Below are 71,199 nucleotides of genomic sequence, written 5' to 3'. Positions count from 1 at the left end.
AAAAAATTCCAAAAAATGTAAAATTTGGTCTCCAAGCACATTTCAATATGGATTAAACATCTAACGGTTCGGATCGGTCGTTTGGGTTTTCAAAATAAAAATACGGCGTGAAGTAGAAACGCGTTTTACTTCGCAACTCACCGTAGCCTATCTCATATTTTAATATATATTATAAAAAAATTATGTTATTCACCATTATAATTAGATAAATATTTTGAACTTTAATATTTTTTATATTATTTTAATTAATATTTGATCTGATCCGAACCCGTATTCGTAACCGTCTGATATCCGCTCCTCATCTGTATCCGGAAAAAAAAAAAAGAAAAAAAAAAAAGAGATATAGATATGATTTTATCACTATCCGCTCGATTTTCACCCATGTGACCATGAAATTTTTTTTTTAAAAAAATAGATCATTATGTAACGAATTCATAATTAAAATTTAAAATATTCAAATAATTATTATGAGCACGAATTAAACATTTCATCTCTCTTTTTACCTAGCGACGCCGCCAAACCAACCCACCCAAAGAGAAATGGTAACTCAGTGAAAAAACAATAAAACAAAAGAATTCACGGAGCCCCAAAAAATTATAAAAAAATAAAAGATTCTGCCAAGTTGCGTAGAGAGACAAACAGCATCCACGTGCGCGTCACGTGTTGAGACAAATATGGAATCTCCAACTAACAACTGATTGACCAAGTGAGGCCTATCTTGGAGAATTTTCTCTCTCTTCCCAATTCCCATCCATTCTCTCTTTAATTAAATTTCAATGAAAACCTGTGAATTTTTTAATAAAAGGAGATAAGCACTACAACTTATATAAGCAAGTAAGCAACCATGAATGAACTTTTGAGTTGTCTGTTTTGTTAGCACATAATATATATTACTTAGCTTATATTTTAAAAAAGACAGGTGACGGTGGGCCCCATTTACTGATTGCGGAGAGTTGCTCTTTAAAAAATTTAGGCGTCCCCGTATTGCCCCCACAACGCGTAACACAATTTACATCATAATGACCTTAATTAGTGGAATCAATGCGTGAAACTTCCGGAAGGTTTAAATCATATATTTATTTTGATCCGGGCCGATTTATAATTCTATGTGATATATATTTATATTTATATTTTTTGTAATTTTTTTCATTTCTTTTGTCAATGTGAATTTGTGCCAAAAACGATGATTAGCCTTTAATTGAAACAATTGGAAACTCTGATGTAAAGAAAAATAAGAAATTCAATATCATATAAATTGAACATCTTCTATCTAGCTTATATAAGATTTTATGATAATAGAATTCTTTATTTAACAAAGAGCATGTTTGATGATTACGATATTACGAGATGAAATTTTTCATATGCAAATTATGTAGTTCAATTTACAATAAACCTGATTATCATGTGTGCGTGAATGAATGTGGAGATTTTTTTTTTTAAAACACAGTTGTGGAGAATTTATGTTTGATTTTGAAATGCTAAAATCACTTTCAAGTTTTTAATTAACTACTATGCTTGCTATTTGTAATTACGGAGAACCAAGTTCTCTTTCTCACTTCTATGCGTCACCTATTATTTTTTGGTGTAACTTTTATTTGCGGTATGAAATTCAACATTAAGTTGCTATAAAGAGGAGAATAAGTACCAGAGATCCAGAAAAGAAAAGTATTTTTTTTTTCAAAACTGATTGTCTGCAGTCTATTTGCTAATCTAATACATGAAAACAAGTAAACCATAGACAATTATTTTTTGCGGTCGACATAATTAATCTCAATCCTTTATTTTTACTATATTGTTATTATTCTTATATTTACAATAGTGTTAACATTCACTTTATTTGAACATTACTCGACAAAATGCTGAACCAAAAAACACAATAGCGAGGGGAAAATTCAATAGCAAAATGATCCTAAATCAGGAATCCAAATCTGCAAGGAGCACTCTCATTTTCTTTCATCTGAATCGTTCAAAATCCATTGCACAGCTTCAATTATTTCTCTCTTTTATATCAATCTAATCTATTGAGATGATTCAAATGTAATTAAAGTCGTACGATCGATTTTGAATGATTCATATGGAAGAAAAAAAGAGTGCTTAGTTTCTTAAGAAAAAGAACAAATTTGAATCCCCGAATCGGTCCAACCGAATCAAACAATACACATACTTTAGAATTCACTCGAATAGCATTGTTATTCAGTTAATGACATAATCACACAATTCATTTGAATGATTTCTCATAAACCAATCAGATTCATTTATATTCATAACTATAACAATAAAAAGCAGTACTTAAACATTTTTTTATTTTATTAACCGTACATTATTGATGCCAATTGTATTTTTTTAGATTAGGAAATTAATTTGTTTTTTTTTTATAATTTGTACGCACCAATTGTATTTTCCCAATTCGTATAATCCGGGGTGTACGTGCAAGTTAGAGGCCATCACATCTTGTCCGCACTTTCTACGTTTTGCATTATTTGACTTAAATAAAATTAAAATTATCACCTCTACGTTGCTGAAATAAAATCTAGACTTGAAAAGAAAAATGAAATTCCAGCCTGAATACATCAAATAGCTCAGGACCATATAGACATATATTGTAATTGTAACACCTCATTTAGCTCTAATTTATTTTAAAGGAGAACGTTTGTTTTTTCCCAAATTATAAATTTGTGACCATTTTTTTAATTATTATTCCAAAGTTAAATTCGAACAATGAATATGATCCGTTGATCTCATTGCATCTGCAAAAAATAAATTATATATGTATTTTTCATTTTTGACAAGATTAAAAAGCCGAGAGATGAACAAATTAAAAATTCCCTGTTATAGTTATCTCTAGCATTTTATAGATTCTAGATTAGCAAAACAAGCATAGAGAGAATTATTTTTTTTTCTAAATTAAATGGGTTGAATTTAAGAATATTGAAAATATGATAATTTATAGAATTGTTCTCATTTGAACAATATTGAGTGTGTTGTTGAATATATTTTTACAGTGTTGTGTCGGTTTTAATTGTCACATAGAATAAAATTATTTTATAATCCCTGAATAAAAACATAATTTTGACTTGTGAAAATATTTACCAGTCGTCTACACAATTATTTGCCAAAAACAGGGTTCTTTGTTTATAAAATATAGAAGGGAGGAGATATTTTGAGGAGCAACATGGGAGATGGAAATCAAACCGGTGGAAGAGCATGTGCATCTCCTGTTGGCCGCATAATATCGGCTGCATCTTTACAAAATTTATAATTTTAATTGTTTTCATGGAATTATCTTGCCAATTTAATTATATCAATTATTATCCAAGAAATTGTCCGTTGACCTAAGCATGAACGAGACAATTTCTTGCAAATGTTTGCTCCAGGGATCAGCCCCAGTGAAAAGAGATCTGCTTGGGTTCGATGTCTATTGGACCCAAAGTAGTTTTAATGGGTTCGGTAATCGTCGGATCTGCTTTAGGATTTATGTATACGAATTTTAAAACAGACGCGAAATTGCGGGCGTGAATCCTAAAACAGATCCGATGGTTAGCGAACCAATTGAAACCACTTTGGATCCAATGGGCATCGGACCCAAGCTGCTTCCCAGTGAAAAACATAGATTTTTTTATTGGTGATTTATTGGGATTTTTTTAAATAAAATCAATTTTAAATATTTTTACATAACAAACACCATTGATTTAGTTTTTATAAAAAATAGCTCGCTATTTACTATTGATTTCTATGATCATATTGTATAGATAGATCATAAAATGGCTCCACCAATACAGTGGATTGGTAGAGCAAAAACGTTAAAAATATTAAATTTGGTTTATGCTCTCCACTAATGGTGTCTATTTTGTTAAAAATCAGGGGTGCTTATTTTGTTAAAAATATTAAATTTGGTTTTATTTTTAAAAAAATGATTTATTGTGGCCCGTTGATTTGGATCCAGCTCCTTTCAGGTACCGTAGACAATTATTCTCACTTTACGGTTTGAGATTAAATCTCAGTCAGTTTAGAATTCGTACTAGTTCAGAGGTAGTATTATTGGGCTCTGAGATTCATGCCAAGTGAAAAAGAACGGTCCGGATCCACTAATTGTAAAAGAATCCCTTTTCATGTAATGAAGAGGATGTGAATTCCGTTAATTTACCATTAAAAAAATAAGTATAAATATATACAAATTTAAAATTAGGCATAGTTAATACTTATACACACAAATATGGAATAATTTGATACACTATTAATAACATTTTTAGAGAAAGTATCTATGGTCGAAATTGTAGCAAGCCGTCAGCGCATGATTACTATTTTGAAAAATTTCAAATTAGATAAGCATTAATTTAAAATATGATGATGATGATGATGATGATAATTGTAATATAAAAATATGATTGGGATCCTTGAGAATAATACTTTGACAGTCTTGAATATAATTTAAAATAAAACAAGAGAAATTTTGAAAATGGAAGAAGAAAACTTAGAAAATCTGTTTTTTAACTTACGGATTGATTGTGTACCAAATTATGTGTAATTTGAGTGTTTTTTATATGCTATCAAATACGGTTAAATATAAAATTTTGCAAATTTACAATTATTTGATTAATGATAATTTTGTGTCAAATTCTGTTAATTGTGGATAAGATGAATATTTTATTAATTACATTTCAAAAGTTAGATTTAAAATTTCAAACATATTTTTTTACATTTACTAAAACTGTCAAGTTAATATTTTATTTATAAACTCCAATCCTTAAAAAATTTCAAATAGTTTAATCACTTCTATTCTAAATTTAACAACTATAAGGAAGTATGGCTAATATAATATCAGCGTCATTTCAGTCTATATAACACAAACTCCAAAACCTATCAAATCGAATTCAAATGGTGAATCCAAACCGTTCAAACCGATTTACTTCATTAGTTGTGCGTTTACATGTAAAATTTATAAGTTTTTGAGTTTATTTGATATCAAGTCAAGCGGTCAAATGTTTAAGTTTTTAAGTTAATTTTAATACATTCATTTTTCAATTTTTTTGCCGCTTGATTTGATACTAAAATAACTTGAAAATATAAAAAGCTTGCATATAAACACATCACTCATAAAGTAAATTGGTTTGAACGGTTTGGATTCCCTATTTGAACTTGATTTGATAGGTTTTGGAGTTGATGTTATATAGACTGAAATGACACTGATGTTATATTAGCCATACTCATTATAAGGTGGGATCAAAGTCCTGAAAATCATAATCTCTATTGATTTTTTTTAAAACATTTATTAAAAATACCAAATTCGAGAAACTATTATTTGTGTTTAGAAGCCTCGTAGCATTAGCTATTTGAAATAAATATGCTGCAATTCTTTGAAATCACATGGATTATGTTATTCAGAATCCACCCCTTCGTATTTTTTGAGATTCGTGCATTCTGAAAAAAAAAATATAGAAATAAATTTAAAATAACAAGACCCTTTAATCTAGAGCCGAATCTTCCGTGCTCTTGTGGGCAGAAAATTCCTACTTTAGAAAGTTACTGACATGTAGATTTTGAAATAAAATTATATCTAATATTTAAATATTAAAATTTACTCTGGACTGACATATCAGTGATTCTAAGAGAAATTTTTTTTCATATTCACAGGAAGACAGATGATCCGATTTCTATAATTCTAAATAATCACAGTAGATTTATTTCCTTGGCTATTATATAAACATAGACAAGCATTTATTCGTCAGCCATGACAAACAACAAACACCTCTTTGCGTGGTCAACTCGCCTCCCAACCTTTCCAAAAGAACATTAATAAAAATTATAAAAGATACCCACATATTATAAAATAATTACAAAAGATACCGAACAAACAAACACCTAAACCCTAACCTATTATTTACCAAGGTCCCACAAATATACCAACCACGCCTCCTGACTCCTGAGGCTGAGCCTGTCTCAACCAAAACCGGAAGTCGGGAAGCATTTCTTTCTATTGTGGAATGATAAACATCTCCGACTTTTAATTTCTCTGTCGTGCCCTTATTGTAGAATATAGAATCTTCACCCTTTTGTTTTAATTTTCGCAATTTTTAATGAACCTAGCACGAATTTTAAAGACCTCTTTCGTTCTACATCCGGCTCAAAAACAATTGTGCGGTTGAAAATCCGTAACATCGTATTTGCAAATTGTCCAGAACTAGCAAAGTCATAAACTCGTAATGATTCGTTGCAGTTCATGGATAATTGATGCATTTGGATCCATTATTTATGAGCCGTTAAAATTTATCGTTGTTAAAATTTAAAAAATGATGCTACAAGTTTTAACTTTTATTTTTTTACTATATGAATAAAAAAAATGGTTTGAGATCGATTATGGTCTTTTCAATTTAAAGGCCATTTCTTTTCTTTGTTATTATTAAACTTTTTTTTTGGGGAGGGAGGATGGGGAATTCGTATCCTCTGCATTAACTCAAAAAAGAATCTTTTGAGTTAATGCATATGAACAGTCCGATCCGTTTTAAGATTCGTGCGGACTAGATTCACACTAATGGCCCTCTGAATTATAAGCAGTAGCCGGGTTGACTCTGTTTAAAACCAGGCAGTTGAGATGCGTTGGGAGAGGGGGGACAAAAGTCATGTTTTTTTTTTTTTTCTTTTTTTCTTTCTGTTTGTTGAATCATAGTTATAAAGTTTTTCAAAATCTAGGTACTTGGAACTCCTAAAAGAATCTGGATACATGGATTAGTATGGAAAGAGTATCCAAAATGCACAGAGAAAACCTCTTTATTTTACAAGTATTAAAACCTGAGAAGTAACAAGTTTGACAACATCAGCCAATTTATGAAATTGGGATCTTTGAAAGTGGACTTTTTATCATCATTTACCTTATTATTTAATTAATCATGTCACATATTTAATATTTGCTTACGTATGTGGGAACGGGAATCACAGCCTTCCCTAATTTTTAAATGTTGTGGCTTTCAAGATGATCAGAAGGGCACCATGAGCCAACTAAATTGGATTGCTAAGGTTGCTGGGCCCCACATAACTTGCTCCTTTTAAATGTAATATAAATTCATGTTTTACCAAACCGAGGCTAATTATTAATTCCTTTATTTTTTTTTATATACAAGGTTTGAGGAATTTTTTTTAAAAAACCATAAAAAAAAAATATCAAACTAATTTGATTGCTTTCGTTTTTACAAAAATCATAAGAACCGAGATACCATTAGAATATAATAATGCATTTTTATTTAGCAAAAGTCAAATGAGATTCTTATTGACAAAATAGAGAATAATGAATTTAAACGGTATCTCTACTTACCGATCCTTTATTTTATTTTTTTGACAAAATCAATAATCCGTTTATTATAATTTTTTTGTTGTTGTAAAAGTGACATTTTTTATTGTATAGGGAATTGATAGAGTGTGACAAGCATCGCTCTTTCTAATTTTGTAAATTGTGAAAGGAGAAGTTACCGAGTTTGCTACGAATAAAAACATAAATAAATATACAGAAGCATAAATAAATGCAACCAGCGGCGCCCAATTTAAATTTTTCTTTTTGAGAATTGATTAAACTAGATTCCAAGAACCGTTGACTTTTTTGTTTTATAAGTATATTCCGAAGAAAATAGAAAAAGAAATGTGTTGTGAATTTTATGCAAGTCAGATTTTAATTGAAATTTATATGTATTTTTAGAAGTGCATTCACAAACAAAAATTAAGCATAATTTTCTGAAAGAAAGTAAAATGGAGATCAAGTCTTCAAATTTCCTACTTTGTTATTATAACAAATGATTTTCCATCGATAAATCGAATTCATAATCTTACATTCAGAGGATATTGTTTTTTGCTACTAAATCAAAAACTGATTCTTAAAATTTAAGCAGTTTAATCTACATCTTGCCTCCTGCCTATTATAGTTTTGCATAATTATTATTTAATAAAATTTAGTTAGAATATACTTTTCCATACTATCCAATAAAATAACATTGGATCAATATAGAAATGTTGACAACAAACTTTTCAATCACAATACTTTTTAGTAAAATATTAAATATAACTTATTTTCCCACATATTTAATCAACGTAAAATAAACATGTCAGTTTTTTAACAGTTAACTATTTTGTCAAAAAACAAACTATTATTTAATCAGATATTGAGAAAATGTGTAAATCCCTTTCTTTTAAATAAATGCGGATTTCTTAAGCTAATAATAAACGTGATATGAAAATTAAGTAACATACCTATTCTTTATAATAAAAACTACGCATGATTAAAACAAAAATACATGACCAATAAAAAAATATGTAATAATTTATAAAAAGTATTTCATCATACTTTTAGTTAATATCAGAACACGAACAAAATGTTTTCTTCTTAAAAATTTATATTCGGGAATATATTTAACATCAGACTCGTTTTGTTTGTGCGAATTAGAGGAACTTTATTGAAAACAAAGTACCTCGATGGAAAATTGATAGAAAATATACAATAATTAAAGAAATCATGAACAAGGACTAAATGGGAAATAAATTTTTCTCTCTGACAGCGAACAAGGAATAAATGGGAAATAAAACACGGAACTTTATTGTTTTTAAAGCTCGTTATGTAAGTCATGGTTTGAAGGAAGCAACTCCGGGACTCTCCTATCCTCCAATCTGAACCGTTCAAAATTGATCAAACGGCTTCAATTACTTTTTTCCTTTATATCAATATAATATATTAAAATGAATCATATGTAATTCAAGCCGTTTGATCAATTTTGAACTGTTTGGATTGAAAAATAGAAGGGTCCTCCTTTTCAGTAGATTCCATTCCAAGTTAACTCACGTGAAGAGGTGACCAAACTTAATTCACCGTTACTTAATTTGACAAGTTATTCGTACTGACATCTTAAACAAGGAATAAATTTCTCATTCCATCACTTAAACTGCACTCAAACAACATAATCTAAAAAAACAAAAATTCTAATGAGTTTGGAACTCGCTGAATACAAATACAGATTGGTTAATATATTTAAATAGCCGTCTCCACAATGAATCTTGGACGAACTCTGATGAAGAGAAAAAAATAAAAAGAAGCAACCAAATAAATGATAAAGACAGTCCCTTTCAATGATATAGATATTTGATCTTTCTGCATCGCGTTAGTCAAATCCAAATTTAAAAAATGGCCCCATAATGCGACCCATATTGATATTATTTTAATTCATACAAAATATCAAAAATAGGTTCTTTATAAATTTGCTATATATGTAAAATACGGCTCCAAGATATAAGCGTGTTAAATAAATGATATATAGATCTCCATTAAAAACAAGAGGAGGTTTCAAATGCCTCCATCATGCCTCAATTTTTAAAAACTTAAATAACTCAAAGTTTAAAACTTAAACATCAAAATAAAACCGTTGGATGTAATCTATATTATTTTCTCTGTGTGCTCATAAAAAAATTATCACATTTTGATTTTGCTTTTACGTGAATCAATAAGTTAAAAAAATCAACGTCTAAAAATTATTCACATTATTGTACTTTTTTACAAGCTCAAGATGACAATCAAAACAAAGTTGAAATGCCATAATTTTTTACACGTGCATAGATAAAATGATGTAGTTCGTATTCAATGGTTTTATTTTAAATTTTAAGATTTAAATTTTGAGTTATTAGAGTTTTTAAAAATAAAAACACGATAGAAGCACAAAAAAAATAAAGACATTTGAATCCTCCTCTAAAAACAATGATTAGATTCTTTATTAACGGTCAACTCATATCCCACGTAGTACAAAAAATATTAAAATCACCAAGAAATAAAATTGGTTTTGGCAAGCTTTCAACGGTCGCCCTGTAATTGGAATAAAAGCTCAATTTTGCTGGTGTTATATTATATATACATGGTCGACGGAACTTGGATTTATACAAGAGATTTATTAAATAATCGCATGATCTCATTCTCCTGTTTCCTATATAGGTTTTATTTTTCATGCCCGTTGAATCAAACGAGGTTGACAGTTTATTTTTTTAATCCGTACGGTATATTCATTTGAAATTTAAAAAAAAAGAATCAAATTTAAATGTTGAATATTTCAACGAAACAAGTTGAATTTGGTTTTATGAAAAACAGTTGGAGGCAATTTATTATGTTTACTACGCAAGCGGTAAGTATGGTGAAGCAAATACTTTTATACTGTGGAGTTGTTTTTCATAAAAAAATCAAATCTAGCGTACTTGTTTCGTTGAAATATTTAAATTTGATTATATTAAAAAAAATCATTTCATAGTTCTGAATTTCTGATAACGCATTAAGAAATTGTTGAAGAAGTAAATTGTAGATATTGTTATTCACCATTTATATATAATTTTGATTAGACTCGAACTAATAAATAAGATTGCACAAGTATGTTATATATGAATAATAAGTTCAGCACAAAATATTGATGAATACTATTTCTATGTGAAAAGACGCATGTTATTTTTTATAATAGACAAACAGTTTGGCTAATAAAACTTAAAATGTTATTTTAAGAAATAGAAAACACCAACCTATATTAATTTTTACTAGAAAAAAATCTCTATATAAGTAAATATTCGGCATAAATATATATTTTTCGTAATCTTTTTAGCGTGCACATAAATTCATATCATATAAAATGTACGTCTTGACGTTTATCTATGAAATTTCAATTCATGGACAATAAATTTTGAACAAACGATGCTAGAAAGAATACTGTCACGACTATATCAATCAATTCACACGATTAATATTGTCATTCTCTCGTACGCTTAGTAGTTCATAAACCAACAGAACATTAGCTTGCAGACTACTAACCATGACATTGACACGACACTTTAACATTCATGAGCTGGGTAAAACACAGGGGATGAATCCGGAGATGTATAGCACAGCATCTCCACTAAATTCTTAAATAGTACAAAAATCAGAATCCTAACGGACGCCGTTTCTGTTAGTCTTAGATACGTCGTTGACCTGAGCTTCAATGACCCGCTTTTTAGGTTCTTCCCATTTTGCCCCTATCTCACGTGCCTCGCACGTGCACTTCCGAACTCATCCCATTGCCGATCACAGACGTCCATTCTGTAATTGCCACGTGGCAGCATAAGCTCTTCCGAACTAATTTCAAAGTTCAAACCTGTCGGATTGATATCCTACGAGATTTTCGTAAAGAAACAAAAATTCATTGGATAATTTTCAATCGGATGTATCGGATTACCTTCCAAAAAGGAAACGATAAATGCTCCCACCTTTCTTTTTCTCCGCGTACCATATCTATAATTTATCCGAAATTAATACTTGCTTTAGATCTGAAATTTCATATACATCCTCCAAGCTTGCATTGGAACTTATAAAAATGATTTGCCATACTTTTTATATTTCATTTCTAAAGTAGATTTTTCACACAAGTAAAATCACCCCCGGCTAGCAGATATAATTGGCACATTTTTTGCTTTTTGTTTACACTAATAAAAAAATAATAAGAGGAATTGTAGATAACATAAACTTATTATTTTAATTCTGTAAATATGATGGGTAAAACTGTAAAGATGTCCTTTATCTTTATCCTTTTAATTGCGGGGCCGCGGAGCCCCGCAATTTTTATATATAAGAAAATTGAAAAACAAAATATTAAAAACGAGAATGGGTCTGTGAAAATTTTAAAAACAGGAAGGGGTACACGACCCATGGCGTCCCTGAGGGACGCCATACCAAATTTAAGTCCGACAAAAAAAAAAAAAAAATTTTGAAAAACCAGGGACGCCATGGCATACCCCAGCCCAAGAATTTCAGCAAAAAAAAAAAAAAAATTAAATTCCAGGGACGCCATGGCATATCCAATCCCATATACAAAAGCTGAAAATAAAACTTTACTTAGCGTTTTTCAGCTGAAATTTGACTTAGCGTTTTTCGTGAGATTTGTATATGGGACTAGATATGCCATGGCGTCCCTGGAATTTAATTAATTTTTTTTTTTTTGGGCTGGGGTATGCCATGGCGTCCCTGGTTTTTCAAAATTTTTTTTTTTTTTTTTCGTCGGACTTGAATTTGGTATGGTGTCCCTCAGGGACACCATGAGTCGTATATCCCCTCCTGTTTTTAAAATTTTCACAGACCCATTCTCGTTTTTAATATTTTGTTTTTCAATTTTCTTATATGTAAAAATCACGGCGCGGAGCCGAACCGAACCGGAGCCTTTCAGTTCTTAAACTGTCCACTCCCGGTGTATAGACCGTAACAGAACTATAAAAGAACTCGACATTAATTTAATAAGAAAAACTTTACATTTTCAAAGGTGTAAAAAGACGAAACAGTCTTCGTACATCAATAGATCAGTGTGGTTTTTGTGGGTCCCGCCATGAGCGGCTGTCGAGTGCCGCATAGGCGAACGATGCGCAAAGCGCAATACGACGACGAAAGATTGCCAGCTGTCGCTGGGGCCCAGTTGCCTTCTTTCTATTTATCTAAGAAAAAAAAAAGAGCGAAAGCAAAACTGGAATTTAGCTCATTATTACAGAAATAAAATACATTGAATTTTTTAATTTAAATCCCATTACTAATAATTAAGCATTGTTTAATTAAATAACCCGGGCCCACTTGGGGGTAGCTGGGGCGGACCCAACACCGCTAAATCTCTATAAAACCCCAGAGAGCGGTGCTCCAAATCCAATCGGTAAAAGGGGGAGAAAAAGAGAAAATAGTAGTTTTGGTTTAGAGAGGAGGAAGAGCAAAGAGACGGAGACTGAGAAGCAGGTAAGGAGACGGATAGGAGATAATCTCTTCCTCTTTATTTATATCTCTGTCTTTCAATCCCTTTGTTGAATTTAGTGTGCCAGTATGTAGCTGTTGCTTTGAATTAATTAGATTAGACACGGTAGATGTTTCATGAAAATTGTTATTGAGTTGTTAGTTTTTTCGGGAGTTTTTGCTTTTCTATTTCGGCGCAAAGCAAATTATCTCTGGATACATGCGTCGGTCGCGTGGCGAGAGAAGGGTTTGACCTTGTGCTAATTCGTCAGAGATTTAGTTCCAGATCTGTTTTTCTTTTTCTTTTTTATACTTTTCTGTTTTCATAGTCCACAAGGCATGTGGTTTGTTTTTTAGCCAATGGTTCTGATGTTTATATATTCGTTTATTATTAATTCAGTGCTATTAGCTGCCTAATTCTGTGTTCTGTCTGGTCTCATTAATTTGGTATAAAGGATCATTTCAGGTTTATTCTGACTGCTCAAAAGATTAATGCTAAAACTCTTGTGAGAGCTTGAACATTTTTTTGTTCAAATTCATAAACAAGCATAGTAGCTTTAACTCTTTTAATGGTTAAATCTTAACTCCTGTTTGCTTCTGAGCTATGCTTTGGTTTTGCTTGCATCGAATAATTTCAACTTTTTAATGTTCATTCCTCTAATTTAGTTTTAAAATTCCCATCATCTGTTATGTTTCCACCTGCAGTGCAGATTTGTTTCCATTCTAAATATACCCCATTCTAATTCTTACCATTTTTTTTATTTCTAACGCAGGTGGTACAAAGCAAAACGTTGCTTTTTGCCCACCAACATTCCCTCTAAACCCTTGATTTCAGCACAACAAACACACACCGACTTTCACAACATTCAGAACAGGAGATGTCAAGTGCGCACGGCTTAAGCTTCAAGCTTCGCAATGGCTCCCTCTTGGGTGTGGCACCTCCATCACATCTCAAGAGAAACATCCATCAAGGTGGCCGTGCTGCTCAGTTATCTGTTTCCCGCCGCCTCAATGCTAATTCAATAGAGAGCGAGTTTCTTGGCACAAACTCCCCGGTGCCAGAGGAGGTGGCACAGCCTTGGGAAGAGCAGGAGGAGAAACAGGTTGTTGGGCTCGAGAATGGAAATGGGTCCGAGCAAAGGTCATTGTCAATGCTGCCTGAGAAGCCAATTGGGCTGTATGATCCTTCATTCGAGAGGGATTCATGCGGTGTTGGATTCATTGCCGAGCTCTCAGGAGAGTACAAGCGCGAAACGGTAAGGACCTTTTCACCTGGTAAATGTATTATTTATTTAATTTTATTCTGTTTAACATATTTATTCAGGAAGATTAATGGTTCCACCTTCCAAACTTTAATAAAGTTGGTTTTAATTATGGTCCTCAACTTTACTGGATGTGACCCTACTGCTTTCCTCTACATAATATTGTTTCTTTCTTCTGATGTCCTTTTCATAAAAAAAATAAAATGGAGCTTGATTGAATTACAATTCCATTTTCCTTTTTGGAAATTCAGGTTGCTGATGCTATAACAATGCTTGAGAGGATGGCCCACAGAGGTGCATGTGGTTGTGAAGAGAACACTGGTGATGGTGCCGGTATCCTAGTTGCTATTCCTCGTGGCTTCTTTAAGGAGGTACATTACTCCCAATTTTTGTTAAATGAACTCGTGACTGAATTGAAGGTACTGTAAAATTTGGACGTTAGTAAACAAGAATGATTATTTTTTTAAATGCTGAAATTCATGGTGTACCATTCCTTTTTTCAGGTGACTAAAGATGCCGGATTTGAGCTGCCGCAACCTGGTGAGTATGCAGTTGGCATGTTCTTCCTGCCGCAAGATGAAAAACGCAGAGAACTTAGCAAAACAGTTTTTACAACGGTACTGCCCCTTTTACCTCTATATTTGGTCAAGACTTCATCAAAGGAGCGTATAATAATTTATGTTTATTTTTAGGTCGCTGAGTCCCTGGGTCACACTGTGCTTGGCTGGCGTGCAGTCCCAACTGACAATTCTGATTTGGGTCAGTCAGCCCTTGACACAGAGCCGGTGATAGAACAGGCCTTCCTCACAAAAAGCCCCAAATCTACTGCCAGCTTTGAGCAGCAGGTGTTGTGTTTTTGTATAAGTAAAATTCAATCAGTGGAGATCGATTTTTCACTAAATTTATAGGCATTGATTTAAGCGGGCACTTTTTTGGTTGTTGATATCAGATGTTCATATTGAGGAAGCTATCTATTGTTTCCATCCGAGCTGCTTTGGGCCTCCAAGTTGGCAGCGGTAAGAGGGATTACTATGTGTGCTCTCTTTCTTCAAGGTACTTATATCTATATGCTCATTGAACATTTGATTTTGTCTTGAATCATTCACTTAATATTATTTTTCTTCTAAATCTCTTTTCTTTATTTTTGTTCACTGTAAAAATTTAGGACTGTGGTGTACAAAGGCCAGCTAAAACCTTCTCAGTTGAAGGGGTACTATTATGCAGATCTAGGTGATGAAAATTTTTCGAGTTACATGGCCCTGGTAAATGCTTCCTATCCCACCCTTTTTTATTAGCTCTGGTGAGTTGATAGCAATCGTCCAGTGGGGTTTGTAAAAATGATTAATCTAATAAGGCAGAATATTTTAAATATGCCTTCTTTTCTATCTTTGGAGCTGTATCATTGCCCCCAAGTGATTTCACAGGTCAACCTATTGTTTCAAGCTCTCCATATTGCACATAAATAAGAATTGCAGGATTGTATAGTACATACCTGAATTACAGAATACCATGTGCCCAATAACTATTAAAACCTCCCAAAAATAAAATAAAACTGGTAAAATTGGTGTAGCAGTAATGGGTACTGCCCAGTACCGCTGATACATTACCAAACCGTACTAGCATGAACACCTGTATGGTACTTGTATTTGGTGCTACAATTCTTGATGCATGTTGCACATCTGGAGAGCCTCTGACATAAAATTGCAAACAACATTTTTCTTGCAATTTTATCTTTGCATGGAACTCTGAATTGCTTGGAAATATACTTGGGGGGGCAATAGTACAGGTCTTAAGCGGGTAAACGGGTAGCGGGCTTTCTATGGTTGACCATAAACCCATCTTGCAGAATATCCTGATGCAGTTGTTACTCCTGTGCTCTTGTGCTTCAGGATGAGACTCGCAAAATTGTTTGGTTTGTAATGAAAGGTTATGTTTTGCATTGTATCTAAACTTAATCAACTTAACATTCTAATTAAAGTGAAGATGTTATTCCAGATTGCTCCATACATTTAGTACTAAGCCTAATATGCCGTTGAATCACATGGTCAAAACCTGACATTAGCTCTTGTGTACTGTCTTACCAAATTAGTTGAGGGTCTCGCCTAAGTTGTAACCAGCCAATATACACTGGTACAGGCCAGGACTTGTGCCCAGAACAGCATCCGTCAAAGTTTTTTTTTTTTTTAAAACCCAATAACCTTGAACCTGAAAAATAAAAAAAAGGAAAAGGAAAATAAATCAAGAACGGTGATGTGTTTAAGAGTCCTGCTACGTGTTGTTCGACAAAACAAGCCTGATATCCTCCTTTTCCAAAAGGAAAGAAATGTTAGTTATACTAATTTTGTATTTGAATGTATATATACAGGTCCATTCACGATTCTCAACAAATACCTTCCCAAGCTGGGACCGTGCTCAACCTATGCGTGTCATAGGCCACAATGGAGAGATTAACACTCTCCGAGGGAACAAAAACTGGTACGATATAATTGTAGCTTTTTTTTGTTTTTTTCCTTTCGTCCATTACCATTGTTATTTACTATTTATTATTCATTTTTTTCTGCTTGCTTTCTGTAAAATCTGTTCATCTGTGTTAACTTTCATCTTGCTCGTATCTTCGGTCCACAGGATGAAGGCACGCGAAGGCCTTTTAAAATGCGAGAAGCTGGGCCTATCAAAGGAAGAGATGAAGAGGATTCTTCCCATTGTTGATGCCACATCATCTGATTCAGGTGCATAAAGATATTATTTTTGTTTCCCCTACCTCCCATCAGTGCCGCCCTAATGCTTAGATATTTATTATTTCAGGTGCATTTGATGGGGCACTTGAGCTGCTTGTAAGGGCAGGCAGAAACCTTCCGGAAGCCATCATGATGATGATACCAGAAGCATGGCAGAATGATTTGAACATGGATCCTGAGAGGAAGGCTCTCTATGAGTACTTCTCAGCTCTCATGGAACCCTGGGATGGGCCTGCTCTCATCTCGTGTAAGTCTCTAGCTTCTTCTGAGAGGCCATAAGCATGTGGTCCTGTTTGCAGTGTCGCATTTTATATCTTATGGAAGTCTTACAGAGGAAATATACATATGAAAAGAAAAATGTTCTCGTGTCTCGAATCTGAAGAAGACTCGCTTTTTTGTTAAAGTCCATCTCCCATATTTTTTTCTTGGTTCTGTTTTCAGTTACTGATGGGAGGTACCTAGGGGCAACACTTGACCGAAATGGGCTGAGACCGGGCCGGTTCTATATCACACACAGTGACCGTGTGATAATGGCAAGCGAGGTTGGTGTAGTTGACGTCGACCCCGCTGATGTGGCGAAGAAGGGTCGCCTTAACCCTGGCATGATGCTCCTAGTTGACTTTGAGAACCACAAGGTTGTAGATGATGATGCCTTGAAGAAGCAGTATTCTGAGGCAAGACCATATGGTGAGTGGCTCAAGAGGCAGAAGCTGACGCTTGCCGACATTGTGGATTCAGTTCCTGAGCCGGAGCGAGTTGCCCCGAGAATCCCTGGGTCTCTTCCTGTGAGTTTCTAACTTGGTCTTGGGTATATTCTTTCGGTTTTTGGAGCATTTTTTTAATGTGTGAGGAGATTCTGTTCTGTGTGTTTTACCTGTTGAGAATTGTTTGAGCACAGGATTATAGTTGAACAGTTATTTATTTGTTGGTCTATTCCCATTCAGGAACAAGATGAGGAAAATCAGGGCATTCGAGGAATTTTATCTCCACTTAAGGCTTTTGGGTATGTAGTAACACAAATCACAATCCGCTTACCAATTTTTCAAATTATGTTTTTATTCATTTTTCCACTCTCTTTCTCTCTGTCCAGCTTTACAGTAGAGGCTTTGGAGATGCTTCTGCTCCCCATGGTAAATGACTCGACTGAGGCACTTGGTTCAATGGGCAATGACGCACCTCTTGCCGTCATGTCAAACCGCGACAAGCTGACCTTCGAGTACTTTAAACAGATGTTCGCACAAGTCACGAACCCTCCGATTGACCCGATTCGTGAGAAGATCGTGACCTCCATGGAGTGTATGGTAGGGCCTGAAGGTGATTTGTCAGAGACGACTGAGGGGCAGTGCAACAGGCTTGCTTTAAAGGGACCACTCCTGTCAACTGATGAAATGGAGGCTATCAAAAAGATGGATTACAGGGGGTGGAAGAGCAAGGTGCTCAACACAACATACCCCAAGGTGTTGGGCCGCGAGGGCCTTGAGCAGACACTTGACCGTCTCTGTGCTGAAGCCCGTGAGGCCATTCATGAGGGGTACAACATGATTGTACTGTCTGATAGAGGTTAGCTTTGTTTATTGTCTTTGCTTGTGATGCCAAAAGAATATAGATAATTAGAAGATGAGATCCAAGCGAATAAGATTTCCTGAAAAGCATGGATAGGAAAAAAGAAAATATTATAATATCTGTGAACCCTTGAAACCAAAATACCCTCAAGTAAGTACAGGTGCCCTGGTAAAAATTCAATCATACTTGTAATATTGATACCATACATCATAAGTACATAACATTTGGATATTTGGAATCATCTTTGTAATATTTTGTATTTTAGGGTTTTCGCCTGAGTCTGTTGCAGTCAGTTCTCTCTTGGCTGTCGGTGCGGTGCACCAGCACCTTGTCTCTAAGCTCGAGCGCACGCGTGTCGGCCTCTTGGTTGAGTCAGCTGAACCACGTGAGGTGCACCACTTCTGCACCCTGGTTGGCTATGGTGCTGATGCCATTTGCCCATACCTTGCCATCGAGGCAATCTGGCGCCTCCAAGCTGACAAAAAGATCCCTCCCAAGGAGACCGGCGAGTCATATACCAGAGAAGAGCTTGTACACAAGTATTTCTATGCAACCAACTACGGTATAATGAAGGTGCTTGCAAAAATGGGTATTTCAACACTTGCTTCCTACAAAGGTGCACAAATCTTCGAGGCACTTGGTCTTTCTAAGAAGGTGATTGACAAATGCTTCTTGGGCACCCCGAGCCGTGTTGATGGTGCCTCGTTTGAGGTGCTAGCAAGGGATGCACTTCGCCTTCATGATGTGGCATTCCCCACTAGAACTCCACCTCCCGGAAGTGCAGATGCAACAGCATTGCCTAACCCAGGCGACTATCACTGGAGGAAAGGAGGTGAGATACACTTAAATGACCCTCTTGCTATGGCCAAACTACAAGAGGCGGCGAGGCTTGACAGCCGGGCTGCATACAAGGAGTATTCAGCACGCATACAAGAGCTGAATAAGCAATGCAATCTTCGGGGTATGTTAAAATTTAAGGATGTGGAGGGGAAAATATCTGTGGATGAGGTGGAACCTGCAAAAAATCTCGTGAAGCGATTCGTTACCGGAGCCATGAGTTATGGTTCAATCTCGCTTGAGGCACATACCACACTTGCCATTGCCATGAACAAGCTTGGTGGCAAATCTAATACTGGTATTGTTTAAATTTGATTAAGAGTTCATGGTGTAATATCTTATTAATTCTTGTTTGGTTCTTATGTAACTATGCCCATCTCTTTGAAGGTGAGGGAGGGGAGCAGCCAGCACGCATGGAGCCTCTGCCAGATGGTACGATGAACCCAAAGAGAAGTGCAATCAAGCAAGTTGCCAGCGGTCGGTTTGGTGTTAACAGCTACTACCTCACAAATGCTGATGAACTTCAGATTAAGATGGCCCAGGTAGTTTTTCTCTCTATCCACATTGTTGTACTCGAGAAATAAATTGCAGATTTCTTCACCTCTGTGACAACCTGAACGTAATTGTTTGTTCTACTATTTGGTTTTGTTAAACAGGGTGCTAAGCCAGGCGAAGGAGGTGAGCTTCCTGGCGGCAAGGTAATAGGTGATATTGCCGTCACAAGGCATTCGACAGCCGGTGTAGGTCTCATCAGCCCTCCACCTCACCATGACATCTACTCTATTGAGGACCTGGCACAGCTCATCCATGACCTCAAGGTAACATACCAATTATAGTATTCCTAGTAGCTTGTCCCTTCAGCAACTCAAACCATTTCTCATATCTTTTCTCGTTGTTTACAGAACTCAAACCCTGGAGCTCGGATCAGTGTGAAACTAGTCTCTGAGGCTGGTGTAGGGGTTGTTGCTAGTGGTGTTGTCAAGGGGCATGCAGAACATGTCCTCATCTCTGGCCATGATGGTGGTACTGGTGCCTCCCGCTGGACTGGCATCAAGAATGCTGGTCTTCCATGGGAACTTGGTCTGGCCGAGACCCACCAAACCCTAGTTGCTAATGGCCTACGTGGCCGTGCTGTTGTACAAACTGACGGCCAACTCAAGACTGGTCGGGATGTTGCCATTGCTTGCCTTCTCGGTGCTGAGGAGTTCGGGTTTAGTACCGCTCCTTTGATCACTCTTGGTTGCATCATGATGCGCAAGTGTCACACCAACTTGTGCCCTGTCGGTATCGCTACTCAAGACCCTGAGCTGAGGAAAAAATTTAAAGGTGAGCCAGAACATGTGATCAACTTCTTCTTCATGCTTGCCGAGGAGTTGCGGGAAATTATGGCCCAGCTCGGCTTCCGCACCATACATGAGATGGTTGGCCGCTCTGACATGCTTGAGATCGATCCTGAGGTGGTGCAAGCCAATGAGAAGCTAGAGAACATTGATCTATCGAAGATCCTGAAGCCGGCAGCTGAGATCCGTCCAGGTGCCGCACAGTACTGCATTGAGAAGCAAGATCATGGCTTGGAATTGGCTCTTGACAACAAGCTGATTGAAAAGGCACAAGTCACTCTTGCTGACCCAAGCATCAAGGTGTACATTGAGGTTCCAATCATAAATGTGAACCGCTCTGTTGGTACCATGCTAAGCCATGAGGTGACAAAACGGTACCACCTCAAGGGTTTGAACGAGGACACAATCCATGTCAAGTTGACGGGCAGCGCGGGCCAGAGTTTTGGTGCTTTCCTCTGCCCGGGCATCACTCTAGAGCTTGAAGGAGACAGCAACGACTATGTTGGGAAGGGGTTATCTGGTGGCAAAATCATAGTTTACCCCCCGAGACAGAGTACATTTGTACCCAAGGACAATATTGTCATTGGAAATGTGGCATTGTATGGTGCCATAGAAGGTGAAGCCTACTTCAACGGCATGGCTGCTGAGAGGTTTTGTGTGCGCAACTCTGGTGCAAAGGCAGTTGTTGAGGGTGTTGGAGACCATGGGTGTGAGTACATGACTGGTGGCACAGTCGTAATTTTAGGTAGAACCGGACGCAACTTTGCTGCAGGCATGAGTGGTGGCATTGCATATGTGCTAGACGTGGATGGAAAATTCTCAAGCCGGTGCAACACAGAGTTGGTTGATTTGGAGAGTATAGTGGAGCAAGAAGATGTGAACATCTTGAAAATGATGATTGAGCAGCACAGAAGATACACGCGAAGTGATTGGGCGAGTGAGGTGCTCAACAATTTTGAAAGCATGATAACCAAGTTTGTGAAGGTGTTCCCGAGGGATTACAAGAGGGTTCTCAAAGAGAATGCTGCAAAGGAGGCCGAGGAGAGGGCAATGAAGGCAAAGGAACAAGCTATCGTTCGTGAAGCTGTTGCTGCTGCACCGGTACCAGTTGGTGTGGTGAGTGGATTTTATGTCAAAGCTACTTTGACAGTATTTGATTTGATTTTGTTTATTAATCAAGTTCTTTGATATTGTTTAGGTTGCAGAATCAGTGAGACCAACTGATGTTGAGAATGCGATAAAGAAGGGAGGCTTTATTAAATACGAGAGGAAGGCGATTTCATACAGGGACCCCTTGGAGAGGATCCAGGACTATAATGAAGTGGCCATTGAAAATGTTCCTGGTGCGCTGCTCAAGACACAGTCAGCTCGTTGCATGGATTGTGGGACCCCCTTCTGTCATCAGGTGCATATCAGTACTATCTCAGTGATAAAGTTATTTCCTTAATCAACCTTCCTGCCTTGATTTTCAATTTTTTTTTCCTTCCACAGGAGAGCGCTGGTGCTGGATGCCCACTTGGAAACAAGATACCTGAATTCAATGAGTTGGTGCACCAAAACAGATGGCGCGAAGCCTTGGACCGACTCTTGGAGACAAATAACTTTCCCGAGTTCACGGGCAGGGTGTGTCCTGCCCCTTGTGAGGGTTCATGTGTTCTCGGCATTATTGAAAATCCTGTTTCTATTAAGAGCATCGAATGTGCCATAATTGACAAGGGCTTCGCTGAAAATTGGATTGTGCCCAGACCTCCTCTCCAAAGAACAGGGTATAGCTTTTTCTGTCAAGTAATATATCCATGATGATTTTCCTTCCATTCACTTTGAGTTATTAGGCCGAGATATACTGTTAACATTTAGCTTTGTCAATACATAATGTCTATAATTTTAGCTGTCAAAATCATTATATTGTCTAACATCTAACAACAAGCATGCACTCTTCTATTGCAGGAAGAAGGTGGCCATCATTGGAAGCGGGCCAGCTGGCATGGCGGCTGCGGACCAGCTGAATAAGATGGGGCATTTGGTGACGGTGTATGAGAGGGCTGACAGAATCGGTGGCCTGATGATGTATGGTGTGCCTAACATGAAGACCGACAAGATCGGTGTGGTGCAGCGCCGTGTTGACCTCATGGCCAAGGAAGGCATCACCTTTGTCACTAATGCACACGTAGGTGTTGACCCCAACTACTCCCTGGAAACCCTCCGTGCTGATAATGATGCGATCATTCTTGCTTGCGGTGCCACTAATGCGAGGTACTTTGCCTATAATAAACTTGAAATTTTTATTACTTTGTTTTATATTGTTGATTGCATTTTTCCTTTGCTTGATGTGTGTTGTTGAGGTTTAAGTTGGGCCAGAGCTTGAGGTTAGTTGAGATTTTGTGTTGGAATAAGAGTCCAGGCACAGTTTGGTAACAATTCTGATATGTTTATGTGTTCCCCTGGCTTTTGTTATGCTTAGTTGTGATCTTATTTTGAGGATTTAAGGTTTAGTTTATCCATTCATTAGCATGTATCAATTCCATAACAGACCTGGCAGATCCTGTACCACTGCACTCTCATGTACCAACCACAAAAACTCTCTTGGGGGTGGTATGAACAATGCCTTACATGTGCACAAGAATTGAAAGCATATAATTAATCACATCTTTGATTTTGGTTTTATATAGGGATCTGAATATTGAAGGGAGGGATCTTAAGGGGGTACACTTTGCAATGCAATTCCTTCATGCCAACACGAAGAGCTTGCTTGACAGCAACTTGGAAGATGGAAATTACATCAGTGCCAAGGGAAAGAAGGTTGTGGTGATTGGAGGTGGTGACACTGGCACAGATTGTATTGGCACATCAATCCGACATGGCTGTACCCAGGTTGTAAACCTGGAGCTCTTGTCTAAGCCACCTCCCACCAGAGCTAAGAACAACCCGTGGCCACAGGTGAATTTCTACCTTTTAGAAGTGGTTATTCCGGTCCTTTTACTAGGACAATGGATGTTTTAGACAATTACTCCTAAAATATAATTTTCAATATCAATGTTCCGATGAGGTCTTAGTGTTCAACTGAGGCCTAAGCAGTGGCGCATAAGCACAACATTAGCTTACCTTCATCGACTTCATTGGAACAGAATTCTATATCACAAATCAAAACTGTAAACTAGATATAGAAACGGACTACATTTTGTGGACATAAATATTTAACTTTTTTTTTTTGTGTGTAGTGGCCGAAAGTATTCAAAGTGGATTACGGGCACCAGGAGGCAGAGAGCAAGTTCGGCAGTGACCCGAGGACATACGAGGTGATGACGAAACGCTTCATTGGGGACGAAAATGGAGCCGTGAAGGCCCTCGAGGTGGTGCGAGTACAATGGGAGAAGGACGCCGCTGGTCGGATGTTCCCCAAGGGGGTTGAGGGGTCGCAACAGATAATCGAGGCCGATCTCGTCCTCTTAGCCATGGGCTTCCTTGGTCCCGAACCTGTAATTTTCATTTCAGTTTGATTTCTTGTTGATTTAAGATTCACAAAATTAATCTCAGATCGCACAACTTAATACAACACTGATGTAAATGTGTGAGGTAATGCATGCATGTCATAGTCCTTACTTTTGTTTTGCTTTTCATTGCTTTATATAGACCGTTGCCGAGAAGCTAGGCTTGGAGAAAGACATGCGTTCGAACTTCAAAGCCCAGTTTGGCCGCTTCTCAACCAATGTAGATGGGGTGTTTGCTGCTGGTGACTGCAGGCGGGGCCAGTCTCTGGTTGTGTGGGCCATCACTGAGGGCCGTCAGGCAGCAGCATCTGTTGACAAGTATATAATGAGGGATGAGCCGGCGAATGCACCAATCAACCCTGCTGGAAATCTCGTGCAACCCGTCACTGCTTGAAAGTGAAATTTTGAACTAATTCTTTGGCACCTCTTTGCGGGGTTAAAGATTTATCAATTTTGCAGGGTGCCTGAAATTTTGTGGGTTTTCTCTGTGGTTTTCTTTATATGGGTTTTGTGGATTTTTGTTTACAAAAGGTGCTGCTCGTTGAGGTGGCTTTTTTTTTTATTGTCATGAATAATTTATGTATAGAGTAACGTGTTAAAATGTTTATAGCTGGGAAAGTTGTTGATTGAAAGGTGCCTATAGATTTTGTTACACTTTCCTGATCTTGGTGATTTTGAAATTTTGTAGATTATATTGGTTATTTTCGTATATGGAATATATTGTTCCGTTTATCTTGTTAATTATTGCTATATGTTTTTTCCGAAGTAGGTAATTGGGAAATTTTGTTAACAAAAATAAAAAGAGAGTTCACAAAAAGAGAGGCAAAGAATATAGAATTAAAATCATTAATTACATGTGAGTTAATCCTATGATTGGAAGGGTAATCGATTGTGGATGCGTCTATTTTGTTCCTTTTGAGTGAAATATGGACGTTTGGTTGAAAGAATGAAAAGAATGTTACATTCTTCCGACGCATCATTGTAGGTAATATAACGATCAAATAGTTTTGACTTTTGAGTCATATCTCTTTATTAAATCAAAAGTTTTATTGCGATCAAATCAAAAGTAATTAAACTAATTAACTACTTTAGATGGGCCTCAACTTTAATCTGGAAAAAAACGATGATCCCATTGTTACGTCCCGAATTGAAATCAGTTGGATCTCACTTTAACAGAACGTTTGTATTTTTATTTTTATTTATTTTTTTCTAAAAAAATAAAATATTGTCATATCATATTGATAAAAATATATTGGCATATCTTACATTTGGGATTCATTTCGCCAACTGTGGACCAAAAAAAAAAAAAATCAACTGCCAATTTCATTTGGATAATTTGGCGGTAATTAATTACATAGGTTTAAAATAATTAAACTAATTAAATGGTAGCGAATGAAATTGATATGTAACATGTAAATTAGTTTTTCCACAAAATCTTCATGCTTGTATTAATAAAGTCAGGTTCAAATCTAGCCATAAACTTCTGCCAATGCATTCAAATTGCATTAGCCACAATACAACCACATATCACCTAAGAATATGGTGTTGTATACGCATGCGTGATCAACTACTAATTGAAAAGTTTATTCTGTTTCGAACATACCTATTCTTTGACAAGGTTGACGAAAATTAGATGTCGTGTTAAATTTAATTGAACATTTCACTTAAAAACTGCGAGTCTACAATCTTCTCAATCAAAGTGAAGAAGAATGGTCAATTGATGTCTGCTCTATCATGAAACCTAATGTCTCCCTATTAATTAATCTTGATAAAAATTTATCAGATATTTACAATACGTGCCACGCATATATATAATACGATAAGTTTGCAATTCTTGTCCTCTGACTACAGATGTTGTAAAACTAGGAGTGTTAACTTGTACGATACGGATTGGGTGGAGGCAATATTATATTTATATCCATTAAGTTTGATTTGAAACGAAAAAAAAATATTTACTCATACCCATCTTTTCAAATACGAATACGGTACGGATTAGATAAACAGATAAAAAAGTGTCATTAACATTTTGATTTGTATTTTCAATAAAATATTTTTCAAAACAAGAAAAAAATTATAATAATAAATACAACTAATTTGTATTATGAAAATCTAATAAAATACAAAATTATGATGTATCATCTTCATGCAAATATATATATATATATATATATATATATATGAGATGGGCTATGGTGCATTGCAATGCATGGAGGGGTTTGTGCATTGAACCATAAATATAAAATTCAAAGTCTAAATGGCCGATCCAAACCGTTCATCTTGTTCTCCATATTAATATGTGCTTGGAGACCAAATTTTACATTTTTATGAATTTTTTTACTATTTATCAAGTATTTTACAAAATTGTTGATCCAACGGTGGCTGCTGATTTTACTGTTTTTTTAAGCCACCGTTGGATCAACAATTTTGTAAAATACTTAATAAATAGTAAAAAAAATCAGAAAAATGTAAAATTTGGTCCCCAAGCACATATTAATATGGAGAATAAAATTAACGGTTTGGATCGACCGTTTGGATTTTGAAAAATCAAATTTGGACCGTAAGCACTTCTGCTGTATGTGATCTGAAAATTGAATGGCTGATATTAATGAACGGTTCAGATCGACCGTTTGAATTTTGAAAAATCAAATTTAGACCGTAAGCACTTCGGTCCATATGCAACCGAATGTATATTAACCTCTCTCTCTCTCTCTATATATATATATATATATACACATATATATAATTTTATTTTTAAAAATTACTTTATATAATAGCGGATAAGATAATGAAAAAAAATCGGTACTCTTATCCGTTTCCACTAAACTAACGAAAGAAATCTTATTCTTTTTTGGATACGAGATATGGATCAGATCGGATAAACGGATAAAAGGTGTCATTGACACCCCTGTGTAAAACACGACTGCCAAAGATGCTCACGAGTGAGTACAGATGTTGCACTTCTGATCAGCACGAACATTAAAGCAGCATACATGAAGCGGATCGGATGGATGGTTGGTTCCAAGTTCCAACTTCCAAGAGAGCATCGGACCATCGGACCCATCGGCAATTCGAATCCTCTGAAATATCTCAAACTTTGCGTGACTTTATGGAAAATCTCAACCGTTTAAATATGTTCTGCACGAATCTCAAAGCACAAATAATAGAGGCCCCTGCGCTATCACCGAATAGGCACCGGACACGTCGGTCACGCAAAAATTGAGATATCTCAGAGGATACGCACTCCCGCGGCCCGCTCCCGTGAGAATGAATTCGCATCCTCTACGTTCTGAGCGTTGCGTGACTTATTGGAAAATATCAACCGTTGCAATACGTTCTGAGCGAATCTCAAAGCTAAAATAATACTGCCCCCTACGTCACCCCCGAATAGGCACCGGACACGTCGGTCACGCACAGCACAAATATGAGATATCTCAGATCTCAGAGGATGCGAATTCCTTTCCTTACCTCTCGCACAGCTCCTAAAGCAATATATGTTGATGTTCTCACCATCTCTCCTTGTACCTCCCACCAGCGCCAGCACTCTCCAGTCTCCACACTCAATTTTGAAAATAGGACGGGAAACAATGTCATGGTTCCTTGCAAAGAGAAAGATATCCTTCTCTTTCTTCTCTTCTCCCTACCACCACCATCAATTGGCGCTTCTAACCCCTCTCCCCCGCCAGTCTATTTCGACCCAATCCCAGCAAGTGAAGGAGGTGCCGTTCATAGCACAGTATCTCATCTCCTCCTTGGGCTTCTTCCCTGAACGAGCGCTCAAGGTCTCGACTAACAGGCGTTTTGTGGCAATCAAATCTGAGGACCGGCCAGAGTCGGTCGTAAGATTCTTCAAAGATACCGGTCTATCAGATGATCAGATCAAGACTGTTGTTTCGCTCTCTCCACATCTGCTGGCTTCCAATGTGGAGTAGACCCTGAAGCCAAAGGTCCGTGAATTGAAGGATGGGGGTTTCTCTGGAGAACTACTGGTTCACTTGATACTATACAGCTCAGCTGCCCTTTTGTCCAAAAACCCTCTATCGCGCCTCCTGTTTTGGAGAGATTTTGTTGGGAAAGGCGATGAGGCTTTGTTGAAGATTCTTCAGAGGAATGCTGGGCTGATCACATATGACATTGATAAGTATGTTGTTCCAAGAATAAAACTATTGAATGAATATGGATTGTCAAATCGAGATATAGCAGGGGTGCTTGCCAGTTACAGCAACTGTATGAGGAGAGGCTTAGAACCTTTGAGGCAGGTTCTTGAGTTTATTGAGGAGCTGGGGATTCAAAGAGAATCTAGCATGTTCAAGGGCGCGTTTAAAGTAGTTCATGCTTCTAGCAAGGATAAACTTAAAGGAAAGGTCGACTTCTTCATGATGAGGTATGGTTGGTCACAGGAAGAGGTGTATTATGCCTTTAGGAAGTTCCCTTCAGTACTTACACTCTCAGAGGGAAATGTGAATCTAAAAATGGACTTTCTTACCACAAAAGGGGGTTTTAAGCCAAGGAGCATAGCTTCACAACCTGTGCTGCTTGGGTATAGCCTAGAAAGGGTATTGATCCCAAGGCATACTGTTTTGAGTGTATTAAAAGCGTTGGGACTGAAGAAAAAGTATAGCCTTCTCACCGCTTGTGTGATTTCTGAAAGGCGCTTCCGTGAGTTATATGTAGTGCCATATGAGAAGGATGTGCTTGGGCTCAGAGAAGCTTATGCTGCTGCTTATGGCATAAAAGTGTCAGTTTGACAATCGTTCATGTTTGCAGAAGAAAATTGTGGATCAATTTGCAGTTGCAAGATGAAATTAGACTTCTTTTTATTAATAATTTGGCCTTGCAAGCTTGAATCACTGTGATACACAACATATGAAGGAAGCTGTATGTTCTGTTGTTGTTTTTTACATTTATTTGGCTGCTGGTTGTAGGCTTCAATATTTTTATAATTTCAGTTGTTGTTGGATTATTTACCTTTCTAGGATTGAAGTTTGTAGTTCCCTGTTGCTAGCTTTTCAGTTCAAATGTCATTTCAGTTGGATAACTGTTCCTAATTTCAACTTCTTTTTTCTGTTCTTTCTTTCTGGTCTTTTGTTGCTTAATTGTCTGAGTGCTGGTGTGAGACTGTTTGAGAACTACTAGTGTAAGACTATCAGAGTACTCAGCATTTAAGCTTTCAAATGCAAGTATCTGGCTGAACTCGTAGCACTTAAGCTTCTATTTAAGCTTTAAAGCCTCATAAGACCATCAATTGCATAATACTTCCAAGGGTCACCAAACAATGCGGTACTGGTACCACAAATCACAAATGTTGCTACTGGTATATTGTATGGGCCTAGATGCACACGTAAGAGGAAATTATGGTCAGCTTTTTTTTTTCAGGAGACCTAGATACTGAGTACACCAGTATTACATTTACACCTACGAGATAATTGTATTTCGTCCTTGCATTTCATGAGTCAAAAAGTTTCAAACTTGTGATCAACATGGAAGAGAGTGAGGGAACTTCAATACCATCATCTATTTGGTAAAATGGGATTCGACCAAGTACTGTACCAGAGTGCAATAGTGGCAAGTTCCACTAGATTTGGTCTATTTGGAAGCACATGAATGAATTGTGCTTCACTGAAAACAAAAGTTCCACTAGATCTATGCTATTTCTAATTGTTTCTCTAGTGCAATATTGGACAGGTCATGTGAGGAGGTGAAGAGTGCTGCTGGTTCCTGGCTCCCTGAGGATATGGTATGGAAGCTATACCTCTACAGGTCTCGAGCCCAGATGATGTGCAAATGGTGGTGTGGCATGAGCAACCCGTTGACTGAACCAGTGTCAAATAGAAATTACCTCAGCCCTGAGTTGTGAGGCTTAATTCTAGTATACTTTGTTTTTGTTTTATGTTTGATGTGATGTTCTAGTTCAGTAGTTTGTGATGACTGCAGCCATGTTGATACTTTTAGGTTTATCTTGTGTGGTGCTAAAACTGAAACTTAGTAGCTACAGTGTGGTTGTAAGTTAAACTAGTTTAATGCGATCAAAACGGGCAATTCATGCCTTTTTTCAACACACAAAAAAAAAAAATTAGACTGACCCGAGGAATCTTTATTGTATGATTGTGATTGGGTTTCATTTCTAGCCTATCCCAACTCGTTTGGAACTAAAGACTTGGTTGTTGTTGTTGTAGACTGACATGAGGAATCTTTCCAACCCATCCAGCAAACTTGACTATACTCTTTGACTGAATTGAACAAGTCAGGTTCTGACCTAATTGAACTCGATCAACCGACACAACCAATCTTGACTGAATCTAAATCAAATTGAGCTGGGCCCTCAAGTTCAGAACCGGTGATAGTCGAAACCAGAACCTGACTAGCTTAATATAGAACATCAAACTGCTCAACCAGATATGTTATCCAGTTTGGACCCAAAAAGAATCAACTGCTAATTGAAAATCAGTGTTAGTAGGCAGTAATTCGCAATGATCCAGGTACCAGATCCCGATACCTGAACATGTCCTCCTGAAAAACTAAATTAATGGGGATCCTAGAGAATCTAAATCCAAAAAAATGATTTAAGATTCTTAAGACACCCAAAATAACAGAAACCCAAATTCCAATGATTCGAGTCCTACACAACAGGACCAAACTCACCCTAGTTACCTACTCCATCCAATTGCCACCTCTAACTGAGAAGCACAGCAAGACTGTTGTTATATTATAGTCACAAAGTGTTGAAAATTTGGATTATATGATAAGTTTATAGAATCAAGAAAAGAGACATTCTATCATCAACTATTAGTGAGCTGAAGCTAACAGACGTAAGAATTTGGATTCTGGTTTTTCCATGTACCAATCCTGTTGTGTACTTGACAAAAGTATCAGGAACTCTTTCCTGACTGTTGGGAAAGGATTATTATCACCAGCTGTATATATTTTTCTATTAAGCTCATTGCTTCAGTTTCTTGACCAACCGAGAAAACTTGACAAACACTCCGTTAGAGCCTAGGGTTGGCAGCCATTTCTTCAGCATATACAGAAAAAGGTGCTCGGGCCTCGAGAGAACTAATAACTAGACAATGTCTAAGATGATTTATTTGTTTATTTATTGCTTTCATTAGAGATTATATTCACAGTTCTTAGTATCAGAATCCCTGGTCCCAAAATCACTAGAAAATGGTACAAATTTTAAAGCCAGGCCAATAATTTAGATTGCGAATGTAATATCAACTAGCTCAGGTTTCAAATATCAACTAGATTAACGTACAAATAACCACCAGACTCGACCAAAATAGAACACGTAAAATGAGTATTCACAGCTCTAAACACACAGAACAACTTCATTTAATCCTCAGTAAAGCAATTTAGTTGTCCTTTTTCTGTTCAACTATTTCAGCACAATACAGAATCCTATACATGCATGCTTATCATTTATTTCCCTGATGCAAGAGGCTTGGCGAGGATCTTCTTGGGCAGCTTGTCAATAGTAGTAGTCTTGAGCAGGAAAAGCCTACCTGCGCGCTCTTGTAATGTACCACCACATTTTAAACCGTTCTTCTGGAGTTCAGATTTCAATCTTTCCATGCCGAGAACCTGAGTTAAAATGCACAAATAAAAAATAAAAAGAACATTTAGCATAATAATCACTGAAATAAAATGAGGATCACAATGAAGCGAAACAAATATATTCATCAATGGTGATATGTGATCACTAATATCAAAATAATTTAAATAGATTTTGGTGCAATTCAAGGATGGTCACCCAATCAAATGCACCAATAAACTGAGCCATTAACATTTTTAAATTACTCGATAAATAACTTGTGTTTTCAAACTGCACCAAATTTGATAACAGCCTATCTTATACCACATGAGATATAACTACAATTTTAGTTTTTCCTTATTTTGATAAGCGCTAAATTTGAGGTCAAACAAGAGAAGGAACTCTTTAAGATAAAAGAATGGAACAATGTGATATCAGAACAATAAAGTGTACCTCCAATTCAGCAGGAGAATTATAGTTATCAAAGTTTAGCGGTTCATCCAAACCACAAATGCCACCACTAGCGCTTACCACCTCAGCATTAACCTCTACACTCTGTTTCTCAGCAGCAACTTCTACATTTGCCACCTCAGCAGTAACCTCTACACTGGGTGTCTCGGCAGCAACTTCTACATTTACCACCTCAGCATTAACCTCTATACAGGGTGTCTCGGCAGCAACTTCTGTATTTGCCACCTCAGCATTAGCCAAACTCTTCATCTCCATATCTGACTCCATCTCTGCTTCTACACGGACATCGGACTCGACAATATTCTCTTCTTCTGAGATTGTCTCCAGTGACTCTCTACCAGACAGCTCCCCGTTTGATGGAGAACCAGAAACAGGGCTAGAATTATTATTCGAGTTTTCTTCTGATTTATCAGATGAGCTGGAGCTATTTCCTTCATCAATTATTACTGATTTTGTGTCCTCGCTGCTTTTTTCTTCTTCATCATCAGTGTCACTATCACTGTCTGCAACCTTTTTCTTTCCCATCCTACAAAATAATATACATGAAAGGAACAGTAAGAGAAATTTGAAGATAGTCAAACTTTTGGTACTTCATTGTCCAGACCACAGATAAGCCACTTACGCAACTTCTGGAGTCAGTCCAAGCCACTATCAACAGACTATTTGATTTCAATGCAAATCCCTCATATAGTAGTATTTTTTTTCAAGATATTTCAATTTTGTTTCCTCTTTTGTAGATACCTTCTTGAGGTTACTATCTACTAAGGCTCCAAATTTGATAGAATATAATGTAACTGATTCTTGGCCAAAAGCTCAATAGTGCTGTGATTGAGAGGACAACAGCTAGTCAATTTGATTTCGGTACCAATAATCAAACAGAGTTCAAGCACAGTTCCATGCAGAAACTAAAATTTGAAGAGGTATCTGTGAAAATATAGAAAGGTGCAAAAACATTAAAATCACTAACAATAAAATAAAAATGATCAGAAAACACTCACCAGATTTTCAATCTCTTAGAAGAACCCGGACCAGATGCCGGCAAAACCTTCCTTTTGTTTCTTTTGTTTTCTTTGTACAATTCAAAGCTCTCCTTTACGGATTCTTCAACTTCACCAACACACCTCTCAGCATCCTTCCTATATTTCTCCAAGTATTTCTCCACCTCCAAATCTGAGCTCTTCTTCCCCTCCTTAGCTTTCTTCTTTAAAAAATTCTCTGCCAGCTTCTCTAACTTCCTCTCTTCAGCCTCATCTTTCCATTCCTCCAACCTTTTCTCAGCGTTCACGTGGCGTAACCTCCGACCACTCATGTCACGGCATGCATCGAAATTGTTCGTCTTCTTCTGACCCGCTTTTGAGGCGGCGCCACGAAGGAGAGACCCAAATCCGCCTTTTCCACCGAGTAAACGGGGTAAGAGCGAGAGCGAGGGAAAGATATTCCGGCTGTCAGCGGATACTACCGTTTGATCGGAAACTTCCCTCGTGCCAGATATGAGGCGGAGAGATTGGAGCGGGAGGTGACATCTAAGAGAGAGATGAACCTTTAAGTTTTCGCCGGAGACGGTCGGGGATGGGAGCTGGAGGCAGAGAGTGCGCCCGTCGAGGTGCTTGACGAAGATCTGGTAGATCGCCATGGCTAGGGTTAGGGTTAGTGTTTAGGTGCCTCTTTTCTCTTCTGTCGCGCGGTTCGTGCAAGAGAAACTTAGCAATAGCGGTCTACAGACGGATTTTGGTAATTGGTCTGCTGCTATTTTGGCGTCCTGTTCTCGGGTCCGGATCCTCTAAAAGTGAATCTAATTTTTGAGTGGAGACGTGTCGGTGCTTATTCGGAGATAGACAGATATTCTCGGGTCCGGATTCTTTAAGATTCGTGTTAAAATATTTCGGACGCTCTGGATCAAAACTAAAAAATTGAGTTCGTGGGATCCGAATTTCCTGTTTTCGGGGTACTGTCAATGTCAAGTAAACCAACTGTGATAAATTGATAATAGCCAGTTTTTTTTTTTTTTTTATTTATTTTGGAAGGTGAATGAGATATAGATTGAACATTAAATTAATACAGATATAGAAAAAAAATATTGCATAAATCAGATATTAAACTGAGGGTTCTAATTTCATTATTTTTTGTTTTTATTATGTTTTAATTTTTAACAATAATATTTTTTTAAATATATATGTCAAAATAATACTATCAGAAGTGAATTTTATTATTTTATTTAAACGTACATAACAATTATCACTTATTATTTTGGTTTCTATATGAATCAAATAAGTTGGAAAATTAACGTCTAAAAATTATTCACACCAGTGTGTTTTTGTAAGTTCTTGATAACAATCCAAAAACAAAGTCAAAATATTATAATCTTTTACATGTGTGTCGCACCCCAAATCCACCGGGTCTGACAGCCTGCCGCGTGTATAAATCAGGCGTCACATATACACGCAAGACAGTGGATCTTTTATATGCATTACCAATATCCTCACTCGCTGCGTCCGCATAAAATAACCTGAAAATAATCGGGAGGGTGGGGGTGAGAATAAATCCTCAGTGCGAATTTGCCACATATGAATTATTGGACTTGCAATCAAACTCTATATTCAACAATGAAACTCAAACAATAACAATGCAAACAGTTATATAAGAAACATAAATAACAGAATGCCACTACTCGACAACAGTTAATCAACCTGAAACACAGTTTACGGAATTTCCAAGATGGTTTTCAACACACAACATATATTTTGGCTTAACTCGATTCCTAACTCAGTTCAATTGGGCTTGTAGCAATTACAGATGTTCTCTCGAGCTGAACCGTTATCAAACCCACATCTGTAGGGTTACAGACGCCTACAGATGGCCAACCGCTGGACCCTTTATCAGACACCCATCTGCAATTGCTGTTTGGCTTAACCATTTCCTAAGGTCCGGTTTACAAGTCACCAATACAGGTCAACTTGACACAAATGCAAACACACGGAATCAAAGTTACCTATACAGGTCAACTTTGCTAAATCTCAAGCAAATATATATCAAAGCCACACATATAGGTCAGTCTCGCAAAATCATAACAGGTCAAACGCATAAGTCAGCAGCGTCACCCTATCCAGCCACCTAAACAGGTCGGTCTGGCAAATTCTAACAGGTCAAACGCATAAGTCAGCAGCGTCACCCTATCCAGCCACCTAAACAGGTCGGTCTGGCAAATTCTAACAGGTCAAACGCATAAGTCAGCAGCGTCACCCTATCCAGCCACCTAAACAGGTCGGTCTGGCAAATTCTAACAGGTCAAACGCATAAGTCAGCAGCGTCACCCTATCCAGCCACCTAAACAGGTCGGCCTGGCAAATTCATAAACACAGGTCAACGGATAGGTCACCGTTACCTTATCCAGCCACCTAAACAGGTCGGCCTGGCGGATTCATTCACATCAAGAACAATTAATAGAACTAATCAAATAATAACCATACCAACATGCCAAGTAATCTTAACCAAACAATTCAAATCATTCTCAGTTATGCAAGAATCAATCTACAACATGAATTCCAAAATATGCAACAATTAATCATTCAACATGACAAACGAATAAACAGTTTAATTCCTGAAAATAAAGTATCAAACAAGTCCAAGAATCCCGCACCTTAGTATGACGAGCGAACCGCTTAATTTAAGGATCGGACGTCTCGTATTGTCTCGCAAGTTCTTGCTCGACCGAGCCTACACCTATATTATACGTATACTTGGTTTAATTCGGGTTCAGTGGTCTATACGTTTACTTAGGGTTGGTACAGTCCCAAATCAATTCTTTTCGGTTCATTCTTTCTTATTAAAAATCCCATATAACGGTGCACAAATGCATCTAGACCCTCTAGCCATATACCATTTCACTTTGGTAACAATCAATCACCGTTTTACTACTTTGATTCTCGGATCAATTCAATCCACCGTTTGGTTAACCCTAATTTGGTCAAAATCTCAAATCAGTCGTTAAATGTTCTAAAAATTCACGATCAGGAGGCAACCCTACCGATTACAAGTCTAATTGGTCGGGTTAAGCAAATCAAATCACGATTATGCCAACTTTCAATTTTGGCACGAAACCCTAGAAATCAGATTTCATAAATCGGAAGAAATCGGGAAAAAGATTGGCAAACAAACTAGTAAGGAGTGTAGAGGAACTAGTCCTCGAGCAATTCGAACACAAATCTCGGGTTTAAAACGAGAATCTGAGAAATCGAGAAAATTCGAGTTTTCGAAAGAAAGAAGGAGAGAAAGAAATACCAAATAGGAGGGTTCGGAGAGATCCTCGGCTGCTTTCTCGGTTCCAAACTCGATTTCTCGCAACAATCGGGAGTCTGAAAGAAACGGAAAGTTCTCGCACTCTTTTCCTTCTCTTTGGCCGAAAATCACGAAATAATGGGGAAATGGTGAAGTGAGAGAGAGAGAGAAGGTTGGATTTGAGTTTTAGGGCAAAAATCACCCTGAGTGCGGATGCCCCCATCCGCACTGCGGGTGGCTTGACCCGCACTCGGGACTTAGAAAGTTTTCAGACCAAAATCAAGAAAATCCGAGCCTAGTGCGGATGAACCCCACCCGCACTGAGCCTATAAAGTTCCGAAATCTCGAAATTTCGACGCGGTTTCGATTCACACTTAACTTACTTATTTAGGGGAACCTTAATTAAGGTTTAAACTTCTATTTTATTAACATGATTTATCGATTCTTTGTTTTAAATCATTCTAATTAAATTGTAAAAATTTCATAACGTAACAATGTGCATAGAGAAAACAATATAGATCATATTTAACAATTTTATTTTGACATTTAAGTCATTAAAGTTTTAAAAATAAATGCATAACGAAGACAAAAAAATGAAGGCATATGAATTAACCTCTATTAAATTAATAACAATAAATTAATATAAACTAGTATTGTGCCCGTGCGTTGCAACGGGATATATTATAAGATAACAAAAATTAATTCTCATACAAAATAAAAAAATTTCATTAAAAAGATAACTCAATGAAAAAATAATTTATTTGACAATATTCAAGAATATTAAAAAAAAAGATTTAAATACAATATAGAATAAATGATCCAGCTTAGCTACGCATGTAGAGATGAATCGAACTGAAATGCGATGGTGTTGCAGCTCGACAAAGTGCTTGCAAAGAAGTGGATCATGTATCAAGATGCCGTGTGTCTTAGCATGGATCATGTATCATGTCATAAAATTGAGATTTTCTTCTTTTATAACTCGTGTGTACAAATATCTAAAAGCAATTTTTTTTAAAACAGAAATGTTTGCAAAGAAGTTCATATACTAAACATTATGATGATGATTAATTAACTGTGGAGGAAATATCACATAAATAATATTCTAAATAGCATGTTTCAAGGTTAGCTTACGTGAGATATAGTTTGGCATGTATATGTTGTTGGTTCTATTCAAGCAATATTTATCAGGATGAATAAAACACACATCTTATCATATATTTTTGTGAACTAATATAACCAGGTTCTGAGTTCTAAACATTTCAAAGGAAGAGTTCCTAATAAACACAAGTGGATAGAAAAATATGAGATTGTCAAATTATTGATATAAAGGTTTTGGGTCTTCTCATTAAATGAAGAGCAATTGCTCATACAGTTTGATCCAAAAAATGAAAAGAAATATGTATGTAGGTTGGTTATAACTTTCAAATTATAAGTAGAAGAAATAAGTAATTGTCTCAGCACATTATGAGCCTAAATTAAATAGTTTCTTGCAACTCGTTTAATTAGGAAACTTTTACAACAAAACAAAAAAAGGAGACAAATGGTGTTCTTTTATTAGATAAAAGTTAATTATAGAGGCCTGCTAATAAAATGTTAGCACCGGGCATGTCTAACATCTAAATTCCAATCAAAATTAAGAGGAAAATAGAGATTCCGTACAATTATAATGCCAAAATAAGAGAGTAATCAATATTGTTGTCAAAAATAATTTTGAGTTTAATGCTTAATATATTTGTCGGCAAAAGCCTTTTTCGGCCTTTACAGGCCTTTTTACCGGCGTTTAAGAAGCGCTGCTCGAAATTTGGCTTTCTTGGCATTTAAGAAGCACTGCCAAAAAGTTGGAATGCCGTCAAAAATCCTGGGTAATAAAAAAATTCTTGAAAAATTTCAAAAATTCACTATAAATCATAGAAAATTCCAAAAATAGAAAATTTTGTTCTAGAATGCTCATGGGAGTGTTGTCTATATGCTTCTGCAATGAATGGCTTGGCTTAATTCACTATAAACCAGTATTTCTATCTGATTTGGTCTTAAGGGCTGTTTTAGACATACGTTGTACCAGTATAGGTTTCTTTTGGTTTTGTTTGTGTGAAACATTGATATAGGTATGCCAATATGTTGGTAAGATGGCCCATGAGTTAATCTCCAATATCATGTCCATACTACTCCATACCAGATTCTTACATGACATGTCGAAAGCTTTCAGAATGGTAGTTTAATTTTTTAGTTCGGATACTAAAATTATTGTTAAATTGCTTTAGCAAGACTTAATATCCTTATACATGTTCCAACCAGTAAGTAATTACATGTATTAGGTAATAAGTGTTCCTTTGTCTTATCACCTGTTACACTGTAGCACTCTTGGATCATAGTCATCACAGAGCTAGTGAAAGAAAACATACCTTTCTATCAGCAGCCACCGCATCCTGAGGTTCTGGTGCTATGGCAACTGGTGTATCCCTATTGACAACAATGTGATTCTTAACCACAGCAGGCATGCTGAACTTTGCTTGACCTGCTTCCATAGAGAGTACCGGCACGATCAATGTAACAGGTGATATTCCCTCAGATCATCAGTATTCTTCAGAAGTTAGAAGAGCAGAGTGATTACCAGGATTTTGTTGCCAAGTGGGGTTTGCATATGCTGCTGCAGAGCCGGTGGTAACATCACAAGTTAAAAGAACAAATATGAAGTACCCAATTTGGTTCCTCTTTGGCTCCACCTGCATGAAAAACAAATAAGAAATTTAATTAAAATTCAGTGTTCAGTATTTGGTTGAAATTGTTAAAGCATCACCACACCAGATCAAAACTGGAGTTTATTCACAACTGGCAATAAAATACGTCACAGTTATTGGAGAATAGTGACTATAGTTGAAGAGTTTTCAATACAAAATTTTTTACTTATCCATCTCATTTTTTTTTCATCTTTTTATGAGTAACATTTAACCTTATAATTAAACTGTAACCAGAAATATGGAAACAAACTAAGAAGTTGCATTTCATAAAAACAACTAAAATAGACCACCTATACAGAAAAGTGCCAGGATGACCTACAAGAGAAAACCCTTATCAGTGGGCACCAAGACATGTACCCTCGGTCTGGAACAGTGACGGCACAGGGTATGGACCCTAGCCCCGGGTTTGAGTGAAGAAAGGGGGAAATGTGAGGGGTTGAGCAAATCACACAAGATCGTGGCATCGGGAAGCAAAGAAATGCGCTGACAAAGAGCGCGAATCTGTACCTATTCGATAAGGAAGAGAAAGAATTGACGGGAGATCTACGACTGCGAAGGAGGCGGCGGCGCTTCATCTCTCAGCGTTGATCCTTCCGCGCCTTGAGCTATAAGTCCTTGTGGGTTCGTCGGAGGAGGAATCGCTAGAGGAAGCCAAGAAGCCGCCATGGCAACCGCAGAGAGAGATTTGGATTTACGGGAACTCGGAAAGAGAGATTAGGAGTTACGTAGATTCCTGATCAGAAAAAAAAAAGGACATATGGTGCTGTATGTGTGTCAATCCGTGTAGCGAGTAAATTGCTAACTAAATTTAGACTTTTACATATAAAACAGATATATTTAATCAAAATAAAAAAATCATATAATTGAAGGACTGATATTTAATCCGAAAATTTATCTATCAATCTCAATCGTTGACGGATCTAGACATTAAGCCCCTTAATAAGGAAGAGAGATACGAATATGATAATAATTGAGATACTAAAATAAAATTATTATGCATTTCCCTAGATAATATATACATTATATATAAGTTGTAAAAATTAACTATATAATATTTAAATTTTATATTAAAAAATTATATATCAACTAACAAAATTATACCAATTATTGTTATATTATTCGTTAATGTATCAAATAATTATAAAACAACAACAACAACAACCAAGTCTTTAGTCCCAAACAAGTATCGAACAATTATAAACCTTTAAAAAAACATGAGTGGATAGTATGCTTCAAAGCTCAAATCAAAAATATATATGAGACTCTAAAATGGATATCCGGATTTCTTTGAAATGGTGACAGTCAAAATTACATCAATCTGTTCAATATAATTTTTGGTAATAATTAAATTACCACATGATTAAGGGGACAATGCCGATTTGATTTACACCCACACTTCGCCAGATAACCATTTGGCCCGGCCCAAAATAACCTGGGATAGCGCCGCAGATATAATCAAATCAGGCCCGGCAAGAGCCCAACACGAAACCCTCTTCCTTCCCAGTGAGAATCAGCAATCAGGGAACTTAAACAGGAAGAAACCTCGTTTCTGTTAAGGCAAGAAAGCTCGAAAGATTATGAAGGGAGAAGGTAGCAGCGCCGGAGCGGCGGGAGGCGGAGATAAGGGCAGAGCCATGGCGGTGGATCCTACTCTGCCTCGGTGGATTTGCCAGAATTGTCGCCATGCTCTCTGTGTCGTCGGTGTCGAATCGTACGCGGACAAGTTCTTCAACGATCCTTCCCGATCCGGTTCGGCTTGTTCTTTTGTTATTTTTGAGGAATATCTGGTTTTGATACAATTTTTTTATTGGAATTCCTGATTGTGAATTCGGAAGTGGCGTTTAGAGTTTGAATTTGCGTGAGGCTTGGAATGGGTGTCGATGGTCAGTTGAAGGAATAAGTAGCAGTGCTACTTCGAAAATTAGGTTCTGATTTAAAGGAAGCCTATATAAATCTAGAGAGTAAGAGAGGTGTGATGGGAAATAAGCATATTTCCATTAAAATTGAGCGACCCTAGAGGGACAGAGGAGGTTTTAAGCTAATTCAAGTGAAAAAAGTAACATAGATTTTAGTAGATAAAAGAAATATGCTGATACTGCTCCCATTAAATCCCTAGGTTAATCAGATCATTTAATACATTCCAAAAATTGACAGGTATGCAAGCATCAAACGTGCAAGGAAGTGTAATGGGTGCTAGCCGGATGGACCAGTCCTTTGTAATACTATCAAAACAAAGTAGGATACCGGGTCCTGGAATGCCCCCACGCTCGACACGGACAACTCCACAATCTGATGTTCCCCAGTCCAGTAAAGCAATGGAGGAGTCTTATGTTGTTCTTCCCCCTCCCATCTCTTCAGTGTACAAACCTGAGCTGGGTTCTGACAGAGGGGGTGCCCAGTTGCCAGTGAATAGTGCTAGCAGCAATAGCCCCTTACAAGGGAACAATAATAATACTAATATTTTGGGATTTCACTCGAGCGTCACAGTTTTGAAACGAGCATTTGAAATCGCAACGTCACATACACAGGTACATGCTGCTGCCGACTGATACTGTAGTCTCACTCGGTTTTGCTAATAAGTCTTAAATAGCCCAATTGAACCTTAAATTTGGTATTGGCCTTTTAGTTAAGTATTAATTGACCCTCAAAAGTATAGCTATAAACCAAGCAGGGAACATATGGGGGTACAACATTGGTCAAACTGGTTGCACTACCTTACCAGCACATACTAATCAGTTCATGGTAGTAGTAAAGCAAACTGGAATGGAACTGAATTAATAACGTGAATTTGTGGTTTGTACCCTTCCAATTCTTCATTGTTTTTTTATGGTCCTGGCAGATTGAGCAGCCTCTCTGCCTTGAGTGCATGCGAGTCGTGTCAGACAAGTTGGAGAAAGAGGTTGAGGATGTCAACAGAGATATACAAGCCTATGAAGCCTGCCTCGAGAGTTTAGAGGCTGAGCTGCAGCCAGTTCTTAGCGAGGCCGATTTTTTGAAAGAGAAGGAGAAGGTAGTTGAACTTCCTATTCTATTGAGTGTACTTCCTTTTTATTCTTTTGTATTTTATGTGCATAGGACATGACGGTTACATTACGTGATGTTTCTTTTTTGAAACTTTTTGTGGTCTTGAAGAATAGAGTTCTGTCCAAAAATCATGAACAAACCCTACACAACAGCATTAAGCATATAAGCTCTTTTGCGTGGGATCTTTATTATTACCTCCTATTGTAAGAGGAGCAACCCTTTTACTAGTTGAATACCAAACAACTTTGCACCAGTTATCTGAACACCAAGAGTTTGCCCCCTCTGTACAAAGAGACACCAAATTTATTGCATCAAACTTTCACAAGTTGTTTGATTTTCCTTAGTGTACACGACGATTTGTGATACTGGTTTACATTCGTTCGTTCGTTTGTTTTTATTTAGTGTACATGTGGATTTCAAATACTTGATTAATGTGATATGTGTGTTTCATTTTACGTGCATATAGTTTTAGTATGGAATTTTTGCTGATCTCCTTCCTTTCTTGTCCCCCCTAAGCTTGAAGAAGAAGAGAGAAAACTTCAAGCAGCAATACAAGAAGCTGAGAAGCAATGCTCAGAAGTAAATACTGAGATGAGAGACCTTGAAAGAAAATCAAAGCTCTTTGATGAATTAGAAGAACGGTATTGCTATTTATTTTTATTTAAATTCTAATTAGTCATGAATTGTTTATGTTTTTTTTTTCGTACTCATGTAATGTGGTGATCTAGATTCAGCATAGCTAGGTTAATAATTTTTTTTATGTTAATTAGGTATTGGCATGATTTCAACAACTTTCAGTTCCAGCTAACATCTCATCAGGTAACTTATCTTTTGAAAAAATGTATTGAGATCCCTGTAAACTTTGTTGACTATATTTTTGTTGGGTCATGACAGGAAGAAAGAGATGCAATTTTGGCAAAGATAGAGGTATCTCAAGCACATCTAGAGCTACTGAAGCGTACCAATGTCCTTAACGATGCGTTCTTCATTTCGCATGAAGGTGAATTTGGTACAATTAATAATTTCAGACTAGGACGCCTCCCAAAAATACAGGTACTTATAAGGATTGATATATGGAATCTCACTAGGTTAATCTTGTGCTTGTTGTTTTGACCTCATATTTACCTTCGTCAATACATTTTATTGTCATTTTCTCGTCTTTTTAGGTGTTTAGTTTGATCACCGAGATTAATGTTAGGCTTAGTTGATAAATGGTCTTACAATTGAGGGTTGGTGACAATGTGGGTTGAATTACTGCCTTTTTGGTCAGCTGGTCAAGGAAACTGGCTATATATGTGTTTACTGTTTAAAATATCTTTCATGCTCTATTTTAGCGTAAATATTAGATTCCAAATGAGGAGCACTGCATATTTATAATTTCAGGTGGAGTGGGATGAGGTGAATGCTGCGTGGGGCCAGGCTTGTCTTCTCCTCCATACTATGGCACAGTATTTCAGGCCTAAATTCCCGTATGTAGATCTACCTAATTGAAGTTTGTTTGTTGTATAATTTTTTTTTTCTGTTTGAAGTATTTTCTCAACTAAAACTTTTCGGTAACTGCTTTTCAGGTACAGAATTAAGATCATCCCAATGGGAAGCTATCCGCGAATCACCGACACTGGTGGTAATACATATGAACTGTAAGTCTGTCCATGCATGTGTTTTCTGTGTGTGTTGGAGAAATAGATAGGTCTGTAGTTCCATAGTAAATTGAGTACAGATTAGAGTTCATACTTGAGTTTATGATTTATTACGGATGATTAACTGAGGCAAATTTGGGTAAATTGTACAATTGGGGGGTGTAATTGCACAGGAGGATCAACCATTGCAATTTAGTGTTACACAGAGAAACTGAGGGTTATAAGGGCTTTAATTAAGAGGAAATCAAGCTTTAATTGGTTGAAGTCTATAAATAATTAAATATGTTGGACCAATGAAAATTTTTGGGCCAAATGAACCCAAAATTGAGGGAATTGGTTCTCTTTCCGTTTGGATTATTTGTCTCTGGCCTAACAATCTTTTATATATTTCTTTTCTCAGTTATGGCCCGGTGAACATATTCTGGAGCACGCGATACGACAAAGCCATGACACTGTTCATTACATGTCTCAAGGAATTTGCGGAGTTTGCAAATTTTCGTGACCAAGAAAACAATATCCCTCCAGAGAAGTGTTTCAAGCTCCCTTACAAGTGAGTCTTACCTGATAAAATTTTACATGCTTGCTACTTCGTACCAGTTGGTTTACCCATACCAGTATAAAGTCCTGTGTGGGTTTCCCGGTGAAGTTTTGCCAAAATCTTTAGTGGGAAATCATTGCTAGAGAAATCTCACTGGTTATATGTCAACCACACGTAGAGAAGTGAATTGTAGCAGGGTACCACTAAGTTTTAACTATCTGTGATACCAATTTAGTTTGTATCTTGTTTTATTTAATTGCTTAAAATGTCATGTTTAAGCCGAAGAACTTAATCACATAAAAACCATAGGTTATCTGATTCTGGCCTATTACATGGCGAAAGCATCTGTTTTGGTTTTCACGAAAGAGAAGTGTCTAACAAGGAAAACTCTTTCATGAAATAGGATTGAGAATGATAAGGTGGAGAGCTATACAATAACACAAAGTTTCAACAAGTTAGAGACCTGGACTAAAGCACTGAAATACATGCTCTGCAATTTGAAATGGGTTCTTTATTGGTTTGTGGGAAATACCAACTTCCAGCCGCTTTCTTCCATGGCCTCCTCTCAGTCTGACGCCCTGGTTCCATCTATCAGCTCTCTGTACAAAAGAACTACTAGTTGATCCAAGTTCAAAATTTTAGACTAACTGATTTCAAGAAAAAGTGTTTTCCCCTCCAATTTGTATATAACAAAACAGGATCTTTTCAATTCCTTTTTTTTTTTTTTTTCTTATTGTATATATATATATAACTTACAACTAAGATGTTGGATAAGCTTTTAATGGTTGGTTTCACGCCAGCAAAAACGGAATTGGTCAAATAGGTAATTTATATAATCTTTTTTGGTGTTGAAATATTCATCTTTTATATAGAGCTTTCATGAAAATTTAGTCTGATAGATATGGGGAAATGAAAGCTCTTTTAGGTACGTTTAAAAGAAAAACCCTTCGTAGCTATGAAAATGGAGATCTCCTTGGGTCCGATGTCCATTGGACCCAAAGTGGTTCCAATGGGTTCGGTAACTGTCGGATCTGTTTTAGGATTCGTGTATACGGATTTCAAAGTAGATGTGAAATTGCGAGCGTGAATTCTAAAGCAGATCTGACGGTTAGCGAATCCATTGAAACAATTTTGAATCCAATGAACATCGGACCCAAGCTGCTTCCATGAAATGATGAAAATGACATCTTCCTTTCAAATCCTAATTGCTCACACATTTTAGATAAACAATGTGTGTTTATCAAAAGAATGCGTGCGCATGCCAACTAACAGCATTGAGAACTTGGGGTGATAAATTTGAATGAAGTGCGCTAACTTTGTTTATATATATATGTATATATATTTTTCTTGAGAAAGTTGACAGTGACAACTTTAGTTAACTATCAATTTTTGAATATTTGGTGGTTGAAATTTGTTAAGTAATTCATATGAACTCGAAACAGTGTTACTTTTTTAACAATTAAGTGGAAGACTGGAAGCATATATTATTGAGTGTTAAACTGTTACTTGTCATTATCTATATGTTGTTGTTCTAAAGTGATCTCCAGCTGATGCAATGAGGCGGCTCCTTTACAAATTACAACCACTACAAAAACATTTCTCGTTGGATAAGAATCATAAGATATACCGACGGAGCAACTAACACCACCACAATACTAAAATAATACTGTTCTTCTTTCCAGCACAGCTATATATTAAAAGCATTTAATGAACAATTGCATAAATGTACCATCCTTTATTGAACTCACAGAAATAACAGACTGTTCTGCTTAACACGTCTTGTGATAATTTATCAAATTTCTTTGAAATATCATTAATCATCTGCACAAACTCTAATCACACGACCGAGATAAGTGCTAAAAATCTAAATTAGATAAATTCAAAATACGTGATTAAGACGATTAAAATTATATCCGCAAATTTGTCTTTTGAAGATCTACACCTAATTACTTCTACAATTTGATCTTTTACTCTAAATCTATTTTACTTCTCCATTAAGTAAACATCTACATATTAAAAACTAAATAAGTGACTTTAAGTAGAACTATATTTTTTTCCAACTTTCTTCATAAATGTTGAAAGGGGAGTGCTATTTTGAGAGCATCAATTTTATTTTTGAGTGCTGAGAGATTTTTTTTACTTTTAATACAATTTTACTCCTTATTAAGTACTTTCTTATTATGGTTCTAATTAATTCCTATTATCACTTATGGAAGGGAAATTAATGTCTACGTAGGGCATGAAGCTGTTTTTTGTTCAAATAATTTATGTTATTAATTCTTACCTAATAGAGTGGAATAAGAAAAAAAATTTATACATGTACAAATCTATATTGATTCGAATTTAGAACAACCCCAAAAAAATTTCTAAGTAATTAATTGATGAGGTAATTCATTGAGATTAGTCAAAAAAAAAATGTAAACAAATTCTTCTCTATTTGATCCAAGGCAAATTATTTGAATAAAAAAAAAGATGGTCGAATTTGATTAGTTCCAATATGTACAATTAAAATAATGAAAAAATATATAACATGTTACATTTTGGAAACTTTTTAATTGAAGAGTCATTGACTAATCTTTAAAAGTTCATAATCATTATGTAATTCTCTAAGTATTCTATTTGTTAATTACAATAGATAATTTTATTTTGTGGATATAATTTATTGTACATGTGCAAATGGATTCGATGCAGATTGGATAGTGATAAAAATTATATTACCACATGTTTTTATTTTTCAGATACAGAGATACAGATACAGATTGGATACTAAATAGATACAAATACAAATTGAATATTAAACAAACATGAATACATATCGGATATTAAACGGACAAAATAATATTTTCTTCAATGTTAAACTTGTTATCTTATTATAAGATATGACAAAATAGCCAACATAAGTAAACAAAATAGCCAACATAAGTAAAATTTTAATCAATAGATACTTACAAAAATAAATATTTCTCTCTAACATATACAATTCTAAAACAAAAGGATAAAAAATACACATCAATAACATTTGTATCCGTAATGAATATGCACAAATAGATATCTGAAAATTTAAAATAAAAATATAGATATAGATAATTATTATCAGTATTTGCTTCCGAAACCAAAACCATATTCATATATGTATCTTCATAACTCATATGTACACCTGTATCCGTATCTTATATACAAATTATACTTATAGTTTGCCAAAAAAAAAGTATACTTATCCAAATATCTGAATCCACAAAAGTTCGAATACATATTCAGATACAGACGGATATTAACCGATCTGTCTGCAATTTTGCACCCCTAATTTATTGTATTTTAATGCTAATATTAATCTTGAAGATAAACTTAATTAGTTTATAATATAATCACGGTCATGTGGGCAAAATCAAAATAATTACATTACTTATTTATGAATTCCATAAATATACAAGACTGTCATGTGTATTGTGAAGCCTCAAATATTTCCTTTATTAATAGTTACTTAATTTAAAATAAAGATTGAAAGAAGAATTTATTAAGGACAAATTTGGTCTAATTGCGAAAAAAATTCTCTCAGCTCTCAATAATAAAATTTTTGTGCTTAGAATAGCGCTTCCCATGTTGAAAAGAGGCAGAGAGTCAAATTAGTGCTGCCGTGCCGGTGATTCAATGATGGATATTAGATCAAAATCAATGATGGAGACCGTTCAATCTACTTCTGCACGAATATCAAAGTCCCCCATGCATTCCACTTCTGATCGGATTGGTCCGCATTATGGATCCAAATCTGCTCATTTGCTTGAGAAAATAAGCACTTTTTTTTTTCTTTTTCTTTAAGTGTTTATATAGATGAATAAGGTGCTTATATAGATCAACTAAGTGTTTATATAGAAGATTTAGACCGCTACTCTTCAATGATCTCAGTGGATCTCACCTTCTTAGCATAGCGGACTTCATTTTCTACTGCTTTTGAAGAGAGATAGAGAGAAAAGGAGAAGAGGAGAGTCATATTCTCAAAAATAGAAGCAGATTTTGGTTTCCCAGATTATGATCAAACGGCCCTGATCAAAACTCAAAATTTGAGTTACTTCATGGCATAGCAAGGGCTGCAGTGATCATAGTGACAAATGAATAGTTTGGATTCGGTTCGGCGAGGTCAAAAATTCGTAATTCGGGTATAATTCAGGTATAATTCGGGAATGATTCGGTACAAATGTATAACCAGGAAGCAAAAAAAATCCACTCAAATTTAAATTGTTAATACAATTTATGTAATTCTTAGCCACAAAAGATTCTAATATCTACTCAAATGGTCACTGACATGCTTTTTGTGAATTGAGATAGGGAACATAGAGATCACATGGCCTGGCAGGCTTTTGTTCAAATTCGCGTTTCAGACATGCTTTTTCAGACGAATTTTTACATAAAAAATGCGAATAATTCGCATTTTATTCAGTCAAAGGTTCGATCAACGTTTAATACGCTATTCAGTTCGATAATATCAAAAAAATAAATTATTCGTGAATTAAACGCGGACCTTGTCACTATGGCAGTGACATGTGCTGGTATAGACCAATAAATGCCAAGGTTATGATCCGGACTCTTCCCACTTACAGGTATTTTCGTAGTATTGTTTATAAACAAGGATCATGCATTGAAGTGCCATAGCGGTATTACCGTATTAGGAGTAAAGCTAGAGTGTGATGTGCTCATCAAGAGAGTTTAGTGAGCACAACTCTAAAAGTATATCAGATCGACTTCAAATATAGAATTCAAACCGTTGAAATCTATATACTTCATGAGTGATACATGTACAAGCAAAATTTTGAAAATTTCAAGTTTATTTGCTACAAGGTCAAGCGGTCAAAGGAATGAACATTTTATAAGTTAATTTATAAGTTGTTTTATATATTCAATTTTTATCATTTCTTTGACCGCTTGACCTTGTAATAAATAAACTCGAAACTTTCAAAATTTTGCATGTACATGCATCACTCATGAAGTATATGGATTTCAACGGTTTGAATTTGACATTTGAAGTTGATCCGGTATACTTTTGAAGTTGTGCTTATTAAACTCTCTTGATAAGCACATCACACTCTAGCTTTACTCCCGTATTAGTATATATTCAATTCCTAATTTTAAATTATATTTTGCTGCCGAGGTCGCAGTCAAAGATTGCCATCATGCTGTTGTCTGCTACACACATATTATAATTGGGCAAAAAAATAGTGATAAGAGTAATAGAATAAAAAATTGGATGCATTTTCCTCGCTCGATTTATAAAAGGGTTTTTAATTGATTTTGCTATGCTTGCATCAACCCATAGTTAAGTTATTTTTTTTTAGAAAAAAGAAAAATAAATATGTATAATTTATCAACTTTTCTTCGAATAAATAAGTTAATTTAACGGTTGTGCCTACATAGTTCAGCTAACACAAGCAAATATGTTACCTATACATTTGGTATACTATATATATCATACAATTAAATTATTATCATATCATCATAATTATATTTTAATTCAAAGTTCCAGATGTCAGTAGTTATTTTCCAATTACTAATTTATTACTATTAAATATGCAAAAAGTAATAAAAAAAAAACTATGTAATTGAGAGATGTCTTTCACAAACATGTTCTAAAAGCCTTAAAAAAAAGCCATGAAAATTGTATTTTTCCAGCTCTATATACATGTTACGTATGCACTTTAATTGCCCATTAAAGTTTTCTTTTGGCAAGCAGAGGTATATAATTTGGAGTGGCGAAAAAGCTCGTAGTGCGTGGCTTAATCGTGATTTGTTATTTGTTCGCTAACAGTTTGCTTTTACTGGATTGAGCTGTTAACGAGCCAACTCATCACTAGCTCGGTTCAGAATTAACGAGTTCAAGCTGGAGCCTAGCTTGCGAGGCATCAATTTGTGAATTTGTGTGCATTTTTTATTGTTTAGCTCGGTCTAACTCTGTTCAGTTCTGTCCAAAAAATTTGTAAATTTTATTTTCTTTTTAAAAAAAGATTCAGTTAGACCCACTGAGCTAGCTCATCAACTCCCGAGCTAGTTCAGTCCAGCTCATGACGTCGATTTCAATATGAGATTTCAGCTCGAACCCTAAAATCAACTCGCTCGTAACGAGTTCAAGCTAGATCCAACTCGTAACGAGCTAGCTGGTTGTCACCCCTGACATTTATAATGAAAAATTATTGTACTATGCTAGCGATGCTGCCAAGTGTAAACTGACACAAGCAAGTTGGCACTTATGACACATAAATTGGATAGTTATGTTTTTTAATTTGACGCTGCAACCAACATTTAATTCAGTGGATGAAGAATGGACATCGGCATTTTGTACTTAACTACTTATTGCTACCTAGAAACTTTATTTTGTTTTTGTTTTTTAGTCAATAGCTTCCTTTTCATGGTAGGTAATCTCAGTAGCTGAACTACAAAATTTATATTGTAGACGTTAAAACGTAAAATGTAAAAATATTTAACGTCTGGTGAATAAGATTTGAATCGAAATTTTCACAGCTGTAGTGTGGAATTCTAACCAATATGTTACAAGTATACATTTGATAATTTATTGAACTATATAGAAACATAAAAGGAAATAAACTTCAATTAAGCTTTAATATATATAACTAAAAAAAAATAGGAATAAATAAGCGAGTGTGTATCCTCTGAAATATCTCATATTTTGCGTGACCGACGTGTCCGTGCCTATTCGGGGATAGCGAAGGGCCAGTATTATTTGAGGTTTGAGATTCGTGCATAACATATTTGAATGGTTGAGATTTTTCAAAAAGTCGCACAAAATATGAGATATCTCAGAGGATGTGAATTCTAAATAAGATCCCTTTCGATTGCATTAATAATCGCCCATCGATGAACTGAGATCACCAAGTAGTATGCTAGCAATAAATTTGGATCCAGTGCAATACCTTGCTGTGTAGAATGAGATCTGAGTCGTTCATTTTAATCTGACACGAATCACAAAGCAAAATTCTTTATGTTCTGAATACCGATTTTTTTATTTTTATCCAAAATATAAATTGAATTTTAAAAATTAACCGAACCGGTTGTCAAATTTTAAATCTACCCAAACCGGTTAACCGTTAACCGTTAACCGGACCAAATTTCCGGTTAACGGTTAAGCGAACCCAAACCAAATTTCCGGTTAACGGTTAACCGGACTCTTTTAAAGGGTCCAGTTAACCGTTAACCGGAAATTTGGTCCGGTTAACGGTTAACCGGTTTGGGTAGATTTAAAATTTGACAACCGGTTCGGTTAATTTTTAAAATTCAATTTATATTTTGGATAAAAATAAAAAAATCGGTTCTGAATAGATACCAAATTAATTTTAAAATGGCAATGGATATTGAAATAGTTCAACAAATTATATTAACCCTTTGATCTAGTGACAAAAAATAACACTTTCTATATACGAAATTGTGCGTTTAACACCTGAATGAAAGTTCTGTATTAAAACAAAAATTAGTAAACTAGATCGCTATCTTTCTTATAAAAACTATATACCTCTGGAGAAGAATTTACATCCTCTTTGATAAGAAGACCATCTTTCTTATCAAATATTGAGTTCGTCTATAATCCAATTTTTTTAAATCTGCCTGTTCAGATAATTATGCTCATGAATTTTAAATTGACCTGCATTAAGTTAAAAGCTATGGTTTCAGACAAATTCAAAATTTATATTAGAGAATACGCACTCACTCGAAACGACATCCCTTTCATTTTTTAACAACACAATTTTGAATATGACGATACACTTCTGGTGCATATACATATGCAATAGTATACGTAGATGTAATCTGAATAAATTCTAAAATTTACAAATTAAATAGAATTCTTTCGAGAATTTTAATCAAGAAAAGAAATGTAATAACGTATTAATATAATCTCAAATTTATTACATAATAGAGTTGGGGTGTAAACAGAGCGAATTCAGAGTGGATAATGCTATTATCAAATTCATATCTATGTTTCACTGAGCAGATACGAATACAAATACAGATAGTAAATGAATGTCAAAATGCAAAATCAAATTCACCTTAAACGAATACAGATACGAAGCAGATAATTCATGAATACAAATTCGAATACACATACAAAACGAATAATTATCAGATAATTGAGTCATATGAACTTAGGAGTGAAAAATTTGAGGCGAGTTCAAATTTAAATTCGTTCCTACTTTATAAACAACCAAATTAATTTATTTTTAAACTTTTGGTCAGCCAATTTCAACAGAACACAAAATCTAGACCATATGTCGAAAATGGTGTCAAATGAATTCGACAGATAATCCTGTCATACGATAGATATTTTATCGGATATATTGATAAACAAAGAATTTATGTTTAGTTATTATGTTCTGACATCAAAATATCAAACCCATGTGTTTCTATTTCATGGAAGCCACATAATTGAATACACAAATGCAGTCCACAGAAGATTAGAGAGAGAGATGGAGTAATGGACACAAGATGACAACAATACTGGTATTCGGATTGGTACTGTACATTTAATCTAGAGTAAGAGTGAGGTTAGTGAGAATAGTATGCTAACTCTAAATTCGGAATAGCCGCTAATTCAACATTTCAATGGAATAGCATAATAGTAGCTAACCTGAGCTATTTCTTGTGTTGAGAATAGCGTTTTTTTCACCCAAACGTGAAATAGTGAGAATAACATGCTAAAAATAGTCGCTAACACAACTAACTCTGCTATTCCTTGGCATCCAAATGCACCCTAAATAAAGTAGGGTCATGTGGGAGCGAAAACTAAAGCCGAAAATAGGGCTTAGTTCTACTCATTATTTAAAATTAGTCTAACTAGATAAACAAGCAAGACATGAGTAATAATATTTAGATTGGCTGGAAAAACATAAAACTCTTTCCGAGTTTGGATGAAACTAATAAATATTGGGTAATAAGTTATGGTTGGGAAATAGAAAAATAATTAAAGTTTTCACGCGCACATGTAATTTTTATTGAAGTTATTGCCCTATTAATTAATGTGGTAAATCGGGGATATTAGATTTTTAACATAACAGTTTTGGCTTCATGAAGCTCACAAACCATATGCGGCACTGGTTTGGTTCTATAATCTATGCGCTGCATGAAGTCAAAACTGCTTTTCTAAAATCTATAACCTTAAACGGTGATACACTTCCCGCGGTAGATCGATCAAACATTGTACTAGGTTGGTATAGAAACATTCAATGCATCGGCATCAGCAACTGCAACAGCTTTCTAAATTACTGTGGAATCACTTTGTTATTCATTATAAAAGGATGAGGATCAAAAGCCCCCAAATTTTTATCTATGAATCACTATTGCATCTCTGAGAATCCAATAGACAGGAAGTACTAAGTACTCCAGTCTATCATAATACAACACCTAGACACATTTGTATGAAACCCCAAAATATTACAGGTGACAGTGGCATGGTAGTGGATGATAGATGGTAACAAAAGTAAAAACAGTACTAAATCTTCAATTGAAAGCTGCCACTCATTTGTTACTCTGGTAAAGTCCATTGATGATATCCTGACAAAAATCAGAGAAACAAATTAAAATGGTTAACAATTAGATCCTAGAAGCAACTTTGTCATTGTGCTGCCAGGAATAGTGCTCTTAATACCTGATAATATTTTAAAAGTTGAGGCCGTTTCTTTTTGTATGTTGGTGTCAGCAGGTCACGCTCCAGATCAAATGGCACTGGATCAAGATGGATTGCTTTTATGACCTCGAAACCTTTCAACTGTGCCAACAGCATCAAACAAACAATAAGTATAAAGTTATCAACAAAACATAATGCAACGGTACAAATTTTATCATTCATTATTTCTTTAAGGACAAGTACTGTTAATATATTCCAAGCTCACCATAAACTTCATTATTAGAAAATGTCAAAAAGATTTATGCCAAATATTGTACCAAATACGAGAAATGAAAGGAGATACTTCCACATATTTCGACTAAAATGAAATACTTCAATTTTCCTGCAAGTGCTAGCTGACTTTGTGTGTGTTTATGCCTTTTTCGGTGATCCAGCATAGCTACAAGGGTAATTACAGAAGGCCAATAGGAATTTTAAAAAAAAAATACCTTCTTTTCTTTAGCAAAAGATTTTATTTGGCCTAAGATGTACTCTTTGACTTTAGGATTTTCACAAAGTGCCTTGAAATCACCAGTTATCCCATTTGACTGGGCCCAATTTTCTATGGCTTGCATATTTGGATTGATCACGGCAACAAGAAATGACTCGAAGCTATTTCCATAGACCCAAATCTGAATAGAAAAAGTAATTTGATTATAAGAAAAATTGTTATAAAAAAAGAACTACATCATGATGTTATGCCAAAAAAAAGACAAAAAATAAGAGGTTTTTATTAACATAGGTAAATCTTCTTTTTTCACAAAATGCAAATGTGCAAAAAGAAGATCCCTTCAGTGAAGATGTAAATTAAAAAAATCAAGATGTACCGAATCGATTTCGGGAAGGTTGCCATAAATATTCTCCAAATTTTCAACAGCAACATACTCTCCTTGAGATAATTTGAATATATTTTTCTTTCTGTCAATAATTTTCATAGCCCCATCAGGCTGCCATTCGCCAATATCACCTAAAATCACACGAACAAAGATGTTTATGGCTCCAATGTCAAGATAATCATAGCAACTGCATAATTTTCTATTGTTTCAATATTATTTGTTTTTCCTTTTTATTTTTATGGTGTACAAGAGAACAGAGATGAAAATAAGGACATAGGCCAGTAAAATAGCACCAATCTGTTAATTACAAAAAGGAACATACCAGTATGAAACCATCCGTCGATGAGGACCTCCTGGGTGAGGTCATCCCGCTTGTAGTACCCTGAGAAGAGGCTCTCTCCACGTATACAAACCTCACCTCGCGGGATGGCGCCGCACGCATCGTAACCCATCTCAGGAACTGACTCAAGCCGCACATCGATGTTCGGCACTGGTGGGCCCACGGTACCCAGCATCGCTATCTCGTTTGGCAGTGACACCATTGTCGCCGCACATGTCTCTGTCAAACCTGAATAAGATGTAGCAAGATGTCAGAAGTCAGCAGCAAGTAATATTTTGCCAACCATAGTTTTTCCTGATATAAGTGAGCTTATCCTAAAAAAATACATACCATAACCTTGAAGAACGTGGGCACATGTCACCACACGCATGAACTCTTCGACGTGCTTTGCAAGAGGAGCTGCACCAGAGATAATAACCCGCACTCTCCCACCTAACCCTTGTTTTACCTAGTATCATAATAAAGACATTATAACAATAAAAACAGAAACCACATAAAAGCAAAGACAATGATGGAATAGAGTTAAAGAAAGCTAATTCCCAAAACAATTACCTGAGAAAAGACAAACTTGTCAAATACAAAACCCGCATTCTCCTGTTTGACTCCATTAAAAATATTTCCTTTTTTACTGGCAGTTAAAAGAAAAGGAAAGAAAAAGAAAAAAAAAATAATTTAGCCAACACAATTAATAAACAAAAGATTGGCATTGTTCTGTTTATTAGAGGTGCTCGTGTATGGCAGACTTGAATGGGATACAGATGAAAACCTTTAATGTTTCTATTTATATTCATTTGTTTGGGATTCTCCAGGTTTAAATTTATAATAATAAAATGTTTCTACCAGAATCTTTTTACTTTTCATATCCAGAAATGAGTAAATCAAAGATTATACAAATACTTACTAGTTATAACCAATACCAAAAAAAGTCTTCTTCAGGAAACCCCCCGCAGAGATCTTCGCTTGCAAACCTAAAAGGTAGGTCCCAGTGACCAAATTAAGTAAAAAATAAATGGAACTTGGAAAAAAAAATTATTATGCAAACAAGATTGAAAATTCTTTGCTAGTCTATTAACAAAAGTCAGAAAGGCATCACAAAACCTGAATAGATGCGATCCAATACACGGGGAACAGCGCAGAAAATTGTGGGTTTTAGCACCCCCAGGTCTTCAACTAATCCTTTAACATCCTGTCAAAACTACAAGTTTAGATAGAATTAAAGTAATTTAAAGCATAGCTGAAGTAATAAAAATTATAACATGATATCCTATAAACATTACAATTACGATTAAGGTAGCAAGATGCTATGCATGAACTAACTAAATTTAAAGGACCTTTTATGCAAAAGTGAAGAAAAGAAAATTGATATTTTGTATTTGCCAAAAGCCAGTATGAAGTTTTACTGGTTATAAATCAGCTACATACACCTTTCTTATTCTGAAAGTGCTTCCCTAAATCCTAATACAGTAATACTCAAACCCCAAAATGAAGGTAAAGATTGAAATAAAATGGGTAGCAGGCTAGCAGCAATATTATTTCCATTCTTGGTCTGATCCCAATAGGATGACCAGCAACACCTGTACATGCCAGTAAAAATGCAGTAAAACATGAGATGATCAAATTAGCACTGAAAAACATACCCCACACCAAAAGCCAATAGAAGCACCGTGATAAATGAATACCTCTTCAACAACTCGATCAAAAATATGTGCTAGTGGTAAGTATGACATGTACACATCACCTGCAGTAACCTGTATTGGACAAAGAAATGCAAAACAAAACACATATTATTACATAACATCAAGTTGCACAGGTAATATATGACTAAGGATTTAGTTTCAAAATCATTAAACCTAAAATGGTATATAATGTCACTATGGCTTACTAATATTAAGCACACTAGGGCATTTCCTATATTTTCGGCCATAAAATTGGGTGTTAGAACCCATCCTTGGTATATCGCAGTTCAATACTGATATTATACCAGAACCTGCACTATATCAACACAACTGAATAACATAAATTATCAGTGTGAGCACTAACCGCTTCATTTACAGACGAAAGCAACCGAGTTACACCGGAAATTACAGACATAATGCTTCGGTTAGAAATCAAAACCCCCTTCGGATCACCAGTTGTACCACTAGTGTACATTATGGTACATATGTCATCTTTCTCCTTTACTGGGAGATCATACTGTTTGTCTCCTCCCTATAGGAAAAGGAAAAGAAGTACGATTAAAAAATTTCTAAAAACAAGAAAGTAAAACATACGAGTAGCTGTAATATGCAATAAAGGATGATCTGGTGCTAATAAAGCTAAATCAAGACTATACTGGGTCGAGTACTAAGTACACTGTTTAGGCTTAACTGAGGCTAAGAGAGGGTTTTAATTGGGAGTTAGATGTTATTTTAAGGGATCCCACTGGCAGGTTTTATGTACCATAAAAAATGAGAATAAATAAATATTTACTGACAAGGAAACATATTATAATGACTTGGAACATACCAGTAACAAAAAGTCACTCCACTCATATATTGCCAAGCCATGCTTTTCTACCTCTTCTCTTTCTTCAGGTTTGACCTTGCCAAAGCTAACAATAGCTGAAACATAAAGAAAATACACTTATCACTAATCACTTATTTGTATCTCGTTCTTATGTATTGCTAGTTTGGCAACACCTACACCCGGACATGCATCCCACTTAATGATCATTTACCTCCACCTAATTTTGTGATGTACCGCCGTTGTAAATATTTTTTGTTTCTTTAATGAAAATTTTATTAGTAGGTGATTGCCTGCTACCTTTAAAAAACAAGACATGTAAAAACTATTGGCCACCAAAGGATACAATTCCACTAGCTTACTTTACAACAATTAGATATTTGGCATGAATAACTTACTTTTCAGGAACTCGGTTGCAGCTGGTAATGTCTTGAGCAACTGAAAAATTTAAAGCGATAATTTAGTCAAACATTTCATATGTCAGTATTAGAGGAGGACATCTTTGGATTAGTGGTACCTCTCCGATTTTCTTTTCCTCTGCAAATGCAATTTCAACTTCTGCATGGCATAAAATGAACTCTATAGCACCAGCACCTGGTTACACGATTAAAAATTAATCATTAATTTGGTGTTGTGACAGAGACATCCAGATAACAAAAACTTGAAAAATAAATAGAAGTAAAGAAAATGTACCAAGAGTATCGTATAAAGGAACACAGTAAATTCCATGAGCATTGCAAGCCTACAATAATAGAAAAAGGCAGCATCAACTAAAGACTCCACCCAAGCCAATTTGTACTGGTATGAAGCTTCATTATTTAGTCCCTACTTTCAATTAACACAAATACACTCATAAAACCACAAAAAAAAAAAAAAAAAAAATCTGACAAATGTGCTTGGGAACAGTAGTACCATTCCTTGATACTAACTATAGCACTCATACCACATGTTACCAAGAACTAAATATTATATCCAAGGTAAGAAAACGCACCTCCATGCTCATGATCCACTCGGGACAATTAGCGCCATAAATACCGCAGCGGCTTTCCTAAGAACAAAATGGAAGATGCACATTTTCAATTTTATAGAAATTTCAATAAGAGATCAGTTAAAGAAAATCAATTCCGTGGGCAAAATAGTAAAAATGCTCTTACCTTTTCAATTCCAAGGCTCCTCATAGAAGTTCCAAGCTTGATAACGATATCATATACATCTTTATAAGTTTGCCATATGTATTCACCTGCCTAATAAAGCACAAGAAAGTTAACTATATTAAAGGGCTCACAATTCATATAATTCATAAAAGTAAATTGGAAAGTATCACTCCACACCAATTTATTTAAAACATATCGATGTAACACTCCTTTTGCAAGTCCTTGAAAAATGCCAAAAGTAACCCTCCAACCAATTTTCTTTGGTAACTACCAGAAAAAGTACCTACTCCTCTAGGCAAAACCATTTACCCTTTGTAAACCTCAATTAAATTGTTCCAAAATAAGAATTTTGATGGCATTGTGCAAAATTTCAGAAAGAATAAATGTATGTACATACCTTCCCATCTACAATTTCACGATGACCGAGCATTTGGCTGTTGGGGTACTTCTCCACAGCAAGTCTGTAATAAATGTATCCTCTTAAAAGTTTAAACCAACAGCTAAACATTATACAAGTAGAAATAAGCAAAATAGTAAAAACACAAAGTAAATGCTGAGAAGAAGAACAGAATAAGTTAAAATCAGATGAAATCTCATGTAGGACCCTGTAGAAACTGTTCAGTTCTGAAGTCCCACCAAAACCACTATTTTATTATCGAATTTAAAAATGGATAAAACCACTAATTTAAGCGTATATCTCACCAAATATCGAATTTAAAACCAAGCCGTGGAAACCCAATATAAGTACTGATTCTTGGAATGTCAGAGATTCTATTTTGTACTAGATAATCTCACCAAAGCTGTTGAAAGAATAAAATAAATAAAAAGGCCAACTTCTCAGCATTTTCTGTTGACTACGCGCTGTACTTAAAATCTCAGTTCCTCTGAGGATCTAATTTTTAATTATTGTAAAAAATGGAAAGAAAAAAAAACTGAGGAGCCTAAATTTTTTTTAGTAAGCACTTTTAAAACATTTTTTTAATTAAAAAAAAGCTGGAAACAGTCAAAACTCTTACTAAAGCGCATCTACAACGATGCAAAAAGAGACAAAAGCCATTTCATTAAAAAATAAAATAAATGCCGATAATACCAAACAATAAAATTCTATGTCAATACGCTTCAGTAACAAGTATAGAGATAAAAAAAAAAAAAATGGCACGAAATACACAGTTAAAACCTAAGTTACCTGAAAATATCCCAGCACGAATCAAGACCTGGGATTGGAGGCGGGAAGCCATCCTTGGCAAAGGCGCTCCGATATGTGGGTCCCACCGACGGGGCCCCATCGGTGCCTTCTCTCCCCCTCTCCACTTCCACCAAGTGCTTCATTATCTCTTATCTTTCTCTCTCTCCCCCCTCTCTCTCTAGATGGTATGATTCCAAATAAATTTCTTTTTCTAAATAGAAAAAGGGAGCACGAGCAAAGAAGAGAAGACATCTTGGAGCTTCTATAAATAGGTCAGAGGACTGGAGGAATTCATATCCTCTGAGATATCTCATATTTTGCGTGACTTTTTGGAAATTATGAACCGTTCAAATACGTTCTGCACGAATCTTGAATCTCATATAATACTGGCCCCCGCGCTATCCCCGAATAGGCACCGGACACGTCGGTCACGCAAAAGTTGAGATATCTCAGAGGATACACACTCGGACTGGAGAAGGAAAGATATTCCAGCTTCAGATCATCTCCAGTATTTGAAATAGTTTCTGTAAATGTGAATCGTCTGTTTTGGATCGGATGGACTAGATTGAACGTGGCTTCTTGTACTATTAACGATGAAGAGAGAAGTATCGACAGTTATACGTCTGATTCAGCGTGAACCGTTCGACCTGAAACGAACGGTCAGATCTTTCCAAATTTTGGGGAGGAGACTATTCCAGACGAAGTCCTGCGTCCATTTGATTTGTAAGAATAGATTTGTATTTTTTTTTCTAACTTGAATTGCTCGATTAACTGGAGTTATTTATTTCCAAATAGAACACGGAGGATTTGTCAGGATTGGTGTCAGACGTAATTGCTCGAATTTTTTTTTTTCATTCGAAGATATGATTATCTTCCATCGTATATAATCCCGAAATTTTTATAAATACCCAAAAATTCTATCAAATTACTCAATGTACTCAAATTTGCACAAAATCTCAAAAATTGCCTCTTTCGGTTACTAAATATCCGAACTCTATCATTCTTTCCAGTGATTTAGTAACCAGATTTAGAAAAAAAATTCGATTACTAAATAACCAAAAAGTGGATTGACTAACTTTCGTTTGAGTAACTTTTCGGTTTCAACATTTGACCGGTTGTTTGTTTGGTTTTTTTTTATTAATGTATTAGAAGGATCACAATATTTTTTTGTATTACCTAAAAGTAGTGTATTAAGGACGGGCAGGGGCAGGGCGGGCCGGGGTATACCCGGGCAGGGGCAAGGGTATTGGTCGGGTACGGGTATCACGGGTAGACGGGTATCTCGGGTATTTTTTTCAAAAACCGTTCCCTGCCCGTCCTATACCCGTGCTCGTGGTACCCTTGAGGGGCAGGGCGGTCCGGGTAGGCGGGCAGGGGCAGGCCGGTCCGATCCTTTTTTCTGTTTTTTTTTTAACCTATGAAAAATAAATACGAATTTCAAAAATAAAACCTAACATCAAAACAAATTTGAATATCTATATTCACAAAATTAATCTAATAAAAATATATAGTTGGGTTTATTTCCCTCCACCCGGTTCATTTAAACTATATATTTTAAACTATATATTTTCTAATGTAACATATTCACAAAATCCCTATATCAATTCATACTTGCGGATTTACCAGCAGAGATCAAATGCCGACCGCATTTGATATACATATACAGATATTATATATACACACATATATTATGTATACATATATTATATATACATATATATATTATACATATATTATATATACATATATATATTATACATATATTATATATACATATTTAACCTTTTTAAAATATTTTTATATGTTTTTCTTTAAATGCCGCATTTGATATTGTATATGTATAATATATGAGGAGGGTTCAAATGCCTCCATCATGCCTCCATCTCTCTCCATCATTTTCAAAGTTCAAACAGTCGATCCGAACCGCTCAACCTAACCTCCATACTAAAATATGTTTGGAGACCAAATTTTATATTTTTAGGAATTTTTTTACTATTTTTTTAGATAGGTACAAAATCAGTAAATCTGAACCATCTAAAAACAGTATTTTTGTACCTATCTAAAAAAATTCCTAAAAATATAAAATTTGGTCTCCAAACATATTTTGGTATGGAGGTTAGGTTGGGCGGTTCGGATCGACTGTTTGAACTTTGAAAATGATGGAGAGAGATGGAGGCATGATGGAGGCACAAAAACATGGAGGCATTTGAACCCTCCTCATAATATATATATAAACATATACATAAACATATACATATATATGTATAAACTATAAACATATACATATAATATATGTTTATTTGTTTTAAAAAATATATGTTTGGAGAACTGAAGGGAAATTTGATTTAAATTTTGAAATTTAAAAAAAAAAAAAAAAGGTTATCACGGGCACGGGTATCACGGGTAGATGGATATCTCGGGCCGGGTATGGTCGGGTTTTTTCCCGAAAAGCTGTGCCCTACCCGTCCTATACCCGTACCCGCCATACCTGTTTACCTGCCTATACCCGAGCTAGGGCACGGGCGGGCAGGGTAGGGTATACCCGACTCGGGTATAATTAATACACTACCTAGAAGTGACTTTTGAACCGTGATCCATAACTCACATTCAAAACTTTTTTTTTTCAATAACACATAAAAAATATATTAATTTTTCTTACAGCCGTGAAAAATCCGACCTGAAAAATATTGATCCAGATTATTTGTTACAGTCTTTCTAATAAATCAAATTATATTGTATTTCATCTATTTTCAAAGAAATATATTTAACATTTCTAATATTTCAATACAAAAATAAAAAAAAAATAAACAAATTTGTTTTGTAAAAAAAAACACAAAAAAACAACCGATCGAATGTTGAAACCAGGTTATTTAGTAATTGAATTTTTTTTCTAAATCCGGTTACTAAATCACTGGAAAGAATGATAGAGTCCAGTTAGTTAGTAATCGGAAGGGACAATTTTTGAGATTCTGTACAAATTTGGGTAGATTGAGTAATTTGATAGAATTTTTTAGTATTAATATTCGGTATATAATCGGATTGTTTATTCGATCTTTCCTTCATTATTTTGTATAGTTATTGACTACCATTTGATTATTTATCGCACAGAATCGTATATATAATCAAATTTCACGATCCTTTATTTTTTTTAGGACTTCATTAGCTTTTATTTTTAAATTAAAGTAATTTAAATTTAAAACTTAAGTATCAGAATAATTTTTTTAGATATGATCTATATTGTCTTCTCTGTGCACACATAAAGAACTTGATATTTCAATTTTGTTTTAATTAGTATCAAGAGTTTACAAAAATATACCAGTGTAGATAAAATATAAACATTGATTTTCAATTTATCAATTTATATAAAACGAAAATTGAAAAGTCGTATTTTTTTATATGCATGTAGAGAAAATAATATAAATCAAATCTAACAATTTTATTTTGACATCTAAATTTTAATTTTTTTTGTTATTAAAATATTAAAAAAATAAAAGTAGATGGAAACAAAAAAATGACAATAATAAAATTGTTTCGCTCTTACACGTATCTGTTATTGACTTCTTGTTATATACCAAACAATTGAGTCAGGGACCACTTGAATGGTTTACATACCAACGCGTGTACTCCATTAGCAAATAGCGAATACTGATGGAAAGTCCGAATTTCTTGTTAATATATAAAAAAAAAATTCGAATTTTAAATCATGTTTGACAAGATTTTGAAAAATATACAAACGCAATTTTATTTCACAGTTTTGGATCAATTTTTCGTAAATTAAATTCACAATTTTGGTCTCTCCAAAACCGTAGAACAAATTCACGGTTTCGAAAAATCAGATTTTTTTTTGCAGTTTTAGACTAAAACCGTGAATTTAATTCATGATTTTACGTTTGACATTAAAATAATGACTAAGGAGTAAGGAACCGTTAATCCATGAGAATTCAATTCATCTGCCCCTTATATCAAATCAATTATTACTTTTTTCAAAAATAAAAGAACCACAATATTTTATGTATTTATCTCGAAATAACTTTTGAACCGGGATCAATAACTCAGATTCAAAATATTTTTTTCCAATAACACAAAAAATATTTTAATTTTTCTTACAACCACAAAAAATTCAGCCTGAAAAATGCTGATTCGGGTTATTTGTTACAGTCTTTCTAATTAATCAAATTATATAGTATTCCATCTATTTTCAAAGAAATATATAAAATATTTTTAATATTTTAATACAAAAATAAATAAATTATAACATTTTATGTTTAATTAAACAAATAATCAGAAAATTCTAAAATCGTGAATTAAATCCACAGTTTCATGAAAAAAAAACAATTTTAAGAAACAAAGTGGATTTGTTCTACGGTTTTGAGAGGGCTAAAATCGTAAATTAAATTTGCGGTTTTGGGGCCTAAAACCGTGAATTAAAACTGCAATTTGGACATATTTTAAAATATTGTTAATAATTCATTTGGATAATTTTTTTTATATTATTAATAAAAATTTCGGTTGAAAAGTAGACTGTGTTAGGACTTAGGAGTCTCTTCAAAAGAGATTTTCAAAACGCGTGTGATCGTCGCCGGATTGAATTGGATTGGATTTAATAGGTGCGAGATTTTATAAACATGTGAATGCACAAGGAAAATTTGAAAAATATTGTTTGAATGTAATACAATAATTGAAATGATAGTTTGAAAAAAAAAGATTATCATTTTACTTTTGTATGGAGTCATGTTAATAATTTAATTATAGAAATAAAACATAATAATTTTAAACTTGTTATAGTTAAAAGAACCTAATATTTATGTTTAAGTTACAAGAACCGAGATCAGATAAATTAAATCAAATTCATAAAATAAAATAGTTTGGCTCTTGGCATAGTAAATTAGATACAAATAAATATTAATTATAATAAAATAGATTGCGTCAAGTTAATATATATGTCACAATAATATTTTAAATTTTTAATAAAATGTAGAAGTATTAATCCTTAATTCATTTGCTATTTGTTTTTGTATGGATTTGAACGCAATATTCTCATCGGACATCTCATTTTATATAAAAATGGTGGAAAAAAATAATTAATTGGACATGATTTTTTTTGCTATGGAGGGGAATTCACATCCCTCAGGTTATCTGACTGAGTATAATTGAAACGAACGGTTCAGAATCATTCTTTTAATTTGGCACAAATCTCAAAGCACAAATAATACTGGCCTCTCTGGACTGTCCGTTTCAATTGTTTTGAGTCAGGTATCTGAGAGGACACAGATTCAGAGTGAGGACTTATCACTTAATGTTGTTATCTCAAAAGTATAATAAATTATTAAAACTTTTTTTTTTTTTTGAAAATCTTCGCAGAAGCTGCGAAGTCGTGAGGGGATGAAATTATTAAAACTTATTTAACACCAAAACTTTAGCATGCAACCCCTCATTAATATAAAATACTTGTTTTCTCACGATCACATTATGTTTTCAACAATAAAATAAATAATTTGTGAGTAATAAATGAGCCAACAAATATACATAAATAATCTGTGAGTATTAAACGAGCCAACAAGTATACTTTATACATAATTTTTTTCACGTGTAGTGCATATCTTCAATTCTCAATAGCAAAAAGTGCTTGTATGATAAGATCCCAATAATAGAATTGTAATATATATTCTACAACCAGGGGCTAACCCATGTGGTTTCAGGGAGCAGCTGAGATTTTGAGTTTTAGTGGAGATCGGAATGTTCTAATCGATTTTGCTTTTTTTTGAAAAAAAAAGAGTTACTACTCTCTTGATGTTTAATTTGTAATTCGAGTTAAATTTAAAGTTGAAATGAAAATAAATTTTTTGAATTATAATTGATAATTAGAATTATAGATTAAAAAATAAAAAATTATAAGTTAGAGTATTAAAAAGTACAAGTTAAAAGTTTTATTTTTTATCAAGTACCTAATTAATTAATGGATTTAAATCTGATTCGATTTTTTTTTTTTTACACTCCCCTAATGAAAATTTTGAGTCTGCCTGTCTACAACGGTGATTGTACGACATGCTTTCGTTATCATTCAAACAAAGCCCATTTGAAATTGTCAATGGTGAGATGAGATAAGATCAAATAATTATACTAAGAATGGTCTCTAGACCGTATGTGCAACGGCCAACGGCCAACAGAAGCCTTATATCTGTTTCCTTCAATTGAATGGCAAAGATGGCAAAATCAATATTGACCATGACCGGTGGATGATTCACCAAAATTTAACTCAAGTACACCGACGTATTGAATGAATTTCATTCAATGAAAAATGAAATTGACACAAAAAAAAAGATTTTTTAAAAAAAATAGAATTATATTTAAAGATTTCAACAAAACAAGCATATTGAATTTCGTTTTAATAAAAAACAGCTCTATCGATCGTGTAAAGCAATGCATTTCTGCATCTACCGATCCAAATCGATAGAGCGTCTTTTTATAGAAATCAAATCTAGCATACTTATTTCATTGAAATATTTAATTTTGATGTTATTTAAAAAAAAAAAAAGAGTACGCTATGTTTGACGAGTGAATATCTGGAACATTCTTAGCCAAGTCAAAATCACTTTGAAACATATGAGGGTCCACTCTAACACCATGTTTGAATGGAGGGTAGAGGAAGGAAAGGGACGTGAAGAATAGAAGGGAATGGATTGGAATAGAAATGAAGATTAACGTATTTAACCTCTTCGTGTTTGGATGATTAATAAAAAAAAAATTATTTTTTCTTTCCATCTTATTTTTTGTTTGGTTGATTAAAATTTAGAAGGTTAATGAGAAATTCGATTGCTGTTATAAGATTGTAAGAAAAAAGTTGTATGATAATTACACAGGTAAGACATATGGTTGGTCATTTGTGCTATTTTTTCTAAACATATTTGCAACAAAATTTCTTTCCATTCATTACACTCCAATTTGAAAGAGAAACCAATTCTATTGATTTACAATGATACAAAATTAAATCTTTCACCTCTTGTACTCTCTACTTCTGACATAATTTTATCAACCAAACACGATTCGATGAAAAATTTTATTTTGTTTCCATTCCCTGCCTTCCTCTACTCTCCATCCAAACAAGGTGTAAGATTCATGCCAGAATATAATAGAGAACACAGTGAATTCGGATCCTCCCCGGTACCGGACAAAGAAATCTTTTAGAATTAGTAGATCCTGACCGTTCTCTTAACTTTGCACGAATCTTAAAGAGAACTCTCTACAATCCAAGGGGCCTCGGATTGAGTTAAATATGGCTGGAAGTTAATTTGGACCGTAAAATTGTGAGCCCATTGTCCGATACCTAAAAAGATATTTGTCCCTGCACGGTCCAGTACCAGGTATGTTGGAGCAAAAACTTTGTGCATCTGATTTGATTGCTGAATTTTCTTAAAAAAAAGAAGGATATGATTGCTGAATAAATCTTGATTCCGTTGGAAGAAAGGGAGAGCTCCATTGGTTTTAAAATGGATGAGTTGAATTTTTGCTTGTTTGATTGAACCACTGTTGCTTAATTTCTTTTGCCTCCTTCCTCCGAGAAGAAGGTATCCATACAATTTCCAAAATAATAATAATAATAATAATAATAATAATGATGATGATAAATAAAGATAACCATACAAATTGGAAGGTGGATAAAGGCTTTAATACTCGAACTAATATAGGTGGCTGTTGTGTGGCATTGGTTGATAGTTTTTCTTTGTTATGGTTATGTGTTCCTTTTCCTGTCAATTTCTATTTGTTAATCAGTTGAATTTATTTTGACTATGACAGATGATTTTTGCCGAAATTTTTTATTAATATTCAAACAAATTTCCAAATTTCCAAATCGCACCTTGTTTAAAAAAAATTGGAATTTGCTCAAAGCGCAAAATTATTTCTCGGATTCAGACCCTAGATCCGTGAATTAATCTCCTGGATTCAGAGTTGCCTTTATGAGAAATTATTTTGTGGTTCTGTATATCCGGTGAATTATTCTGCAATTTTGGAGTTATTTTTTCCAATTATTTAAAGTTTAAAAAACTTAGAGTGGCTTAACACCTCCTAGAGTCTACTATGATCCGCCCCTGTCAATATGACTTTGCGTACGTACCGATTTTTTTATTTATATCCAAAATTTAAATTAAATTTCAAAAAATATCCGTTTCGTCTTTGTCTTTCCAAAAATATGCAAACCGGAAATTTTTTTTCCGGAATTAACCTCTAAAACCGAAATTTTTTTTTCAGAATCTCGATTCTAAAACCGGAATTTTTTTTTCCGGTTTTATAATCGGGAAAATTTTTTTCCGGAAAAAGCTCCCAAATCTGAAAAAAAAATTTCCGGACTCGGAATTACCCTACATAAGGACCCCGGGGTCCTCGTTCTTCCCCACGCTGTCCCTCCTCCCCCTCACTCTTCAAGGTAATTTTTTTATTTATTTATAATTTATTTAATTATTTAATTTTAAATGGTTTAGAATAATGTCCAAATAATTTAGAAAATTGTGTAGAATAATTTAGAAAATATCAAAATGGTGTAGAATAATTTAGAAAATATCAAAATGGTGTAGAATAATTTAGGAAATACCAAAATGGTCTAGAATAATTTAGAAAATACCAAAATGGTGTAGAATAATTTAGAAAATACCAAAATGGTCTAGAATAGTTTAGAAAAATACCAAATGGTCTAGAATAATTTAGAAAATACCAAAATGGTGTAGAATAATTTAGAAAATACCAAAATAGTTTAGAATAATTTCGAAAATACCAAAATGGTGTACAATAATTTAGAAAATATCAAAATAGTCTAGAATAGTTTAGAAAATACCAAATAGTCTAGAATAATTTAGAAAATACCAAAATAGTCTAGAATAATTTAGAAAACACCAAAGTAGTCTATAATAGTTTAGAAAATATCAAAATAGTCTAGAATAATTTAGAAAACACCAAAATGGTCTAGAATAGTTTAGAAAATACCAAATGGTCTAGAAAATTACCCTATTAATGCAGAAAATTGTTCGATTAATTTAGAATTTTTTTAGGAATCTCTTTTCTTTTCGGGTCCCTTTCGGAGCTCTGACTGTTTGATCGATCAGCTCTTCAATTCAGGTTTTTTTTATTTTTATTATTTTAATTTTAATTTATAATATAATTAATTAGTTCATTTTAAATGGTTTAGAATATTGTCTTATTAATTTAGAAAATACCAAAATGGTCTAAAATAATTTAGAAAATACCAAAATAGTGTAGAATAATTTAGAAAATGCCAAAATAGTCTAGGATCGAGGTTCAGGAATATGACTGGCATAGTTCGGTTTCAATTCTACATATAACTCCAGAACCGGTAACCTTTGTGTAAAAGACGACACAATTCCTAAAATCATTTCGAACGATTATTGGTTCATTACCGGTACTAATTGGTAGTCACGTTGGCCATCGGTGGACATGTTAAACCTGGCTTGGATTTCCAGATTTGCTTGACTAGAATTGTACCCAACAAATTTATAAATCTCATTCCGAAGATAATCAAAACTATGGTTCACGGTTAGCGGTAATGAGTATTTAGCTTGGGTACTGTAATAGACCCTGTCATCATTGTATTGGATTTCCCCTCCAATAAAATTTTTCACACAAATAGTTGTCATTTTTAGTTTCGATTGGTTTGGCAATTTCAAAAATAACAACATATAAGTAATTAAAAATTTTCCGGCCTCTGAAAAATATTTTAGACCATTTTGGATATTCTAAAATTATTCTACACCATTTTAAAATTTTATAAATTAATAGGGCAACATTCTAAACTATTTTTGAATTTTTTTAATTATTCTAAACCATTTTGGAAGGTTCTAAAAAATTCTAAATTTTCTGGAAAATATTATAAAAAATAAAAAATTTATTTTGGAATGAACTAATTAATTATAATTAAAATTAAAATTAACATAAAGAAAATAAAATAACCTCAATCGAAGAGCAAATCGATCAGACAGTCAGAGCTCCGTAAGGGATCTGAAAAGGAAAAATGTTCCTAAAACAATTCTAAATCATTTTAGAATTTTTAAAATTATTCTAGACTATTTTGGAAAATTTTAAATTATTCTATACCATTTTGAATTTTTTTTAATTTATAGGACAATATTCTAAATTTAAATAATTATTAATTTAAATAAATTAAAATTAAATTTATTAAATTTAAATAATTTAAAATTAAATACTTATACATTTAAATAATTTAAAATTAAACATATTAAATATAAATAATTATAAATTAAATAACTTACTGTGAGAGAGCTGAGAGTGAAAGCGAGAGACGACACTTCGCGGTTTTTATAAACAAATTCACTGCGATTTCGGAAAAAAAAATTCCGGAAATTTAATTGGAAAACCGGAAAATTTTTATCCGGTTTTAGAATCGAGATTCCGGAGTTTTTTTTTCCGGTTTTAGAGGTTAATTTCGGAAAAAAAAATTCCGGTTTGAGTATTTTTGGTAAAACAGAGACAAAACGGATATTTTTTGAAATTTAATTTAAATTTTGGATATAAATAAAAAAATCGGGCGTACGTAGCTAGAGCTAGTTTATAATAATTTTGAGAATCATAAATTAGACTCCAAGAAATTTGACTACTGTCATAAAGGCTTAGTAGCTGTTTATGTACACTTTCACTAGGACTATTTCCCATAATAAAATCCTGATGTTGTCCTAGACGGTTTAGAGTTTTACTAGCTAATCCAATGTTGCAATTTGTTGTATCTTTTAGTAATGAATGGATCTTGATGTTGATTTACTTGATGTTATCTTAGCTAAATCTGTCAAGTTAATTATTTTTTTGGACAAGTTCTGTTCATGGAAATTTTTTGTTGAAATGGTTATCTTCCTTGAAAGTAACGAAGTAATGAAGACGTTCACTGTTTCTTCCTTGAGCACTTACTTTTTTCTCTCTCTTTTTTTGTTGAAATGCTTCTCCTCTGAAATAATACTATTTCTCATGCTTGCACGTGGTTTCAAGTATTTTTTTTTCTTTTTGTTCAAATTGTAAGAGCCTTCTTCTCCCAACATTATACCCTCTTCAGAAATAAAAATGTTCAAACTCCTTCGTTATACTTCTTTCTTTCTTTTTTTGAAAATAAGATAGGTAGGGGTCAAGCCTCTAATCTTATATTTTATTGATAAATTAAATATAAGATACAATCAAAAGAGTAAAAAAAAAGCAAGGAATTGATCAATGAGTATTGAACAAAGATAAAATAAAAATTACATCCCTTGTAACACTTAACCAACTAACTGAAAAATAGAACAAAATTTGTCTCTAAAGATTCAATTGCATCGTTATACTTTTTT

The 71,199-nt window shown here is 34.7% G+C and overlaps 5 protein-coding genes and 1 long non-coding RNA gene across 11 annotated transcripts; 3 read left to right on the top strand and 3 right to left on the bottom strand.

Moving 5' to 3' along the window:
- Positions 1-12,617: 12,617 nt before the first annotated feature.
- GLT1 (NADH-dependent glutamate synthase 1) lies at positions 12,618-24,705 on the top strand. 2 transcript variants are annotated; one of them, XM_078312641.1, is made up of 23 exons: positions 12,618-12,751; positions 13,519-14,001; positions 14,259-14,378; positions 14,511-14,624; positions 14,700-14,852; positions 14,957-15,060; positions 15,173-15,269; positions 16,373-16,482; positions 16,633-16,736; positions 16,813-16,992; positions 17,187-17,530; positions 17,690-17,748; positions 17,836-18,305; positions 18,574-19,443; positions 19,533-19,687; positions 19,802-19,963; positions 20,048-21,601; positions 21,684-21,890; positions 21,977-22,251; positions 22,433-22,738; positions 23,155-23,422; positions 23,704-23,961; positions 24,116-24,705. In XM_078312641.1, the coding sequence occupies exons 2-23, from the start codon at positions 13,624-13,626 to the stop codon at positions 24,365-24,367; spliced, it is 6,540 nt and encodes a 2,179-aa protein (XP_078168767.1). In that variant the 5' UTR covers positions 12,618-12,751; positions 13,519-13,623; the 3' UTR covers positions 24,368-24,705. The 2 variants fall into 2 exon arrangements, with proteins under 2 accessions (XP_078168767.1, XP_078168769.1); XM_078312643.1 differs by lacking the exons at positions 12,618-12,751; positions 13,519-14,001; positions 14,259-14,378; ... (2 more) ...; positions 14,957-15,060; positions 15,173-15,269 and adding an exon at positions 15,791-15,933.
- Positions 24,706-27,557: 2,852 nt separating this feature from the next.
- On the top strand, positions 27,558-29,972 carry LOC144563038 (transcription termination factor MTERF8, chloroplastic-like). Its single transcript, XM_078312406.1, has 2 exons — positions 27,558-27,857; positions 27,903-29,972. The coding sequence occupies exons 1-2, from the start codon at positions 27,558-27,560 to the stop codon at positions 28,716-28,718; spliced, it is 1,116 nt and encodes a 371-aa protein (XP_078168532.1). The 3' UTR covers positions 28,719-29,972.
- A 1,172-nt stretch (positions 29,973-31,144) lies between these two features.
- Positions 31,145-33,710, bottom strand: LOC144562829 (Ubiquitin-like superfamily protein). Its single transcript, XM_078312127.1, has 3 exons — positions 32,971-33,710; positions 31,955-32,498; positions 31,145-31,551 (listed from the first exon to the last, which is right to left on the bottom strand). The coding sequence occupies exons 1-3, from the start codon at positions 33,603-33,605 to the stop codon at positions 31,390-31,392; spliced, it is 1,341 nt and encodes a 446-aa protein (XP_078168253.1). The 5' UTR covers positions 33,606-33,710; the 3' UTR covers positions 31,145-31,389.
- A 3,553-nt stretch (positions 33,711-37,263) lies between these two features.
- LOC144563294 (uncharacterized) lies at positions 37,264-39,666 on the bottom strand. 5 transcript variants are annotated; one of them, XR_013514304.1, is made up of 4 exons: positions 39,493-39,666; positions 38,859-38,970; positions 38,650-38,762; positions 37,966-38,105 (listed from the first exon to the last, which is right to left on the bottom strand). It is a non-coding gene; the product is annotated as an uncharacterized LOC144563294 (long non-coding RNA). The 5 variants fall into 5 exon arrangements; XR_013514300.1 differs by lacking the exon at positions 39,493-39,666 and having other exon boundaries at positions 37,264-38,074; positions 38,650-38,765; positions 38,859-39,314; XR_013514301.1 differs by lacking the exon at positions 39,493-39,666 and having other exon boundaries at positions 37,264-38,074; positions 38,859-39,314.
- An 803-nt stretch (positions 39,667-40,469) lies between these two features.
- Positions 40,470-44,961, top strand: ATG6 (AUTOPHAGY 6). The gene is made up of 10 exons (XM_078312404.1): positions 40,470-40,734; positions 41,140-41,513; positions 41,825-41,995; positions 42,526-42,650; positions 42,780-42,828; positions 42,904-43,062; positions 43,393-43,478; positions 43,578-43,649; positions 44,050-44,199; positions 44,591-44,961. The coding sequence occupies exons 1-10, from the start codon at positions 40,563-40,565 to the stop codon at positions 44,808-44,810; spliced, it is 1,578 nt and encodes a 525-aa protein (XP_078168530.1). The 5' UTR covers positions 40,470-40,562; the 3' UTR covers positions 44,811-44,961.
- An 8,480-nt stretch (positions 44,962-53,441) lies between these two features.
- On the bottom strand, positions 53,442-60,153 carry LOC144563723 (long chain acyl-CoA synthetase 4-like). The gene is made up of 19 exons (XM_078313215.1): positions 59,864-60,153; positions 59,075-59,138; positions 58,678-58,767; positions 58,515-58,571; positions 58,217-58,265; positions 58,041-58,117; positions 57,922-57,961; positions 57,527-57,621; positions 57,062-57,229; positions 56,659-56,769; positions 56,120-56,207; positions 55,923-55,989; positions 55,574-55,649; positions 55,352-55,469; positions 55,004-55,249; positions 54,673-54,812; positions 54,295-54,477; positions 53,828-53,947; positions 53,442-53,733 (listed from the first exon to the last, which is right to left on the bottom strand). Exons 1-19 carry the CDS (start codon positions 60,004-60,006, stop codon positions 53,698-53,700), a joined length of 1,968 nt encoding a protein of 655 aa, XP_078169341.1. The 5' UTR covers positions 60,007-60,153; the 3' UTR covers positions 53,442-53,697.
- Positions 60,154-71,199: the final 11,046 nt, after the last annotated feature.

This window comes from Carex rostrata, chromosome 12, assembly GCF_964058835.1.
Source record: "Carex rostrata chromosome 12, lpCarRost1.2, whole genome shotgun sequence".
NCBI lineage: Eukaryota > Viridiplantae > Streptophyta > Magnoliopsida > Poales > Cyperaceae > Carex > Carex rostrata.
Note: the sequence above shows the minus strand (reverse complement) of the source record. Positions and strands in the feature narration are given on the sequence as shown.

Bases quoted from the DNA above. Each gene is read 5' to 3' on its own strand.
- GLT1 (XM_078312641.1), top strand. From the start codon at position 13,624: ATGTCAAGTGCGCACGGCTTAAGCTTCAAGCTTCGCAATGGCTCCCTC. The intron at 16,993-17,186 runs GTAAGTCTCTAG...TTCTGTTTTCAG, and splicing joins TGGGCCTGCTCTCATCTCGT to TTACTGATGGGAGGTACCTA. The intron at 21,602-21,683 runs GTGAGTGGATTT...GATATTGTTTAG, and splicing joins CACCGGTACCAGTTGGTGTG to GTTGCAGAATCAGTGAGACC.
- LOC144563038 (XM_078312406.1), top strand. From the start codon at position 27,558: ATGTCATGGTTCCTTGCAAAGAGAAAGATATCCTTCTCTTTCTTCTCT. The intron at 27,858-27,902 runs GTTGTTTCGCTC...AATGTGGAGTAG, and splicing joins CAGATGATCAGATCAAGACT to ACCCTGAAGCCAAAGGTCCG.
- LOC144562829 (XM_078312127.1), bottom strand. From the start codon at position 33,605: ATGGCGATCTACCAGATCTTCGTCAAGCACCTCGACGGGCGCACTCTC. The intron at 32,499-32,970 runs GTGAGTGTTTTC...ATTATTTTGTAG, and splicing joins TCTAAGAGATTGAAAATCTG to GATGGGAAAGAAAAAGGTTG. The intron at 31,552-31,954 runs GTACACTTTATT...ATTTTAACTCAG, and splicing joins ATTCTCCTGCTGAATTGGAG to GTTCTCGGCATGGAAAGATT.
- ATG6 (XM_078312404.1), top strand. From the start codon at position 40,563: ATGAAGGGAGAAGGTAGCAGCGCCGGAGCGGCGGGAGGCGGAGATAAG. The intron at 40,735-41,139 runs GTTCGGCTTGTT...AAAAATTGACAG, and splicing joins CAACGATCCTTCCCGATCCG to GTATGCAAGCATCAAACGTG. The intron at 43,063-43,392 runs GTACTTATAAGG...TTATAATTTCAG, and splicing joins GACGCCTCCCAAAAATACAG to GTGGAGTGGGATGAGGTGAA.
- LOC144563723 (XM_078313215.1), bottom strand. From the start codon at position 60,006: ATGAAGCACTTGGTGGAAGTGGAGAGGGGGAGAGAAGGCACCGATGGG. The intron at 55,470-55,573 runs GTAATTGTTTTG...TTATGATACTAG, and splicing joins ACAAGTTTGTCTTTTCTCAG to GTAAAACAAGGGTTAGGTGG. The intron at 53,948-54,294 runs GTATTTTTTTTT...CTGTTGGCACAG, and splicing joins CTTTTGCTAAAGAAAAGAAG to TTGAAAGGTTTCGAGGTCAT.